This window comes from Jaculus jaculus, chromosome X (assembly GCF_020740685.1).
Source record: "Jaculus jaculus isolate mJacJac1 chromosome X, mJacJac1.mat.Y.cur, whole genome shotgun sequence".
NCBI lineage: Eukaryota > Metazoa > Chordata > Mammalia > Rodentia > Dipodidae > Jaculus > Jaculus jaculus.
The window spans coordinates 133,336,817-133,408,905 of NC_059125.1; the positions used below are offsets into that span (position 1 = coordinate 133,336,817).

Here is a 72,089-nt window from a genome sequence, read left to right on the forward strand (position 1 = left end):
GTTCGAGGCTCGGTTCCCCAGGTCCCACGTTAGCCAGATGCACAAGGGGGCGCACGCGTCTGGAGTTCGTTTGCAGAGGCTGGAAGCCCTGGCGCGCCCATTCTCTCTCTCTCCCTCTATCTGTCTTTCTCTCTGTGTCTGTCGCTCTCAAATAAATAAATAAATTTTAAAAAAAAGTAAAATAACAGATGCTATATGGAGAAATTTCAGTTAAACACAGAACTTCCTTATCACTGGCAAGCTTTGCTAAGACTCAGCTTCCAGCCCTGGAGTTCCACACCAAATAAGACATTTCCAGGGCCAGGAAGCCAACTGAGACTGACAGCAAAGCTTTGACCAAAGGGAAGTCTCTTCCTACCACCTCAAGGACAGCACAGCAGGTAAAAAAAAATAAAATGGGGGGGGGGGGAAGCTGGTGAAATGGCTTAGAGGTTAAGGCATTTGTCTGCAAAGCCTAAAGACCCCGACTAGATTCCACAGGACCCACGTAAGCCAGCGGTTATTCAAGAGATACACACGAATAGTACAATGAATTCTCAGCCTCTGTAAGTTGGTCCAAAGTCCTTCCCTCCTGAGCCATCAAGAAAGTTTGGGGTGCAGAACAATGGTATCCCAACTTTTGGAGACTCGGGGACACCCTCTACCTCTACAGCCATTCAGCACCCTCTCAGCCTTTCACACCCCAGTGCTCCTGAGCAAGCTCCTTGTGTGGGTGGACAAGAGGACTCAGAGAATACCTTTCAGCCTCCTCTGCTGCCCTTCCTCAGAGTTCACTCTCCGCCAAAAGGGTAAATTCTGGCGCAGAAACTTGAGCATGCTGTTAAGACCACAAGGCTCAGCGATAGCGGAGACACACTGGCGACAGGAGCCAGGTGAACGAAGTGAACACGATGCCTCCTCTGTCTAATCGTTGGCTTCTTTTGTTCAGCCTCTCAGAAATGAGACCTGTGGCTCGTCTGTGTTGTCCCTCAGAATATCCAGGGACACAGCAACAGCCCAGGGGTTCACAGATGTGTTTTAAGTTCTATCTTGTTCTGCCGTCCAGCCAGTGAGGATGCAGCAGGTAGCCAAGCCACACCTATAGCCAGAGACAGACACTAGGTGAGGAAACAGCTAGCTCCTCCTCTCCGCCATGACGGATAATGGTCAGTGAAATTACTTGGGAGCTGATGCCCTAGGGGAGCGCTCAAGGGGTCATGTATGGGAGCAAACTATTTCTTTTTTCTTTCTTTCCTTGTTTTTTTTTTTTTTTTTTTTTTTTTTTTTTTTGAGATGTGTCAGAAACCTGTCCCCAGGCTATGAAACAAAACTATCTTGATTCTCAGTAAGGACTGGTGACACCACTCTTCGGTCAATAGCCTTTAACAGGGTTCCTGTATGTCACATTTTAACAATATTACCTGTGTTTTATACTAAGACTTCTTTTGGAAGCTCCAGTAATAATTTATCATAGAATCATTTGATGTCATTGCTACTACTTATTCACTATTTAATTATGATGGTTGCTCTACTATGCAGATTCTAATTATGCTTATGCATTTGCTCAGTATTTGTTGACTACAGATACTGCTGTAGGTATTTCGAATTGGTGAATAAAATAGGGAATTAGCTTGGCCCTATAATGGCAATTTGCTCAAAGCAACAAGGTAAGAGAAAAACTCCTAACCATCCAAAATTCCTTACGTGTTGAAACACAGTGGATACAATGGAGAAATAGAGCAGAGTGAGGAGATGTAGAGGTATGAGGGAGCTTGAGTGTATTTTAAAATAAGGTGGTCTGGTTAGACGCCATGAGAAGGATACGCAAAGTCTGGAAGGCTTTACCCAGGCAGCTATTTGGAAGAGGAGCTCCCCAGACACGGGGAGCAGACTGTGTAGGGATCCTGCAGCAAGAATAGCCCCATGTGTTCAAAGAAAAGCTATGTGGAGGCAGCAGAGGACTTGAGAGCTACAACAGTAGGAAATGTAGAGGCAAAGAGTTTGAGGGAGTCAGGCTGTGTAGGACCTTGAAGACACTCTAAGTCCTTTGGCTTTTGCTGTAAGTACATGATGCAAGAAGTCCCTGGTGTGTTTGGATCCATAAAGAGGGTGCATACTTTCATTTAATGTTTGAAGGGATCCCTCTGGCTGATAGGTTGTGACTAGGATCTGGAGGTCCAGATCTGGAGGGCAGGGCAAGGATACCGGTTATTAGGAGGGTTCTGCTGCTATCCATGGCCACCACTTGTCCTTTCTCTCCTGCAAAGACAACAGGCTGCAGAATCACAGAAGATGGTCTTCTGTGATAGAAAAGGAAGTGCCCATGAACTGGTGGGAGCAGAGTGGGACACCAGGTGGGGTCTATGTGTGTGTGTCGGGGGGAGTCAGTGAGCCAGGTACAACAGGCTGGAAGTGGTCCCTGAATTTAAGAGATCACCAGGGACTAAGGTAGTGGATATGCAGGGCAGGGCATCAGTGGTTCATGAAGCGAGCACAGGGAGTGTGGCTTGCCCTTTCAACATGTGTCAGCATGAAAGACCTTAGAGGAGGATGAAGGCAGAGTTTCTCTGTCTGCTATGAGTAGCAGATAAGAGTTGAGTGATCCTTGATGCTGGGCCTGGGTCTGGGTCTAGTACATGAGATGGGTGACATAATCTCAAAGTGCTGCAACATGGCCTTTATTAGTGCTTTCTTGGTAGAAGAGAACCTTGAGGCAACAGGAAGTTGAATAAGTTGCCTGAGGCAGAAATGTGATTTCAGCTCAGGCAGCCTGTCCCTGTCATTGGTGCCCATAAGTACAGTGTCACACCCAGAAACTTCAGCCTGGTTACCTGCTGAGTGCAGACACTCATCCTTCTGTCCTTCCTCTCTTTATCTAATAAACACTCCACAGTGAAAGGTAAGCCCCCAGGAGAGGGATGGTTGACAGACTAGTATGAGGCCAGACTTGTGGCTGTGACTATTCAGGTTCATGACAGAAGAATGGGCTTCCCACAGAGGGATGTGACAAATGCCCTTAACTGGGGCCTCGTGACTGTAATCCTGGAAGTCTATAGATTGCACCAGACAGGGCATTATGGGTCAGGACATTTCCTGAGAAGAGCACATATACTTCTTCAGATTTCAAGTCCTACCCATTCCATAAGTACCCCCAGAATAAAAGTATGAAACCTCATTGCTCTAAGCTTTGGGCACATTCTTAGGACAGTGTATTGGAGGCAGCAACATAAATTTCTTAATCAACACAATCAGGAAAACAAACAGAAGAGCAATATGTTATTTAAAAAAAAACACCTCAAAGACATCACACACACACACACACACACACACACACACACACAGACACACACACATAGACACACACACACACATGCACGTGCACACGCACCCAATGCAATAAGGAGACAATTCAATAAAAGTTTCAACTTTAAAATATTTTTATTGACAATATCCATATATGTTTTATACATAATGTATTATGTTCATAATCCTCTCACTTCACTTGTCTTCTTCTCCTTACCCTTTCACTGAACCCCTTCTTGTGTCCAAATAACCCATCTTCTATTTTTATGTGATTTTTTTTTCTGTTTGCCCTCTTTCATCATCCATGATGACATGTTATGGGCCCAGTATTCTACAGGTGCTGTGCAAGCAATAACAGCTACTGTGAGGTCATGAACACAATATACGCTTCATGTCCAGAAGACAGTGTTCCAAAGCACTTCTCCCCATTCTTTGGCTCTTACATTCTTTCTGCCACCTCTTCCTCAGTGTTCCCTGAGCCTTGTTGGGCAATAGCTAATCTTGTCAACTTGGTTGTATTGATAAATGCTTAGCAATTTAGCAAAATAAAAATCTCTAGGAATCTCTGTGAAGGTATTTCCCAAAACAACTGGATCATAGGGCCCTGACCTAATGCATGGGTTAACCCCTTGGTGGATGATGTTATTATTGAGAGGTAGTGGAAAGTAGGAAGTGAAGCAGAGTTAGAGGGAGCAGGCTACTTGGGACATGACCTTATGCTATATGTGTCTTGGTCCCTTCCTGTGTTCCCCTTTCTCAGCTTTCTGACTGCCATTAAGTTTCCTGTGTTTCCCTTTCTCAGCTTTCTTTTTTTAAAATTTTTTGTTCATTTTTATTTATTTCTTTGAGAGTGACAGAGAGAGAAAGAGGCAGGGAGAGAGAGAGAGAGAGAATGGGCGCGCCAGGGCTTCCAGCCACTACAAACGAACTCCAGATGCATGTGCCCCCTTGTGCATCTGGCTAACGTGGGTCCTGGAGAATCGAGCCTCAAACCGGGGTCCTTAGGCTTCACAGGCAAGCGCTTAACCACTGAGCCATCTCTCCAGCCCCCTTTCTCAGCTTTCTGACTGTTATGAAGTGATCAGCTTCTTCCTAAACATGTTTCCACTGCCATGATGTTCTGCCCAAGTACATTGGGCCAAGAAAATGTATGGAACCCTCTGCAGCTGTGAACCAAAATAAATCTTTCCTCTGTTCCCTTGCTCTCTCAGATATTTTGGTCACAGAGAAAAAGAAACTAAGTAATGCCCAGTTATTCCTTATAAGTATACCTAAGAGAGAAGAAAAATCTCAAAGGTTGAACATGAATATTCTAAATAGCTTCCTACATTGAAGGAAAATCTGAGGGTTAGAGAATTTTCCCTGCATACATTAAGTTCTCAGTTCAATTCTCAGGTGTGTGTGTGTGTGTGTGTGTGTGTGTGTGTGTGTGTTGATACCTTTCTATAATCCCAGTACATGTTACACTGAGGTAGGAGATTGAAAGTTCAACGCTAGCCATAGGCCACATAATGAGACACTTTCAAACCTTCCCTCTCAAAATAAAGCAGCCTTCCTGGTAATTGTCAAAAGTCAGGAATTACCTGAGACTATATAGTGAATTCCAAGTTATCCTGAGTTACAATGAGACCCTACCTGGGAAAAAAAAAAAAAAAACTCGGGAATCCCATAAATAATTATCTATGAATAGGTCAATTGATTGACAGGTTATCATATATCCATATTATGGAGCTATTCAACAATATGTAGGAAAGATACACTGGTAAATTTTATCAGACCTTCAGGGAAGAACTAATACCATTGCTTCTTAAGCTTTTCCATAAAATAGAAAAAGAAGGAATCCTACCAAACTCCTTCTATGAAGCTAGCATCACCCTGACACCAAAACCAGGCAAAGGTAGAACAAAAAAAAGAAAGTTAAAGACCAATCTCCCTCATGAACATAGATGCAAAAATTCTCAACAAAATATTGTCAAAAAGAATACAAGAATATATCAGAAAGATCATTCACCCTAACCAAGTAGGCTTTATCCCAGAGATGCAGGGATGGTTCAACATATGCAAATCGATAAATGTAATATGTTATATAAATGGACTGAAGGACAAAAAACACATGATCATTTCATTAGATGCAGAGAAAGCATTTGACAAAATCCAACATCCCTTCATGATAAAAGTCCTACAGAGACTGGGAATAGAAGGAACATATCTCAACATAATAAAGGCTATTTATGACAAGCCTACAGCCAACATATTACTAAATGGGAGAAAACTGGAAGCTTTTCAACTAATATCAGGAACAAGACAAGGGTATCTTTATTTAATATACTACTGGAAATCTTATCTATAGCAATAATGCAAGAGACACACATAAAAGAGATACAAATTGGAAAGGAAGATATCAAGTTATCATTATTGCAGATGACATAATTCTATACATAAAGGACCTTACAGACTCTACCAGCAAACTGTTAGAACTGATAAAACATATAGCCACGTAGCAGGATACAAAATAAACACACAGAAATCAGTAGCCTTCCTATATGCTAAAAACAAACACACAGAGGATGAAATCAGATGATCACTCCCATTCACAATTGCATTAAAAAAATAAAATAAAATAAAGTACCTTGGAATAAACCTAACTAAGGAAGTGAAGGATCTCTACAATGCAAACTTTAAAACACTCAAGCGAGAAATTACAGAAGACACTAGGAAATGGAAAAACATCCCTTATTCTTGGATCGGAAGAATCAGTATTGTCAAAATGGCAATCTTACTAAAAGCAATCTACACATTTAATGCAATTCCCATCAAAATTTCAATGGCGTTCTTCACAGAAATAGAAAAAAACAATCCTAAAATTCATTTGGAAGCACAAAAAATCTTGAATATATAAAACAATACTGAGCAACAGAAATAAGGCGGGAGGCATCACCATACCTGATTTTAACCTGTATTACAGAGCCATAGTAACAAAAGCAGCATGGTACTGGCACAAAAGCAGACATGTAGATCAATGGAACAGAATAGAGGACTCAAATGTAAGTCTGGGTAGCTATAACCACCTGATATTTGATAAAAATGCCAAAAATACTCACTGGAGAGAAGACAGCCTCTTCAGCAAATGGAGCTCGGAAAACTGGATATGTATCTGTAGAAGGATGAAAGTAAATCCTTCTTTATCTCCATGCACAAGAATTAAGTCCAAATGGATTAAAGACCTTAACATCAGACCAGAAACTCTAAAACTACTAGAGGAAAAGTAGGGAAAACTCTTCAACATATTGGTCTTGGCAAAGACTTTCTGAATATAACCCCAATTGCTCAGGTAATAAAATGACAGATTAACCACTGGGACCTCATGAAATTACAAAGATTTTGTATGGGAAAGGACACTGTGAATAAAGCAAAAAGGCAACCTACAGAATGGGAAAAAATCCTTGCCAGCTATACATCTGGTAGAGGATTAATATCTAGGATATACAAAGAACTCCAAAAATTAAATAAGAAATCAAACAACCCAATTAAAAAAATGGCTATGGGACTAAATAGAGAGTTCTCAAAAGAAGAAATACAGATGGCATATAAAAAAATGTTCTACATCCCTAGTCATCAGGGAAACTATGTTGAGATTCTATCTCACTCCTGTCAGATTGGCTAATCAAAATCTAAGAGAATATAAATAAATCATATGGAAACCTACTTTTTTGGACAATGGAACACTCGGGAACTGTAAATTGTTACTAGAAAATTTTCAGTGCCAGGGATGAGATACCTTCCAGTGAGTTGTTGGCCAGGGAGGTCCCTGATGTCCCCAAAACATTACAGACCATTGCCAAGGCCCTTGTTTTCCCACCAGAAATAGAAGTTAAGACCCTATTGCTAAAGACTCCACATATTGGGCTGCAAGGCCACTGAAAAATCCTACTGGAACTGAGCTGATAACCTCCTCCATGAAGTACAGCTGACAGAAAGCTGGAAGAAGCCATTCTGCATGCAGTTCAATGGGAGAGAGAGAAATCACCAGTGAAGATACTCAACAGAGGACACTGAAAGACTTATATTTGGAAAGCCAGACCAAATTAACCAATGGGTGCAATAGTGGCATGTCTGTTATGGGGGAAACCAACTACTCTCTGATTGGACTGATGACCTGATCCATGGGAGAGAATACATCCCTGATTCTGAAAACATAAAACAGGGGTAGTCATGAACCCTAGGGGTGTAGCATCTGCTGGTGTCTGGCTAAGTGCATATACTATGCTCATCAAACTGCCCAGTAAGCACTTCTCTTAATGTTCATACCTATATATTAATGCTACTATCACTTTTGGTAGAGAATCTTCTCTTTTCAGAAGGCAATGACCTTGGGATGACTCAGAAGGCATCATGGTGCTAGGAAGAAGTGACAGGAGTGCTCAGCACTGCAATATCTCTATCACACCTCCCAAGGCTCAGGTGGAAGAGGTGGGGGAAAGAATGTAAGAGCTAAAGGAAGGGTAGGACTCCTTACAATGTGCTCCTCCAGACACAAAATGGTCTGGATACCCATGACCTCACAGTGCCTGACACTACCTACACAAGACCATCATAATAGGCAGAAAAGATCATGACATCAAAATAAAAGAGAGACTGGCTGAGAGGAGGAGGGGATATGATGGAGAATGGAGTTTCAAAGGGGAAAGTGGGGGAGGGAGGGAATTACCATGGGATGTTGTTTATAGTCATGGAAGTTGCTAATAAAAATAATTAAATAAAAAATATTTTCAAAATCATAATGGCACAGAATAAACATTCATACTGAAAAAGATAGCATTGGAGGCTGGAGAAATGTCTTTGTGGTTAAGGAGCTTGTCTGGAAAGCCTAACAACCTGACTTTTGTTCCCCATTACCTACATAAAGCCAGATGCACAAAGTGGTGTATGAATCTGGAGTTTGTTTGTGGCAGCTGGTGGCCCTGGTGCCTATTCTCTCTGTCTTTCTCCTCTCTCTCTCTCTTCTTGCAAATAAATCAAATTATATTTTAAAAATATAGCACTGGTCAGAGCAAACAAAGATTGAACGAATACAAGATTTAAAACATATGTGGCAATGGTGGTGCACACCTTTAATTTCAGCACTTAGGAGGCATAGTTAGGAGGATTGCTGAAAGTTCAACACAACTCTGAGATTACATAGTGAATTCCAGGTCAGCCTGGGCTACAGTGAGACCCTCCCTCAAAAAAAAATAATTCTGTAGCTCCAAGTCTGACAACTCTAACCAGTGACAAGTCTCTAAAGTTCCAATTCTGCCCCTCCAGCTGGGTTGCTCATAGCCTGGGGAACACTCCATGCCAAGCCTGCAGCAATCCTTTGTGGTCATCTCACATTCCTGGCACTTCAAAAAGTCCTAGGGTCTCTACTGAAACCCATGGATCATCCTCAGGGCTCCATCAGGTCTCTATACAGAGACCTGTAACAACATTGCTTCAGGTTCCTCATAGCCATTTCCAAAAACAAAACTATGTTGCAAATCCAATGACCCATTCATTCCTGCATTTGCTATACTCCATAGTAACAGGTGGGCTACACAATTTTTAATCAAGGGGGCAGGGATAAAGCCAAGTTTGAAGAGCTGAAAAAGCATTCAGGATCCCTACTTTCAAAATAGTCCACATTCAGGGCTGGGGAGATGGTTTAGGATTAAGGCTCTGGCCTACAAAACCAAAGACCCAGGTTCAATTCCCCAGGACCCACGTAAGCCAGATGCCAAGGTGGCACATGTGTCTGGAGTTCATTTGCAGCAGCTGGAGGCCCTGGCATGCCCATTCTCTCTCTCTCTCTCTGTCAAATAAATATTTTTAAAAAGAGTCTACATTCTTTCTGTTTCCCCAATGCAGACCATCTGCCCAAATCTCAATAATTGTAGGCTCTCAAACAACTGTAGCTGAGCAGAGCTGATGCCTCCAACCTGAAACTTTCAATTCTTTCTGTGCCTTATCTTTCTGCTCACACCAGTACATTTCTAGGTAATGCAACCCTGTACAAGTTCTCAGAACACAGGCAGGCAGAACAAAGCAATCCTCTTACATGAACAGATTCCAGATCAGTCCTGATAAAGTTCTTTCTTCCCCTCATATGCCAAACCTCACAGTCCATAATTCCTTTTTTAAAAAAATGTTTTTCAAAGTAGGGCCTCACTCTAACCCAGGCTGACCACTACGTAGTCTCTGGGTGGCCTTGAGCTCATGACAATCCTCCTACCTCTGCCTCCCAAGTGCTGGGATTAAAGGCATTTACCATCATGCCTATCATAGTCCATAATTCTTATTGCAGTCAGGTATTGTCAACTCTGACCAGGAAAGTCATGAAACTGCCTTCAGCACTGCACATTATCTCTTAGACCAAAGTTTCAAATGCTTCCACATTCCTCCTAGAAAATCAATTCCAGAAGGCCAAAAGCCACACAGTCAGTTTTCTTGCAATAATGACCCAACTTCTCGGTATCATTTTTTTGTTGCAGTTACCTTCTCACTGCTGGCACAAAGCACCCAACTAAAAGCAGCTTGGGAGAGTAAAAGGTTTAATGTTGTTTACAGACTTGAGGGGAAGCTCCATGATGGCAGGGGAAAATCTGACATGAGCAGGGCTGGACATCATCAACTGGCCAACATCGGGTGGACAACAGAAGTAGTTGAGTGTGCCAAACACTGGCAAGAGGAAGCTAGCTATAACACTTATAAGCCTGCCCCCAACAACATGCCTCCTCCAGCCATGCTGCAATTATCAAATCGCCATCACCTGGGGACCAAATATTCAAAACACATGAGTTCATGTGGGAAACCTAACTCAAACCACTACAGGCTGATCTGTGGGTTCCAGGACATTGTTAACTCTTGGTGTTGAGAAAGCTGAACACCACTTCTGGCATTGACTCCAGACATTTTCTACTCTCTCTGGACACATATATGCTGTCTGACCTGCTCAGCAACACTGGAGCAAATACTCTGTGCAACAGGAGTACCCACTAGTGGGGAAGGGAACAAGTAAAGTGTCTAGCATAGTTAGAGCCAACTCAGGTTGAAAAAGGCATTTACTCTGGGACAAATGGTTGTGAAACCAAGAGGTACAAGTATGTGTATTAGGGGAACTCAGTAAATGATCTTAAGTGGAGAAGCCACTCCTTTCCATGGTTAAGTATAGACTGGAAGGCCAGAAAATGAAGGAAGGATGGGCAATATGCCTATTAAAATTAGGCATTTTTAACAAAACCCACCACCTCACATCATATTCTCAAGGAAAAATGGCATTTGGAGTATAACCGTGGGCCTGGTGAGAGGAAATATTCTGAAGCAAGACACTTGTTTACCAGCACTTAGAATGATTAAAACTGCTGCATTGTTTCTACCCATTTAAAATATGTAAAACTAAAAAATGGGGCTGGAGAGATGGTTCATCAGTTAAGGCACTTGCCTTCAGAGTCTAAGGACCCTAGTTTGATACCTAGTACACACGTAAAACCAGATGCACAAAGTGGCACATGTATCTGGAGTTTGTATGCAGCCACTGGAGGCTCTGGTGCACATGTTCTCTCTGTCTGTCTCTTTTCTTGCAAACAAATAAATAAAAATATATTTACAAAAGCACTAAAACTGGTAAAGGAAAATGAACTTATTTATAATTTAACCAAACCAGGGACAGGAAGACTCCTAGTTTCCTTCTGTCTTTTCTATAACAATTTTACAGTTTTATAGAAAAATGAAACAAAAGTTAACATATGAATGCTAATTAAACTGTGAGATAAGGTAACAGAACTGTATGGACTTTTTGGTAGTGGCTAAGTCTCTGGCCAGGATCCAAACTCAGGACTCTCCCTGAAGGACATGGACCACCTCATGAAAATGAAGTCATCAGTAAGGGTAAAGCTGTGCCTCTAAGGAGATTGGGCCTCATTTGTTCCTGACTTCAAACTGTATAAACTTTCCAAAGTGCCCTTCCTCTAGCTATATTAAACAGATTTCTTTCTGTCTTTGCCTCTCTGTAGCTGGTCAGCTATGATGCAGGCATGTTGTTTTAAAATGCAGTCAGGATATGAGTAAGCTTTTATATTACTTGGTATGTAATAGGCAAAAGAATTATGCTATTGAGTGTTAACCAAAACTAATATCTTACATTTAAGAGGGTGATTGTGAAAAGATGATCTTGTGAAATTCTCAGAAAATTTCTCAACAGCATTATGCTAAGCTAACTTAAAATGTAAATTTAAAAAAATGAAAAAAAAAGAGGCTGAACTGATCTGCCAACCAATTTGAGCAACAAAAAATAGTGGACTTGTACACCTTATATAAAACCCTGACTTTCCTTTGATTGGTTTAAGCACATATCAGATTTAGTTACAGATTTGAATAAAATATGACAACAGAATGCCTTTATAAAAAAGGGAGGGCCGGAGAGAAGGCTCAGTGGTTAAAAGCACTTGCTTGCAAAGCCTGATGTCCTAAGTTCAGTTCCCTAGTATCCACGTAAAGCCAGATTCACAAAGTGGTGAATGCATCTAGAGTTTATTTGCAGTGGCAGGAAGCCTTGTGATGCCCATTCTCTCTCTATCTCATACATTTTCATGTATTGTTATGAAAATAAATATTTTGATATTCATTATTATTTTTTTAAATTTTTATTTATTTATTCACACAAGGGGGTGACACACCAGATCCTCTTGCCACTGCAAATAAACACACCAGATACTTGGACCTGTTTTTCCATCTAGTATATATAGGTGACTTGGGAATTGAACCTACGCCAGCAGGTTTTGCAAGCAAGTGCCTTTAACTGCTGCTCCAACTTCCCAGCCCCTTATTTTGGTAATCACATATTATAAAATCTCAAGAAAAAAAAAAAAACAAGTATTACTCAAGGAAAGTTGTTATATTGAGTCTCTTTGTTCATCAAATCATTAGACTCAATATGTTTTTTCAAGGTGTCTCACTCTATCTCAGGCTGACCTATAGCTCACACTCCTAGTCTCAGGCTGGCTCCAAGCTCACAGAGATTCTCCTAATTCTGTCTCCTGAGTTGTGGCATCAAAGGTATGTGCCACCACACCGGGCTTTTCAATAGTTTTTTCTTATGACCTATTCCATGTAGTATTATATCTATCTGTTATGGATATTATCTTATGTAATACTACATAAATAAGTCAGATCAATGTAACATAAAAATGTCATTGGGAAAGGAAGGGAGAGGGTACTTAATAGGTTGATATTGTATATATGTAAGTACAATGATTGAGATGGGGAGGTAATATGATGGAGAATGGAATCTCAAAGGGGAAAGTGTCGGGGGGGGAGGGAATTACCATGGGATTTTTTTTTATAATCATGGAAAATGTTAATAAAAAATTTTTTTTAAGTCACTGGAAAATTTTCTATATTTTTCAAATTGGTGTTTCCCAATGCACATAATTCTTTGCATAACAAAAATTTCCATGTTATCAAATAACATTAGATAAAGTAGATACAAAATCTTCATATTTTCCACACCCCAGATGTGTTATATCTTTAATGAATATACAATGCTATGAAAGAAATATCAAGAAAGTGGGGGGGGAGGGTATTACCATGGGATACTTTTTATAATCATGGAAAAATGTTAATAAAAATTGAGAAAAAAATTAAAATTAAAAAAAAATATTAAGAGGGAGTACCAGAGATGGGAAGGTAGAAGCAGGAAGGATAGGCAGGGAAATGGGGTAGAGGAAGGGGAAGGGAAGGGTTAGCCAAAACTAAATGCATGCTATGATAAAAACACACACACACACACGTAGGCTGGAGAAATTACTCAGCATTCAAGGCTCTTGCCTGCAAAGCCTAAGGATTCAGGTTTGGTTCCCCATTGCCTATGTAAAACCCAATGCAATAGATGGTTCACACATCTGAGAGTTCATTTGCAGTGGCTAGAGGCCACTCTCATAAAATAAATAAATAAAATTTTTAAAAGAATGCACACATGATGATGGGTTAGGGTTTATAGAAAAAGTATATAAATCTTATAAGAAAAGATTTATACATAATTAGGTTGGCTATAACCAAAATATTATTTATAAGTTTTTCAAATGCTTTCTAATGCTTTATATGCAAAGCAATTGAATATTTCTTAAATGTTTAAATACACTGATATACCTCTAGCAAACTTTTTTTTTTTTTATTTGAGAGAGACAGACACAGAGAGAAAGACAGATAGAGGGAGAGAGAGAGAATGGGCGCGCCAGGGCTTCCAGCCACTGCAAACGAACTCCAGACGCGTGCGCCCCACTTGTGCATCTGGGTAACGTGGGACCTGGGGAACTGAGCCTCGAACCGGGGTCCTTAGGCTTCACAGGCAAGCACTTAACTGCTAAGCCATCTCTCCAGCCCTCTAGCAAACTTTTTAAAAGGACTAACTTTAAAGACAAGAGATTGGGCTGAAGAGATGGCTTAACAGTTAAGGCACTTATCTGCAAAGCCAAAGGACCCAGATTTGATTCCCCAGGACCCTCATAAAGCTAGATGCACATGGTGGCACATGTGTCTGGAGTTTGTTTGCAGAAGCTAGAGGCCCTAGCATGCCCTTTCATCTCTCATTCTCTCTCTCTCTCTCTCTCTCTCTCTCCCTCCTTCTCTCTTATCTCTTAAACAAAGAAACAAATAAAGGCCAGGTGTGGTGGTGCACGCCTTTAATCTCAGCACTTGGGAAGTAGAGGTAGGAGGATTGCCACGAGTTGGAGGCCAGCCTGAGACTCCATAGTAAATGCCAGGTCAGCCTAGGCTAGAGTGAGACCCTACCTCAGAAAATCAAAAAAATAAAAATAAAAATAAAATGAAAGACAATAATTTAATGATAGAATTGTTTAAATTTCTGTTTAGGATGAAAACTTTTTTTATTTTTTTTTTTTGGTTTTTCGAGGTAGGGTTTAACTGTAGCCCAGGCTGACCTGGAATTCACTATGAAGTCTCAGGGTGGCCTCGAACTTACACTGATCCTTCTACCTCTGCCTCCCGAGTCCTGGGATTAAAGGCATGCACCACCATGCCCAGCAAGGATGAAAACTTTTTCATGAGCACTTTATAACTTTGGTTAAATAGGGCTACCACTTGCAAGGTATATTTATGCACCAGGTAATCAGTATATTTATGATAGTTAAGTTTATTTTAAAATTTAAAAAGAAGTGGAAAGATGGCTCAGCTATTAAAGACACGTGCTTGCAAAGCTTGGTGTCCTAGATTTGATTCCCTAGTATTTACCTCAAGCCAGGTGCACAAAGTGGCACATGCATCCAGAGTTTGTTTTCAGTGGCAAGAGGCCCTGGAGCACCCATTATCCTTCTCTGCCATTCTCTTTCTCTCATCTCCTTGAAAATAAATAAATAAATATTGTTCTAAAATGTAAACTTACTTACAAGATTTTCTAAAGCCAATGATCAAATGTATTGCTACAAAACTTGAGTCAAATTGCTGGGTGTAAATCAAAGTTTTCTTAAAAATATTGTTTTGGAAGCCGGGCGTGGTGGCGCACGCCTTTAATCCCAGCACTCGGGAGGCAGAGGTAGGAGGATCGCCGTGAGTTCGGGGCCACCCTGAGACTACATAGTGAATTCCAGGTCAGCCTGAGCCAGAGTGAGACCCTGCCTCGAAAAAACCAAAAATATATATATATATATTGTTTTGGTGCCAGGAATGGTGGTGTACACCTTGATTTCCAGCACTCAGGTGGAAGAGGTCAGAGGGCCACCAAGACTTTCAGGCAACCCTAAGACTACATAGTGAAATCCAGGTCAGCCTGAGCTAGAGTGAGACCCTACCTCAAAAAAAACAAAACAAAGCAACAAAAAATATTGTTTTGTTCATGGTAACATTATAAGAAAAATTGGTTTAAAAGATAGAGATTTTATATTTTACAAAAATAATTTCTGGGCTGAAGAGATTGCTTTGTGGTTAAGGCGCTTGCCTACCAAGCCAAAATACCCAGGTTTGATTCCCCAGTACCAACAAAAAGCCAGATGCACAAGTTGGTGCATGTATCTGGAGTTCGTTTTCAGTGGCTAGAGGCCCTGATGTGCCAATTCTCTCTCTCTCTTAAATAAAAATAAAAATATTTTTAAAAATAAAATAATTACTTTCTAAGCTATTTCTGCCATATTTTTGACTACATAGGAAATTGAGGCTTAATAAAGACAAGATTCATTTAAGTATTTGAATATCTTAAAGTCTTTTAATGCCCACCTCATAAGGAACTATTTGGGGATTTTTTGAAATATAATTGATACTTTGTGTGTGTGTGTCTAAAAACATGTAGAGTTGTATACCTAAAATTTATACAAACATTTATAGAACTAAAGGAATGCCAATTTAATATGTATGAAATGAGCTGGGTGTGGTGGTACATGTCTTTAATGCCAGCACTTGGGAAGCAGAGGTAGGAGAATCGCTGTAACTTTGAGACTGAGACTACATAGTGGATTCAGGTCAGGCTGGGCTAGAGCTAACCCTACCTCAAAAAAAAAAAAAAAAAAAGAAAGAAAAGAAAAAGAAAAAATGAACCAAACATGCTTTAGTATATACAGTGTTACACCTAAACTTTCAATGGCCAAAGTTTGTGGACATTTCTATTATTTGTAATCATACCATTCGGATGAATAACATACTATTTGTGAAATCCTACAAAACTGGCAAAAATAAAAATTTTATATGTCTTAAAAACTTAGTGGACTGCCAGGCATGGTGGTGCACACCTTTAATCCCAGCACTCGGGAGGCAGAGGTAGAAGGCTCATTGTGAGTCCGAGGCCACCTGAGACTACATAGTGAATTCCAGGTCAGCCTGAGCTAGAGTGAGACCCTACCTCAAAAACAACAACAACAAAAAAAAATTAGTGGACTGTGCTAGTGACTATAAGAGTGACTAAATTTCTGATGTATAAATTGAGGCATACTTTTGTTTTGTCACTTCTGTAGATCTTACCTAATCCTACAAAAGTAAGGATTATGAATTTGGCTTCAAAAATAGGAAGTGTACATATTAAGGACCTCTGTGTAACTGCGCTGCTGACTCTTTCTGGCTCCTTTGTATATTAAATGTATTTCTGTCCCTCAAATACATACACTTCCAAGAATGCAAACCTGTACAATGATTGAGATGGGGAGGTAATATGATGGAGAATGGAATTTCAAAGGGGAAAGTGGGGGTGGGGAGGAGGGAATTACCATAGGATATTTTTTTATAATCATGGAAAATGTTAATAAAAATTTTAAAAAAAGAAAAAAGAAAAAAAAAAGAATGCAAACCTTAGCAGAACACTTTACAAAACTGATATCTTAATGATTCTTATTGCTTCATTACTATTGTCTGTGAATATCATGCTCATCCACAACAGGTTAATGTTTTCACAAGCTAAGCCCGAGGACATAGAAAACTATGTCCCTTGGGTATGAGCTCCTAGGACACAAGGAACTCAACAGCTTCTCTAAAGATTTCCTGATGTGATAAGCATGTTCCAAAACAAAATGTATGAGTCACAACTTGTGATCTACCTTATTCTGAGAATAATAAACATTTTTCAGTTAAACCTAAACTCCCCGTAAATTTTATTGTCTTAAATTCTCAATAAAAGCTGTGAGTAGTAGCTGGGCGTGGTGTTGCATGCCTTTAATCCCAGCACTCAGGAGGCAGAGGTAGGAGGATTGCTCTCAGTTTGAGGCCACCCTGAAACTACATAGTGAATTCCAGGTCAGTCTGGTTTACAGTGAAACCCTACCTCAAAAACAACAACAACAGTTGTGAATAAAGTCAGGTCAGGGCTACACTACAGTGGAGCCCCCTGACCTTCCTTCAAATTCTATCTACTGTATTGTATGATCATTTTGTGTCCACTTAGGTACCTCAGGATGGTACCCACGTTCATCTTTAAACAAAGATGACTAGACATTTCCAAAATCTATGTATTCCAAGCAATGCCTTTTTAATGGCTGAAAGTACGGTGCACTGGTCACTTATAGAGTACATCTGTAAACAAGTGTATTCTCCTATATTTAGAAAACTTTTTCATTTATGTTTACAAGAGCAAATGGGTATTTATATGTAACTGTAGCCTGTTATTGACAAATTTTGTCAATCTTTACTGAGGTAACGTATTTCTAAGAAAAAAAAAAAAAAACATGGGCTGGAGAGATGGCTTAGCGGTTAAGCGCTTGCCTGTGAAGCCTAAGGACCCCGGTTCGAGGCTCGGTTCCCCAGGTCCCTCGTTAGCCAGATGCACAAGGGGGCGCACACGTCTGGAGTTCGTTTGCAGAGGCTGGAAGCCCTGGCGCGCCCATTCTCTCTCCCCCTCTACCTGTCTTTCTCTCTGTGACTGTCGCTCTCAAATAAATAAATTAAAAAAAAAAATAGGGCAGCTTGAGGTCCCTGATAAGATGACACAATTATGGTCCTAAAATCTGTAAGGAATCTGTTTTGTAAATTTTAAGCCTTCTTTGATTTATTATTTTTTTTACTAAACATTGTTTATTTATATTCTGCCTCCAAAGAGGTGCAAAAATCTCATTTCCTTCAATTAGGAATTACTGTATTTAACAAGCACCATAGGAGGCCAAACTTAAAATTGACCTTTACAGAGAAATATAAGGGAAATCATCCACTCTTCATCAGGTCAAAAGAAAAGTGTAAATAGAGGTTGATGCGGGATTGGAGTTCTGGGAGGGATTAGATGTCCATAAAGATGCAGGAGACCCCAAGTTCGGGTCCTTGTCAAAGTCATCAAAGAACTGAAATAATGTGCGTTTAGAGAAGGGTAAATTGTACGTTGTGAGGTTGAGTTTAGGGAAAGTTAGGATCAAGAGAGAAAGAAAACAGGAAAGCTGAAGCCAAAAGAATTTCTGGGACCTGAAGAAAAATCTCCATCCTGTAGAGAAAGGTCTCGGTGCGTGCGTACATGTTTAAGTGGAGAAATTTCGCATAGGGGTCAGAGAGGACTAAGGGAGAATAAGAGGCTCAGGGCTTAAAGAGAGATCACACATGTAGCAAGGCAGAAAAATACCCAAAACAAATCAGCAAAGTACCCTGGCAAGAAGAAATCCTCCCACTTCCTAGCCTGACCAGGAAGTGGGATATGGCACTGAGAAGATCCCCCTCCCATAGGGAAAGAGAAAACTAAGGGAGCAGTCAGGGGCTAGGCGGGCTCATACACATTGCTCAGGTCCATTTATATGAATCGAACATCCAGTTAGGATCAGTTACGGAGCAGCCTCATCGACCAACTCAGCTGTGTAAGGGAGGAACCTGATAGATTGGTGGGCTCGAGGCTGATTCAGGAAGGGCCAGCCCCCTAGGTGTGCTAAACCTAGGAAAACTTGAAGAAGAAGCAAGAAGTTGTCGCTGAAGTGTGGTTGCTTACAGCCAGTTTGGATGAGACTGGATCCGACATAGGCTCTAGTCTTGTGAGAGCATGCAAGGTAGCTTCCATTTTTCTGTGGGACAGTGAAGTAGTTAGAAAATCTCTGTAACGAGGCGCTGACCACTAAGCCATTGCTCCAGTCCACTTTATGTTTTATTTATTTATTTATTTGTTTGTTTGTTTGTTTGTTTGTTTGTTTATTTATTTATTTATTTATTTATTTGAGAGCGACAGACACAGAGAAAAAGACAGATAGAGGGAGAGAGAGAGAATGGGCGCGCCAGGGCTTCCAGCCTCTGCAAACGAACTCCAGACGCGTGCGCCCCCTTGTGCATCTGGCTAACGTGGGACCTGGGGAACCCAGCCTCGAACCGGGGTCCTTAGGCTTCATAGGCAAGCGCTTAACCGCTAAGCCATCTCTCCAGCCCATGTTTTTTTTTTTTTTTTCAAGGCAGGGTCTTGCTCTAGCTCAGGCTGACCTGGAATTCACTATGTAGTCTCAGGGTGGCCTCAAACTCACAGTGATCCTCCTGCCTTTGCCTCCCAAGTGCTGGGATTAAAGGCGTGTACCACCACACCCAGCTCATTATGTGGTTTTTTTTTTTTTTTTTTGAGACAGGGTCTCATGTAATCCAGGCTGTCCTTCAACTAGCTCTGTGTTGAGGACAATCTTGGGCTCCATATCCTCCTACCTACATCTCCTAAATGCTGGGATTATAAGAATGCACAAGCAGGCTGGAGGGATGGCTTAGCGGTTAAGGCCTATGCCTACAAAACCAAAGGACCCTGGTTCAATTCCCCAGGACCCACGTTAGCCAGATGCACAAGGGGGCACAAGTGTCTGGAGTTCTTTAGCAGTACATGGAGGCCCTGGCACACCCATTCGTGCTCTCTCTCTCTCTCTTCCTTTCTCTATTAAATAAATAAATAACTAAAATATGTTTTTAAAAAGAATGCATGAACAAGACTCACTATACTAGAATTTGAGAAAAAAAAAAAACCATGTGGGAACAATCCCCATGGGGATGACCTGCATCCCCAATGAGGAGTGCCCCTTTGGGCAGGGATGAAGGAAAAGATGGTACCAACATGTATTGTTTACATACTAAGTATGTCCATGACTAAAAAAAAATAAATTTTAAAAAACGTGGGAATTTCAGTATACCTCTGTGGCATCACAGTCTAAGTATTTTTTTTTTTAGATTAATCATGTCGTATTTTATGCCAGATTGTGGAAGAATATTAACATGACTTGTTTCGTTCTTTTTGAAGGATTTTACACTTGAGGCCAGAGAGATGGCTTAGTTGTTAAAGGCACTTGTCTGCTGGCCAGGGTTCTATCTTCCAGCATCCACAGGTGCAGCCATCAAGATACCCAGACCCCACCCTCATGAAGATCCTCAATGAACATTCATGTAAACCATATCCCTCATCCACCTGATAGGTCTTTCTTTTTTCTTCGATTTTTCAAAGTAGGGTCTCACTCTAGCTCAGGCTGACTTGGAATTCACTATGTAATCTCAGGGTGGCCTCAAACTCACAGCAATCTTCCTACCTCTGCTTCCCGAGTGCTGGGATTAAAGGTGTGCACCACCACGTCCTGCTCAGTACTTTAAAAAATTATTTTAATCAATTAGTTTTGTACTCAGCGAATACAGTCAAGTTGCTACCACTGTTAGCCTCCTCCCTGTCCTCCCCCCTCCCCCTGGCCCCTCCTTGTTAGAGTATATGGGTCATGCATTGTGGAGTTAGCCCACAGTTATGGGTAGGAGAAATGTCTCTGCATATCATGACCCAACATGTGGCTCTGACATTCTTCCCCCTCCTTCTGCAAATTTCCCTGAGCCATGTTGGGTTCATTTTGGGTCTGCTTCAGTGATGAGGTGTTGGGGGCCTCTGAGGCTCTGGACATCTGATTTGGTAGGAGTTGATTGTTCTCTGTGTCGATCTCCTTCACACTTGTGCTGGTACCAGATTCATCAAGAAAACAGCACCCTTGCTTGTTTCACCAATTATTCTTAGTTTCACCTGGAGCCCTTTTGAGGTATGATGAGATGCTAACTTTATTCTCCATTGGAGAACCTGCTTCTTTTTTCAGATAGACGCAGATTCTAAGGAGAGCACCCGATACGTCTTTATTCAGATGCGTCTCTATATGACCCTTAGGGAGCAGAGCGCTCTGCTGTGGCTTTCTTCTCTGCTGGGATCTTGGTAGCTGTTGCCTTCTTTCCAGCTGGCTTCTTCGGCTTCTTGGTCTCCGCAGGCAGCTTTCCTTTCTTCTGGCTGCCCTCATCCTCGCCGCCACTCCCTTCTCACCTGACTTGGGCACTGCCGCAGCCATGGCTTCCTCCACCCGGATTTTGTGGTTCCTGGCCTGGCGAAGAATGGTGTTTCAACGCATGGTCTTGGCATATGGGTTCAGGTTCAATATGACACGCAGGTTCTTCAGAGGGTTCTTCTTCAGGACTCTGTGGTGGATCTTCTTGCGTGGGGCTCGGAGAGCTCTTTAGATCTCTGGGCTTTTCAAGGTTCTGCTAAGGTCTGTGCTCAGCATCTTGTGCACTGCCAGGTCATAGTCACTCTTGAGGGAGGCAGCTTTGCACCTAGAGCTTCTGGAAAGTGCCTCCAGTCCAAATGCAGAAGGGCCCCACGTGCCCACCAGGAGCAAGCTTCAAAATGTTCAGTTTGCTTACATTAAGCAGAGTGATTCCAGGGATGTTCCTGAAGGCCTTAATGATCCCATTGTCTTCATTATAGATGATGCAGGGTCCCCTGCCCTGGATGTGATGGCGTTTTCTCATTTTACCCTTGACAGCCCTCATTTGCTGAGAGGCATAGACCTTCTCGATGTCATTCCAGGCTTTAAGTTTCTTAAATAGCAAAACAGCCTCCTTGGTCTTCTTATAGCCTTCAACTTTATCCTCCACCACCAAAGGAAGTTCAGGAACCTCCTCAAGATGGTGACCTTTGGACTTGACCAATGCTGGTAGGCCGAGGCAGCCAGGGCAGAGCAGATGGCATATCACTTTTGGGTTGTGTTTACTCTGCGGTGCCAACAACGCCAAGTCATTGGAGCAAACATGCAGCCTCCTCTACATATAATGCCAGCGGAACCCTGGCCAGAACAATGGGTGCCACCACCTCGTACTCTGGAAATTCGAGCCACAGCTCTGCCAGTACCCCAAGACTCAGCACTGGTCTGGTGACCTGCTAATTCACTGATGGCATAGGGTTGTCTTATTTTTACACAAATTGATGTGAACAAAATTCAAAATATCTGGTTGAATGGGAGCCTTGAACACAGCTGGCAACGTGACATTTTTGCCAGGTGACTCCCCTTCTCAGAATACACGCCATGGCGGGGAGAGGAGAAGGCCACGCTCCTCTCTGTGAGGCTGCTCGCAAGGAAAAGCAGTCTAAGTATTTTTATCATATTTCCTGTGTTAAGTCAACAGTATATGATGAGGAAAAACTATGCTCATCTTCCATTTGTCTACTTAAGGAGCTATAGTGGAGTGTTGCAAAGGTTGTTGCAAGGAATCCTATATTCTTTCTCCGAAAGACTGAAGATGGTGGTGCTTGTTCCCATCAGGGTGTTTTGCCTCAAAGGGTATTGTGTTATATTTGGCAAGACTTTGCTTTTATGTATCATTATCTCAGTGGGGGTGGCTGATTTTTTCCCATGGATCTTCTGGCACTGTTTAAAAAGGCTCTCAAACCAAAGGTTAATGGTAAGACCCTACTGCTGAAGACACCTTGTGCAGTTGACACGTAAAATGGAATGACATGGCTGGAAGCTTGAAGAGAGTCAGTCCCCAAATAGTCAGCGCGTCTAGTGCCAGAAGGTGCTACATGGGCGACTGGGGGAAAATGACAAATATCTGTCCAAACAACTCATAGTCTAATAACCTGTTATGATGCCCACACAAGTGCAATAGTGGCACACAGCCATGATAGGGAACCAACTGCTCTCGATTTGGCTAACTTATCCACCTCAGTAGTATGGCACCCATAGCTGGAGCTGGGAAACAAGTCAGAACCATATCCAAACATAAGCCCACTGTCCATTATCAAGCTACCATCAATCATGGGGTACAAGAGGGCCTACACCTATTAAACTCTCTATCAAAAAAGTAAGGGTTATCTCACTTGTGTGGTACTAACTTACTCTCCATTGGAGAATCTGCTTCTCTTTTTCAGATAGATGTAGATCCTAAGGAGAGAGCCACCCCATCATACCTAAAAAGGGCCCAGGCTGAAACTAAGAACAATTGGCGAAACAAGCAAGGGTGCTGTTTTCTTGGTGAATCAGATACCAGCACAAGGGGGAAGGAGACCAACACAGAGAAAAATCAATGCCTACCAAATCAGAGAGCCAGAGCCTCAGAGGCCCCCAACACCTCATCACTGAAGCAGACCAAAAATGAACCTAACATTGCTCAGGGTAATTTTGCGAAAAAGGGGGCGGAAAGAATGTCAGAGCCACATGTTGGGTCATGATATGCAGAGACATTTCTCCTACCCATAACTGTGGGCTAACACCACAATGCATGACCCATATACTTCAACAAGGAGGGGCCAAGGGTAGGGGGTAGGTCATGGATGAGCCTAATAATGGTACCAAATTCACTGTATTTGTGGAATACAAAACTAATTAATAAAAATAAATAAATAAAAATGCTCTCAATTTTCTGGTAAGGGGTCTCCCTTAAAGATCATCTCTCCCTTGAAAGAGGATAAATGAGCATTCTATGCTTCCAAGAAGTCATGTCCTAATAAATGTATATGCCAATGAGAAAATATTATATCTTAAGTTTTCTCCTAATTGAAATTTTATGGGATTTACCTTAAAAACAGAAGTAGGTTAGAATTTTCACCATTTGAATTTTCTCTTTATTCTGGGGGAGGTTTTAAATATGGTGAGATTTGAAACTCTTGGTGTAGCTCCTGCTTATATGAGGACCCGTAGTTCCACTTGGTTAATACTTATCTCTCCTAAGGTGCTAGCAAGCAGGAAAAGAAAGACTCCATGAATTCCCTTAGGCAACCCCTATTCTAGACTTGATTTTTGCTGTAGATTTCTCTCAGAGGCTTGATGTTCTATTTGAAGTTTTTCTTTTTAAATAGTTGTTTTGGAAATGGCCAGGCTTTTTACAATAGTTACCAATAACTTAGTCTCTCCTTAGAATTGAAGGAATTCATAGAACCCTTTGTTTGAAGGTTTAGCTGTCTTAACTGAAGGGTCATAAATTTGATAGCAACATATTTTACTTTTTTATAATAGTAGTTAAAAGTTGGTCTCTTAAGGTAAGGAGGATATCAATGGGAAATGAGGCACAGGTTATGGGATTTCATTTGACTTAAGTGGCCAGTTAGTCTTCTAGGTCTTTCATAAATGCAGTGTTTAATAAGGCATCATTTCTGTGATCCTAGAAGTCCCAAGGGGGGATTTCTGAGTGTTGTTTAAACTTTTTTTTTTATTTTCAAATCTAATATAAAAGTCAGGTATAGCTTCTCCTGGTCTTACCCTTTTTTTGAGGGGCCACTGTCCAGAGGATTGCATCCGGGGTCTCACACTTGCTAGGCAAACACACTGCCATTAAGCTATATCCTCAGGCCACTTTTTCTGTTTCTTTTCTTTTCTTTTCTTTCTTTTTTTTTTGGTTTATTTTTATTTATTTGAGAGCGACAGACAGAGAAAGAGGCAGAGAGAGAGAGAATGGGAGTACCAGGGCTTCTAGCCACTGCAAACAAACTCCAGACGCGTGTGCACCCTTGTGCATCTGGCTAATGTGGGTCCTGGGGAATTGAGCCTTGAACCGGGGTCCTTAGGCTTCACAGGCAAGTGCTTAACTGCTAAGCCATCTCTCCAGCCCTTTCTTTTTATTTTGAGACAAGGTCATACTGCACTAAACTGCCGAGGATGGTCTTAAACTCATTTTGCAGCTTAGATCTGGAACTTGAACCTATGATCCCTCCTGCCTTAACCTCGTGAGTAGCCGAGATTACAGACTTATGCCACCAAGCTCAAGTTCATGCTCATATTTGGTTTATTTTCACAGTATGGGTTTTTCCATGCATCTGTTCCATGTAGTTCTACATGCAACTTTATGTACCATATGTCTCATTGGCATCTTAAATCCCTACCCAGGGGTGTGCATCTCAGTATTATAATGACCATGGGCAACCTCAGATCCTCTGCAGTGTTTCTGTGCCTGTGCGTGAGTGCAAGTCAGTTTTAGTAGGCTTACCTGCTACCTCCACCACACTTTTCCTGCTGTGATGCAATATACTCTCTTAAGCTGTAAGCCAAAAGAAACCCTTCTCTACTTTAGTTGCTTTTGTCACGTATGTTGTCACAGCAATGAGACAAGCAAATAATGCATCTTGGTTCATGGGTCAATGGAGTGATCTGAAATTCTTTAGCAAATCTAAGAGGGCCCTGACAGGGTTCAGGCAACCTCATTATCAAAATTTTCAGCTTGGATTTTGCCCAGGGAATATAGACAGAATCAGATCTCCTTACCCTCTAGACTTGGCTTGGCTTTATCTTTTTATTCTTATTTATGTTTTTGAATCAGGATCTCATGTAACCCTCATTGGCCACTAAATTGTATGCAGCCAAGGATGAGCCTGAACTTCTGATCTTCTTGTTTCTATTTCCCAAGTGCTGAGATTACAAGCATATACCACTATCTTGTTTTATTTGGTGCTGGGGATTGAACCTAAGGCTTTATTCATTTTATTCATGTTAGGCAAGCACTCCACCAGTTGAGCTTCATCTCTGGCTTTGCACCTTATCTTAAAAGGGGGTGATACAATTTGGGGGGGGGGGATTTCAAGGTAGTGTCTCACTCTAACCCAGGCTGACCTGAAATTCACTCTGTAGTCTCAGGGGGATCCTCCTACCTCTGCCTCCCAAATGTTGGGATGAAAGGTGTGTGCCACCACACCCGGTTTGTTTTTGTTTTTGTTTTTCAAGGTAGAATCTCACTCTATCTCAGGCTGATCTGGAATTCACTATGTAGACTCAGGGTGGCCTCGATCTCACAGGGATCCTCCTGTTTCTGCCTCCTGAGTGCTGGGATTAAAGGCGTGCACCACTATGCCTGGCAAATCATTTTCTTTGATACAGAATTTTGTTCCACTTTGGAGATTATTAAGGAGAGTAGCATTGCTACTGGATACTTGGGTTCATAACCTGGTACCTTAGTTTCCTTGTATTCCAAAAGAAATTAGGAAACAGCTTAGCCAAACTGGGAAGAAAAAAAAAAAACTAATTTCCGTCAGGCCTATGGCATTCTAATAATTTATAATTTAAAAAAAAACATGAGATAAAGGCAAGATATATAGAATTACCTGTGTGATACATTAGCTAGTCCTTTCCTGGCCTTAGGTTATCTCTGTTCATCGCAGGCTATGTCCATTCTCAGCAAGGGGCATTGGTTATATAAGTTAGACTGAGCAGGGTGTGGTGGCGCACGCCTTTAATCCCAGCACTCGGGAGGCAGAGGTAGGCGGATTGCCATGAGTTCGAGGCCACCCTGAGATTACATAGTGAATTCCAGGTCAGCCTGGGCTACACTGAGACCCTACCTCGAAAAGACCAAAAAAAAAAAAAAAGACTGATTTAAAAAATAAGGGTTATGGACTGGAGAGATTGCTAAATTGTTAAGGTGCTTGCCTGCAAAGTCTAACGAACTAAGTTTGATTCCCTAGTACCCAAAAAAGCTAGATGCATGAGGTGTTGTATGTATCTGGAGTTCGTTTGCAGTGGCTAGAGACCCTGGAGAGCCCATTCTCTCTCTTGCACTCTCTTTCTCTCCCCTTCTGCTTGTAATAAATTTTTAAAAATTTAATGAGGGATATGAAACAAGAGGAGGGTAAATTGTTTCTGGTAAAATGAATAGTTATAGAAAGGTAAATAAAAGGGGACTAAAAAGTTCGTTTCCCCAGAATTCAGATTTAGTTCTGACCTCTGAAATTTTCATATTTATTCATTTCGCTTTAACATCCTTTTCTTATTTCTGATAATTTCCAAAATTCTCTTATTAATTTCTTATAAATTAGTAACTTTGTCACCCCTTCTCTTAGATGCATCTAAATTTCAATTAAAGTAGACTGTCCATTCATCATTTTTTTTGTTTGTTTGTTTGTTTGTTTGTTTGTTTTTTAGTTTTTTGAGGTAGTCTCACTCTAGCCCAGGCTGACCTGGAATTCACTATGTAGTCTCAGGATGGCCATGAGTTCACAGTGATCCTCCTGCCTCTGCCTCCCAAGTGCTGGGATTAAAGGTGTGCACCATGATGTCTGGACATTTATCATCTTTTGTTTAATTGCCTCAGAATTCCATTTTAGCATGTGCAAAAAAACTAGTTTAGGAATATCACACATTTCTGATTGAGGAAATCATAAATCCTATGTTTATTTACTTAGATTAGGGTGATTTGCCAAATGCTTGCAAGTTGGATTGCCATAACTGTGGTAGTTTGAATATAAAATGTTCCCTTTAGCCTCATGTGCTTGTGAGTAAGCTTTATATTTAATCCTAAACTCTTGGCAATTTTGGAGGTGGCGCCCTGCTAGAGGAAGTGTGCAAATGGGGGTAGACATTGAAGTTTATTAGTTCAGCTTGCTTACCCTATTCTTGCTACTACTTTCCAGCTGCCATGGAAATATGTAATTCCTAACCTCTACTCTGCCATGCTTTTAGGTGTTTTGTCCCAGCAATGAGAAGGTAATTGTAACAGAGAATTATCAAACATAAAATCAGCTGCAGTACCAAATGACAGTTTTTCTCCAAACAGTTCCCTTTTCCTTGAGCTTCCATTTCCAATTATAGAGGAGGTACTATTCATCCTGAAAATTGCAATTTTATGTGAACTTGTGGAAATAGAGCTGTGGATGAGATTTACACGCTATTTATGGAAGTATTTTCCTCAGGTCTCACATCCCATGGTAAGTTTCTCCCACTGTGTCTTGGGTTTATCCTGTGTGCTTAGGGAAATATATGAGATGGCTCAAGACACTGGGTGATCACTCCTTACGTGTTTCTTCCTAGGTGAGCCAATAGTTTCTTCTGACCTAAGAGTGAAATATTCCATTAGGGGAGGGGCCTTCCCTTTGAGGCTAATACATGTCCTGAGAAGTTCCCCCTGACACCTTCACCCTACTGTGTTTAAAAGAATATGTGTCTTTAATTTTCAATGTCTTTATAATTGGGCACTCATAGAACATTTATACCAAAAAGAGGCAAGGTTGGAAATGAAAAAGAGAAAGATAAATGCAAGCAAGTAAACAAAATTGAAATTAAATATTGGAGGCTGGAGAGATGGCTTAGCAGTTAAGTGCTTACCTGTGAAGCCTAAGGACCCTGGTTCGAGGCTTGATTCCCTAGGACCCATGTAAGCCAGATGCACAAGGTGGTGCATGCATCTGGAGTTCATTTGCAGTGGCTGGAGGCCCTAGTGTGCCCATTCTCTCTCTGTCTGTTTGTCACTCTCAAATAAATAAAAATAAACAAAATTTAAAAAATGGATATTGGAGGAATGGCAGGAGGAAACAACTGAATTCCACTAAATAAGTTTCTTGAAAATGTTCTATTCAGACAAAGGCTCTAAAACAAAAAGAGGATATCTACTTTAACAATCAGCTCAGAATAAAGCAATGGGCCATCAACCAAAACAAGAGGAGTTCTGGGCCCCAGAAAGGCCTCACCAATATCCACCATAGAAAACGTAATGGGTGGTGGGCACAAAGGACACATGCCAAAATCTGGTGCCAATGTGACTGTCTCCTTTGGTGAAAGTCGGTTGTCCATGAAGCTTTTCATTATTAGGTCACCAACACTGCCTATGCAAAACATAGCTCTTGATCCAAAGAGACTAAAAGATTGCTTGTTTTGAGCCAAAGATGAGTGGCATGGCCCAGGAACATGGATTTACTGGAATATATTCCATTGTAGCAGAGGTTATGAACTTTCATAGTCATATAACAAAATATTTATAAATTAATGCATTTTCCAAATACAGTGATAGGGACATCTGAGCAGGAAATTTGTTCTACAAGTTTCTGATGATCTCAGGTAACAGAAGCTCTATTGGTCTCCTAAGATAAACAATGCATTCCAACATTTTTACCTAATAGTCACTAAGATGTTGAGTCAGATACAGAGGTTGGTAATAAATGGCTAATAAGGAGATTAACAATAACCCAAGTTAATTGTCTCTTGATCTGCAACATTCCATCTCTCTTTAATCATGGAGTTATAATTTGTCAATCAGTCTGCAGGATTTTCAACACAGAGGTGCTTTGTTCAGAGAACTTCAGCCCACAGAGGATGTACTTCCTTGTTTCTTCTAGATTCTTTGGTTTGGCAGGAGCCTTCTACCTCTGTTATCACATGGCCTTCTTCCTTCTATGTGTCTGTGACCTTGCCTCCATCCTCTTATAAGGACAACAGTTGTATTGGATTTGGGGCCTACTCCAATCCAGTGTGACTTCATTTTAATTTACTTGATTATACCAATAAGCACCCTATTTCCAAATATGAACATATCAGGTTCCACATGGACATAGATTTGTGGGAAGAGGCACTTCAGCCCAATACAGTGCCTGACACATGGAAGTGGTCAGTAAATGACTGCTGCCTTTATTAGTTATTATCTTTTATCTATGGTTAGTCATATTGTATCTCCAGAACATCTAAAAGGCATCACTGTGTGAGTGCTCAGGAGCATTAGTTTTTATCATTCAATGCAACTGTTAAGATCTATATGGGACTATGGACGTATCATTCCACCTCTCTGAGCTGCCAACTCATGACCTAAGAAGTTTGATTGTGTGATAACGTCCCAAGGGTTGCTGTGCAGATTAAATGCTGGCCCTCATGTAAAAGAGCCTGTCACATAGGAAGCTGCCATGGTAATAGACAAAACAAACACAGCTCCCCATCATGGGATCTTGTTCAGTGAACAATCAACACTCATTCCTCCTTTGTCACGTCCTGTTTGTCTATTTCTTAACTGTTATACTCAGATGCAGACACTGAAATTTTAAGGGGAAGAAAAAAAAACATGAAATAAAGGAAATTCTATCAATCAGCATTTGTTTTTGGTAAAGAGAGCTTCAGTGGTTACACTCAGCTTATGTCAGCAGGGACTCCAATCTACATATACACACCTCAAACCCCGGTCTAACTGCGAGTCTGCAGCTGTGTTGGAAAGTTCTGGACTTTAGCTGCATTGGACATTGTGGCTTCTTAGAGCCTCTGGAGAAATCTGTGGGCTGAGTGTTTTCCTAAATTCTCTGAAAAGAAAACAGTAGAAGAGCTCTGCCACATTCCTGCTGTAGTCTTCCTTCCTGTGACTTTGCCTTTCCCCTGGTAGGGAGAGGGAGGCCTTGTGAAGTCTTCTGTTTCCTGTCCCTCCTTCCTCATAGCTCCGACACCAGGGCCATTTATTCACCGCTTGAATGTTCAGCCCAGCCAGCAAACCTCTGGAGCCAGGCTTGTTTGAGTGAAAAGAATTTTGAATCCTGGTATTTTACAGCCCAAAGATAATATTTATACTTTTTCTCTTTGACTTCTTGTTAGTTGGACATGAAATTTACAAAGTAGTACTTATTAAAACTATACAATGACAGTATACATATGAGACATTTTTATATTTTTCTGATAAATATGTGTGTATGAAAGTTTCCATAAGAATGAAAGTTAAAGTATCCCCTGCCTTACCACACACCCAGAGGGCTGTAACTCCTAAAAAGGAAAGAAAGACAGACAGACAGACTCGAGTTGGGAAGATTGTTCAGTGGATAAAGTGATTGCCACACAATTGTGAGGACCAAGATCGTCAGGTGAGAGGGAGCCTACCTATACTCCCAGCACTTGGGAGGTGGAGATTGGGTATCCTCCAGTCAAGCAGTCTAGCTAGAATCACCAAATCAGGGAGCTCTGAGTTCAAACGAGAGACGGGAAGCCAGTAAATAAATTGTACAGCATTTGAGTTAGACATCTGACATCAATCTCTACCCTCCACACGTGGGCGTGCACACACTTGCACACATATACATGTTCCCACATACAACACACGTGCAAACATGCATACATACATGCATGCACACCACACACATATGCATACCAAAAATACATTATTTTATTTGTCAAGTGTTTTCAGTGGTGTCCAAAAAGGAGGGTCTGAGGCTAAACGTGGGTGTTATGAGTCAAAGTACTTATTAGTCTGCCCCAATGGAGCAGAGCTGTAGCTTTAATAAACGGGAATATGAAATGGGGAATGGAGAGGGAACCTTCTTCTGCCCGCCTGCAAGTGTACATGCCATCCTGGAAGCAGGCAAGAATGTTGATTCTGGAAGGAGGAACCTGTCATCAGAAGAGAAGAGGCTTGGCTTAGGATAGGGAAGGAAGAGCTGAAATGTTCAGGGCTGGCACAGAGCCAGTGCCCGAATTTCCCCTGGCGGCCAGCAAGACACAAAGAATGGCGGGCATGTTCCAGCCGGGCAGGGGGCGGAGCCGGCGACTGCCCTGGCTGCGGACCACTAAGGGAGTGAGAGAGAGACGGGGGTGGGGGGATAAAAGAGGTGGGCACATGAGCAGGGAAAGCAAGTGTGGGTAGAGCTCATCAATGAAGCAGACTTAAAACACACCCACCAAGACTCAAAGAATTTTGTTGAAGAGGGGGCAGAAAGACTGTAAGAGCCACAGGTCGGGACATCATGCCTAGAGGCATTGTCTACCCCCCAATAACTGACTACTGCGCCCACAACGCACAGCCCATAACCCCATGGGGAATATCAATATCAGTAACCCCAAGGAGGAGGGGCCCCAGAGGAATTGGGGCAGGGAAGAGGGAAAGGATGGTACCAACACGTGATGTAGCCATACTAAGTATGTCCGTAGAAAAAATTAAATCAAATCAGAATCTGACCAGTTAGTAAAAATAAGCTAATAAAAATAGAAACTTTGAGCTGGAGAGATGGCTTAGTGGTTGGTTAAGGCATTTGCCTACAAAGCCAAAGGACCCAAGTTTGATTCCCCAGGACCCACGTGAGCCAGATATATAAGGTGGCCCATGTATCTTGACTTCGTTTCCAATGGCTGGAAACCATGGAACACCCATTCTCTCTCTCTCCCCTCTGAAATAAACAAATAAAATATTTTAATATATTTATTTGAGAGAGAGAAAGATGTGGGGGGCTGGGGGAAGAGAACCGGTATGCCAAGGCCTCCAACCACTGCAAACGAACTCCAGATGCATGGGCCCCCTTGTGCTTCCGGCTTACGTAGGTCCTGGAGAGTCAAACCAGGATCCTTTGGCTTTGTATGCAAGCATCTTAACTGCTAAACCATCTCTCCAGCCCAGATAAAATATTTTTAAAAATAGAAATTTCACTCTAACTTGAAAACAAAAGTATTCACACCTGTAGGTGTGGATAGAGCTCATCACTGAAGTAGACTTAAAACACACCCACCAAGTGGGGGTAACAAGAAGCCTGAAAAGAGCAAAGCTGGCAGGAGAAGGTTTTTTATTCCCCTTGGGGCGTGGGGCTGGCTGGCCAATGGGTGGTAGTCAGTGGTAAGTGGCTGCTAGAGGTGCCAGCTCAAGGAGCCAGGCTGTCTGGGTCCCTGTGGAGAACCTATCGCCTACAAGAGGGTGAGGAGGAACTTCCCTGGTGGTATTAGCATTTATCCCTGCAAGAAAGGGATACAGGCATTGATGGGTCAGAGGAGGCCCAGCTAGGTATTTTTAGTTGATGTTGTTTCTGCCATGATTTGCTGAAGATGAATGATTTTTGTTAACTGCTGTGATGGACCTGGACACAGTGGCTCACAGCTGTAATGCCAGCGCTTACGAAACTTAAGCAAGTAGATTGCCATGAGTTCAAAATCAGCCTTCTCTACCTAGTGAGTTCCAGGGCAGTCTGGGCTACAGAGTGAGATCCTGTCTAAAAACAAACAAAACCGTGAGCATTTTAAAGTTCAAGTCCGTGAATATCACCAATTTTAGAAGTTAAAGAAAGGGCTGGAAAGATCTGAATGCTAATAAGATTCTTTATAATGGCCATAAAAATACAGAATCTAAGAATTAAAGATGCATTACTTTGCTAGGTAAGAAAGCACTAAGTTTTATGATTGAGAGATTAAGCAGATTGTTTACAACTAACTACCCAATGCTACTGTTCAGCAGAATAAAAGACAGTGAAGATTTTTAAAAATATATATATTTATGGGCTGGAGAGATGGCTTAGCGGTTAAGCGCTTGCCTGTGAAGCCTAAGGACCCCGGTTCAAGGCTCGGTTCCCCAGGTCCCACGTTAGCCAGATGCACAAGGGGGCGCACACGTCTGGAGTTTGTTTGCAGTGGCTGGAAGCCCTGGCGCGCCCATTCTATTTCTCTCCCTCTGTCTTTCTCCCAGTGTCTGTTGCTCTCAAATAAATAAATTAAAAAATGAACTATATATATATATATATATATGTATATATATATGTATATATATACATATATATATATACATATATATATATATATATTATATTTGCAAGGAGAGAGAGAGAGAAGGGGGAGGGAGAATGGGCACACCAGGACTCCAGCCACTGCAAACAAACTCCAGTTGCATAAGCCACTTTATAGGTCTGGCTTTACAGGGGTACTAGGGATTGAACCCAGGTTGCTATTGAAGACAAGTACCTTAACAGCTGAATCATCTCTGCAGCCCCAACAATGAAGATTTAAGACATTGAAATAAATGCCAGGAGATCATAAATGGGTCTTTAGGTTTGTACACATGAAGTAGAGTGTCACTGGGGTATAAGCTAGTTAGAGTTGTCTGCCGCCAATGGTATCTGTGTTAGGTTTTAGAATAACATGAAGTAAATGCTGAAATATCCACAGCTCTTGGAAAAGCTGAGGAACAGTGGTTTCTTTCAAAAGAAAAATTTCTCCACTCCTATGTAAATAACATGTGGTTAAAAGAATCCCAGAGGGGACTTCATGAAACTGTAAAGCTACTGTACAGACAAGCAAACCATCAACAGAGTCAATAGACAGCCCATATAATTGTAGAGAATCTTCACCAGCTACACCTCCAACAAAGGTCTAACATCTGGCATTACAAAGAACTCACAAAACTAAGCAACAAGGAAAATCAGACGACCCAATCAAAAGAATGGGATAGAAAATTAAACAGGAAATTCTCAAAGGAGGAAATGCAAATGGCCATAACACACTTAAAGAGATGTTCAACACCTTTAGTCATCAGAGAAATGCAAAGCAAAACAACTCTGACATTCCATCTCACTCCAGTCAGGCTGGCAGTCATCAAAAAGTTGAATGCCAACAAATGCTGGCAGGGGCATGGGGAAAGAGAAACCCTTACCTACTGCCGCTGGAAGTGCAAACTGCTGCAACGGCTATGGAAATCAGTATGGAGACTCCTGAGAAAGATGAAACTAGATCAACTATTAGATCCACCTATAAGCGGTCCTGGGCATAGACCCTAAAGACCCTGTTCTTAACTACAGAAAAACTTGCTCTGCCATGCCCGTTGCTTCTCTAGTCACAGGAACCGGGAACTGGAATCAGGCCAGATGCCACATCAATTGATGAATGGATAATGAAGATGTGGCACATATACACAGTGGAATTCTACTCAACAGTAAAGAAAATTAAATAGTGATATTTGCAGGAAAATGGATGGAGTTGGGGAAAAAAAATCATTCTAAGCAAGGTCATGCAGGCACAGAAGGACAAACACTGCATGAACTCTCACCTGTGGTTCCCAGCTAGGATCAGCTGGAGATGAGTGAAAATGGTAGTAAGCTTCAGAAATATGGGCATAAAACTAGAATGAGAACAGAAGAGAGAAGAACTAGGATGAGGGGAGAAGAGAAGGTACTTGACAGGTTATGGGAGGAACAGATTATTGGGGTGGGAGGGGCTTGGAGGCAGGTTTGGGGCAGGAAGGGTGGGGATTATAATAATTCCATGAAAGTTAAGACAAAGAGATGAGGAAAAAGGATGGTACCAATACATGATGTATCCATACTAAGTATGCCTGTAATTAATTTTAAAAATCTGAAAAAAAATGTTAAGATAGCATGACCAGTAATCAGTTCTATAGAAACACTAATTCTGCCTAGCATTCTATAAGATATAACCAGCGATAAAGAGAAAAGGGGGGGGGGAAAGCTTAACCTTAAAACCATGGACTCTGGCTGGTAAATCCCAGTCCCAGAATTTGTGCCCCTCCCCCACAGCAAGCTGTTGATCAGGGAGACCCATAAGGTCTCTGTGGCTGTTTGTCTTAATTTTTTGTGTTTCTCATATTATGTAGAGCTTTTGGATCAAGAGTTAATTCAATGCTTGGGTTTTCTTTTCTTTAAAAAAAAAATGTTTGCAAGGAGAGAGAGAGAGATGAGATGAGAGCCAGATAGAGAAAATGGTGCTCTAGGGCCTTCAGCCACTGCATACAAACTCCAGATGCATGCGACACTTTGTGCATCTGGCTTTACGTGGGTACTGAGGAATCAAACCTGGGTCCTTTGGCTTTGCAGGCAAGAGCCTTAACCACTAAGAAATCTCTCCAGCCCCCCTATGGTAGTTTGAATTTATGTCCCCCAACATACCCAGGATGTTTTATTAAAGCTTGTAACTTGGACTTCCAACCACCTGGCTGGAGGGGGTGTCACTGGGTGGATCCTGGTGTCCAGCTCTAAGGTGTTATTAGGACCAGACCTGATTTCTAGCCTAAGCTATGCAGAGTACTTGACCTCTGTCTGGGTTCCCCTTTGTTTGGCTGTCAGTTTTTTGCTCTTGTTTGTGGAGCTGGTGGTGGTTTTTTATTCACTACCTCGATTTGTGAAAGGGGACCAGCTTCCTGGGCCATTATGGAACTTCCCATGGATCTAGAAGCTGAAATAAAATAAAATAATAAAATAAACTTCTTCCTCTCATAAACTGTGTCTGGTTTAGAAGTTCATCCCAGCAATGTGGAGCTGACTACAACAGTCCCCAAAATAATTTAGGCTATTGCCAAAAAGCTTGATTACCTTCCAGAGCTAAAAATTCAGATGCTCAGGGAAATGCAGATTAAAACTACATTGAGATTCCATCTCACTCCTGTCAGATTGGCCACCATCATGAAAACAAATGATCATAAATGTTGGCGGGGATGTGGAAAAAAAGGAACCCTTCTACACTGCTGGTGGGAATGCAATCTGGTCCAGCCATTGTGGAAAGCAGTGTGGAGGTTCCTAAAACAGCTAGAGATTGATCTACCATATGACCCAGCTATAGCACTCCTAGGCATATATCCAAAGGACTCATCTCATTTCCTTAGAAGTACGTGCTCAACCATGTTTATTGCTGCTCAATTTATAATAGCTGGGAAATGGAACCAGCCTAGATGTCCCTCAACAGATGAGTGGATAATGAAGATGTGGCACATTTATACAATGGAGTTCTACTCAGCAGTAAAGAAAAATGAAGTTATGAAATTTGCAGAAAAATGGATGGACCTGGAAAGTACTAGACTAAGTGAGGTAACCCAGGCCCAGAAAGCCAAGCGCCACATGTTCTCTCTCATATGTGGATCCTAGGTACAGATGATTGGGCTTCTGTGTGAGAATGAAAATACTTAGTAGCAGAGGCCAGTAAGTTAAAAAGGAGACATCAAGGGTAGAGAAAGGAAGGGAGGAGGGTACTTAAAAGGATGATATTGTATATATGTAATTACAATGATTGTAATGGGGAGGTAATATGATGGAGAATGGAATTTCAAATGGGAAAGTGTGGGGGTGGGGAGGGAGGGAATTACCATGGGATATATTTTATAATCATGGAAAATGTTAATAAAAATTTAAAAAAAAATTCAGATGCTGTTGCTGAAGACACCACAGCAGCAGTCACAGAACATGGGAACACCATGCTGGAATCAAAAGGGAAAGGAGCTCCCTCGTGGCTAGCCCATATAGTGCTGGAAAGCCCTATGGGAGCTGCGAAGGATGACAGTCACCAACAGCCTGAATAAGCAAGGGACCCTGCAGACTACAAAATCAACCAGCCAGACAAAAAGTACACACTTGTTTAATCCCAGCACTCAGGAGGTAGAGGTGGGAGGATCGCCATGAGCTTGAGGCCACCCTGAGACTGCATAATGAATTCCAGGTCAGCCTGGGCTAGACTGAGATCCTACCTTGGAAGAAAAAAACAAGTGCACACTTGTGCAATAGTGGCAAGCAGCCTCTGGAGGTAACCAACTATTCTCTGGTTGGACATGAGGCTGGCTCAGTGGGAGAGAACTCATATCTGGTTCCTCAAACCAAGTCAGAAACCCATAGTCAGGAATCTCGGACTTCAGAGAGAAGCCTCCACTTCTCTCTGCAAAGAACAAAAAGAGTGGGCTTGCACACCAAAATAATCTCTCAAATTACTTTGCACACCCCCATTAGCCCACGCAGCTCTCACTTTTGGTTGGAGAATCTGTTTTATGTTATAGATAACAGAAAATGAAGGGGAAACACGATCCATTGATAAGACAAGAAGTTAGCCAACTGCCAGCCATGAGATATGCTGCCTCTACCACATCTTCCATGTCCCAGGAGAAATTGCACAGGAAGTGACAACATAAATATTACTCTTACTGCTAGCCTGCCAATGAGCTCCAGGGTGATCGTGACAGACATGGTGATCAATCCATCAAAACCTATCAAAACAGAAATCCAGAGGCTACAGAGAACTCAACACTACTCAGATTGCCACCAGGCCTGCCGTGGCTCAGGGGACATTGCAGAAGAAGGGGCAGAGAGATCGTAAAAGCCACAGAGTGGGTAGGAATATCTTGAGATACAGTACCCGCACTACCTCGCAGGGACTGAGTGAGGCCTTTATGACCTCATAGTGAATACTATGACCCCACTGAGGAGGGCCCCACAGCAATGGGAGCAAGGGCCAGGAGATAAGAGTATAACCTGTTATATATAGAAAAAAAATAGTGAAAAAAAAGTATCCCAAGGGTGGATGAAGGTATACTCTGAACAAATATTTTCTTCACCACTGGACTATTACTCAATAACCACTAGGAATGATAGGCTTCTTTTAGTTTCTATAGATCCTAAAATAAATTGATAGAAGCTGCCTCTATTATTAAAAAGCCCATTAAAGTCCTAGAGAAAGGATATCGGTGGATCTCAGTTTTAAACTGGGGCCTTGGTAATGGAAGGGGCTTGCCAAGAAGTTCAAGGGTCAGGAGTCTGGAAACAGTTGAGTTGTCTGCTTTGGTCCTAAATCAGGCTGAAATCAAGTTATTAACCATTGATAGCTACAATTTTCATATGAAGCTCAAGACCTCAGCTTACCTGTTATTGATAGAATTCATTTCCTTGCAGTTTTAAGAGTGAAGTCCCTTGTTTTCTTGTCAGTTAGGAGTCACAATCAAATCCTGAAGGCTACCGGTCTTGCATTTACAGCAGTTCTACCTGCTTTCTCTAGGTCAGTAGACACAAGCCACTCTGAGTTTGCTGTTCATTGAAAGAATGACTTTGGCTGGAGAGATTGCTTAGTGGTTGAGGTGCTTGCTGCAAAGCCTAAGGACCGAAGTTCGATTCCCCAGTACCCAAGTTAGCCAGATGCACAAGGTGGCACATATGTCTGGAGTTCATTTGCAATGGTTAGAAGCCCTGACACACCCATTCTCTCTGCCTCTGTCTCAAATAAAATGAAATAAATATTTTTAAAGAAAAATAATGATTTTGATTAGGTCAAGCCCATCCAGCGCTAATCTTTTAATTAACTCAGTAACCTGATCAAGTAAATGATATCTCAAAGGTTCAGGGACTTGTCCCCGCACTGAAAGGGAATACATACACGATATATACACCAGGGGGCAGGCTTCTGAGGCACTATCTTAGAATTCTTTTTATTTATTTATTTATTTATTTATTTATTTATTTATTTATTTATTTGAAAGCGATGGACACAGAAAGAGAGAAAGAGGCAAATAGAGAGAGAATGGGCACGCCAGGGCCTCCAGCCACTGCAAATGAACTCCAGACGCGTGCGCCCCCTTGTGCATCTGGCTAACGTGGGTCCTGAGGAACCACCGGGCCTCGAACCGGGGTCCTTAGGCTTCACAGGCAAGCGCTTAATCGCTAAGCCATCTCTCCAGCCCCAATCTTAGAATTCTAAACTGCTCTAACACACATTTGGAACGTTCTAAGAAGTATTCATTCTACCTCACAGGATATAGAGGTCTGAGTCATGATCTGTCAGTAACATTCTCATTTACGTAACAGCCTCAAAGCTTCTAGTTGGGTCATCTCAAAGAACCTGAGAAACAGCCCTCAAACCTAGAGGTCATATCCTAGGGAAGCTAGGTAGCTAGCTGCTCCTCACCTGAAAGTGGAACACACAGTTTCTCCATTCAAACATTAGCCAGATGGAGTACAACTGGATCCTCCCTTTCGTAAACAGTCAAGTACAAACAGCCATGGCTGGGGCACACTTCTACACTGACCCTGTATCATGCTCAGTGATCTCTCAAAACAAATATACAGAAAGACACTGGTCTTTAATAAGGCAAGGAAAGCCATGGGATCTTCTAAGTCATTGTGGAAAGATATATCACATAAAATTTACCATTTGCACCATTTTATTGCTTAATTTTCAAATTTTATTTATTTTTAATTTTTGTCTGTGTGTGTATGTGCTTCTCCCCCCCCCCCCATACACTTGCCTGCCGTGGACGTTGCTTGCCCGTGGAAGCCAGAGGGAAACCTTGTATCCACTAAGCATTCATTTCACGTTCCAACTCCTATCCCTATTGATCAATCTAATCTAGACATTTCCGAAAAATTGGAATGCTACAATATATAGTATGTTGTGTCTAGCTTTTTCCTATTTGGGATCATGTCTTTATGGATTGTATGTATATATGTTTGTAAACATCAGCACATCATTACTTTTCACAGAATAATAATGTTCCGACAAGGAAAAACCAAAAAAAAATGTATACTTCCACATCAACAATACATGAAGTTTCTATTCCACATTTACTTCAGTGCATATTATTTTCCTTTTATGATGTCAATCCCAGTGAATATGAGATGATTTCCTGAAGTTTTGGTTTGGTTTGGTTTTTTTCCCAGGTAGGATCTCACTCTAGCCCAGGTTGACATGGAATTTACTCTGTAGTTCCAGGTTGGCCTCAAACTCACAGCAATCCTCTGCCTCCCAAGTGCTGGGATTAAAGGTGTGAGCCACCCACTCCAGTTCGTATTCATGAGTAAAATGAAGTTATAGGAATATATTTGTAGAGAAATGGTTGGCTGTAGACAACTTTATTTTTCCAGAGTCTCCCCCCATACACACACACACACACACACACTCACACAGGCTTCTACTTCATATGTCTCTGCAGCTATAGCATTGACTATCACAAAACTGGGCTTGGAGCGCCCCCTAGTGTTACAGTAGCAGAGGTGACTATGGGCTCAGAAAACAGAAGACTTTTCCAGACTGGTTTTAATTGCCTATGTGAACGCTGTCTGATCCCTCAGTGGACAACATTGTCTGACCACAGGAAAGATGGGCTGTTTTGCCTCACTCTGACACATAACAACTGTACAGTGGCTCACGACAAGAACGGTTACTGTGGCTAGGATTGGGAGGACTAGTCTTGTTAGATTTCACCTCTTCTCTGGCTCTTATGCTCTTTCTGCCTCCTCTTCCACAATGTTGTCTCTGCCAAGAGCAGAGCATTGGGTTGTCTGTCATTCCACTGCAGCAGCTGCTTAGGCCTATAATGACAACTCCTACTCCATGTTCAGTGAGAAACCCTGTCTCGAAAACTAAGGTGGACAGCAAGTGAAGACAACATTACACATTGACTTCTGGTCTGGCCTTTAACTCACTCTGTAGCCCAAGTAGGCCAGGTCCGACCCAGCCCAGCTTTCTTCTTTCTTTTTTATTGTGTGTGTGGGGGTTCAAGGTAGGGTTAGGCTGACCTGGAATTCACTACAGAGTCTCAGGGTGGCCTCAAACTCACAGCAGTCCTCCTACCTCTGCCTCCCGAGTGCTAGGATTAAAGGTGTGCACCACACCTGGCTAAGACTATACGGGAGCCTCTTATTTCTTAATATATCAAAATATACTAAAGAACTAGATAAGCCAGACAAGGTAGCTCATGCCTTTAATCCCAGCACTTGGGAGGCTGAGATAGGAGAGTCACCATGATTTCAAGGCCAACAAGGCTACAGAGTGAGCTCCAGGTCAGGCTGGGCTAGAGTGAGACCCTGCCTCCAAACAAAAAACAACCAAACAACAAAAAAACTACAAAAATAGTGCAACAAAAACAGAGCAGAGGGACTGGGGTGATAGTTCATTGGGTAAAGTGTTTTCCTCATAAGCATGAGGACCTAAGTCTGATCCCTAGTACCTCCATAAAAATGCCAGGTATGGAGGCACATGCCTATAATCACAATGCTGAAGAGGCACAAATAGGATGGCCCCTGAAGCTCACTGGCCAGCCAGTCTAGCCTAAATGGGGAGCTCCAGGCCAATGAGAGACCCTGTCTCAAAAAGAAGTAGATAGTGTTCCTGAAAATGAAACCTGGGGCTGTTCTCTGACCTACACACACACACCCCAATTAAATCTAAACTACACTTATGATAGAATGAAATAGACTAAGATCATCTTCCACAAATTGGCTAAGCTATACCATTATAGGGTCTCACTCTAGCTCAGGCTGACCTGGAAGTCATTATGTAGTCTCAGGGTGACCTTAAACACATGTCAATCCTCCTACCTCTGCCTCCCAAGTGCTGGGATTAAAGGTGTGCACCACCACGCCCAGCTAACTGTACTGTTTTTATCTGTTTCAGGCTTTCAGCAGATTTTACTGCCATTTAGATTTTTTTTTTAGGTTCATTTGTATATTACTTTGGATTCATATGACTGTAAGAGCTATATAATCATGTGTTTTGGTGGGATCTGGTCAGTATAACAAAACTTGAAAATGATCTTGAATACCAACCGTGGTGGTTTGATTTAAGTGTCCCCATAAACTTAGGTGTTCTGAATGCTGGGTTACCAGCTGATGGAGATTTGGGAAATAACACCTAGAGGCAGTGTATTGTTGGGGGTGGGCTTATGGGTATTATAGCCAGTTTCCCCTTGCCAGTGTTTGGCACACTCTCCTGTTCCTGTTGTCCACCTGATGTTGCCCAGGAGGTGATGTCAACCCTCTGTTCATGTCATCATTTTCCTCTGGCATTATGGAGCTTCCCCTTGAGTCTGCAAGCTGAAATAAACCTTTTTTCCAACAAGCTGCTCTTGGTTGGGTGATTTCTGCCAGAAATGAGAACCTGACTGCAACACTAACAATATCTCAGTACAAGCAAAAAAAAAAAAAAAAATGCAGAAGTGAGAGAAAATACACCAAAAAGAACCACAAACAGCCAGGCATGGTGGCACAGACTTTTAATCCCAGCACTCAGGAGGCAGAAGTAGCAGGATTGCTGTGAATTTGAGGCCAACCTGAGACTACATACTGAATTCCAGGTCAGCCTGGGATAGAGTGAGAGCCTACCTCAAAAAAACAAAAAAGCCACAAATCTTTAACCTCTGAAATTTAGAATGCAAAGGACATCCATTATCTTGAAGAACTGGGAAAAAGAGTGAGAGAATCCAGTGGCATGGGCTAAAACTTGTCCTTTGGACCAGGATTGGAGGTTGGACACAGAGCACTTATCTTCTCCAACATGCTTCCTTCTTCGCTGCCCTTCTTTGTCAAAGGCTCACATGGAGGACACTGTTCAAATGTAATTTTAATGACAGAATATGCCCTGTTGACCAGAGTTTCCTAAATATGGCCATCTTTACTACCTCCACTAGAATCCTTAACTCCATCTCTACAAGAGGCCAGTTTTGTGGGGTACTGTATAGGATTACCTTTTATTTATTTGTTTTATTACTCCTTCACATTGTTAAGTCCTTCCAATGGATTCAAAGTCTTTGGGTGTAGGTAGGGCCTCTGCATTCAGTACAGTCTCTTACTCCACTGTGCCTTTTCCAGTGGAGACCAGATACTCCATTTCACCCTCTCATGTGTCTAGTTCTCCTGCCAGGTCAGAGGCTACCACGAGGGATGATACTTACATATCCTTGTTCCTCCTTTAGGTGAGCAGTTGCCCAACTACAGTTGCATCTCTCACTGCCTAATGCAAATGTATCAAGCAGTCCCATCACATATATGACTCTTTCAGAAATTGCAGTATCTTCTCTAGATCCCAGCTTCTTAAACCATGAATTATGGCCCTTGAGGTCACATAACTGATTGCAGATGTCATGAAAAATTTGGCAGCAGTAAAAGGTTTCTGAATGTACATCAACCAAAAATCAATTGAAAGTCAAATGGGTAATGAATCTGAGGTGTTTCCTGCAGGTGGCCTTCACTATCTTTGTAAGGCATGCAGGTAGAAACTGCTTGTCCCACCAAATGCAACTCGGTGAGCCTAAGGGGCCGAGGATCATCTGGGAGTATAAGCACTGGACAAAACAAGTCCCTGGAAGTTGAAGCCCCTTAAACCATTTGCTGCTGGTGGTGCCAACCCCACACAGGTCCTGTGATGGCTGCACCTCAGATGAGGGAATAAAGCGGTAATGGTAGGACTCGGACATAGGATCAATGGGCCCTGGATCCCCAGCAAGACCATGACAAAGGAAGAAAGTAAGCAGAGAGAATTTGAGCCAAAGGAGGTTGATTATAGAGGATGTGGAGTTCAGGCAAATACAAATAAGTGAAAAAGAAGGAAATGATAATGAAAAGAAAGATGACGCCAGAGATAACAGGAAAGAAGGTAGAGGTAATATAGCAAAATCTTCAGGTCCCTGGAATAAAACAACTCCAATACAAGCATAGCATGCTCCAGTAACTGTTATAGAACACCTAGGATCTGCATTGCTTACTGGTGGTTATAGGTCTCCCGGGGCTAGACTAACAACCAGGGAAGCCCATAGGGACCACTAGAAATTTGCAATGATTTGCTGTTCCCATCTGTGCAGTCCAGTGCCAAGTATGTAGAAGTTGGGAGGAATAAAGAAATAGAAAATAACTTTGAAATACTGAAACAAAATATAGTTAGGAGCGAGGTTTCAAAAACAAACAAACAAACAAAAAACAGAAAATAGGCCCTTAAACTTCACCTAGACAAATAGTATGCTGGGCTTAAAAAGTCAGAAATACAAGCACTCATAGTACAATTAAGTAATGATTTTTACTAGCTTTTCAAAGGTAACTATACCACAGCTAACCACCATGCACAGTAGTTCATCATCTTATCTCTGTTGGATCTGTAGTGACTGACTGACCTTTTGATTCCCATACTGATCCTATTGTACTGCGGAAGTTCACACTCTCACAACTGTTGTTAATGTGTATTGGATTCATTGTTATATGAATGTGTGAACTATATTTAACAGTGTTCTATATAATTGCTCTGCAAATATTAAAAAAACAACACGGACTGGAGAGATGGCTTAGCAGTTAAGGTGCTTGCCTGCAAAGTCTGAGGACCCATGTTCAACTCTCCAGATCCCACACGTAAGCCAGACACACAGGGTGACGCAAGCATACAAGTTAGCACATGCATGCATGGTAGCAAACATGTCTGGAGTTCGATTGCAGTGGCTAAAGGTCCTGATGTGCCAATTCTGTCTCCCTCCCCCCCCCATAAAAATAAATTATAGAAAATACCCAGGACTAGTGGTCATTTCAGACGTCTTTGTGTTCTGATACTGAGCCCTCACAAAGGTTTACTGCCTTGGAGATGTAGTTCTTACTGTGGGTGTTGGGTGGCTCACCACCTCTGGATAAGAAGGTCCTAGCTGTTCAAGTATCAGTGGAAACTTTGAGACAACCTCTATTGGATTCCTGTCAGACATCCTGCAGAAAGTCAGCCACCTGGGTTCTGATCTGCTGTAAAAGATGAAGATCGAAGTGCCCTATTCTAAGGAACACTCTAGTATTCTGTGACTGTGTTAGACTTCCCTGAACATGTCACTCTCCAATGAACTGTTGTTTTCAGATCATGTAAGGTTGTGACTTATTTAAATATCTAGCTGCAGTCTGAGGTAAACACAAATTTAACCAAAGTTGCATCTATCAAATAGGAAAAGGTGTAGGGGAGGGAATCCATTATGTTTGTTCCAGTAATCTCTTATTTGGATAGTGCTTTTTTGGTTCCTTTTTTGCTTTGACTTGAAATAATTTGACATTATGATGCTTGGCTAAGTAACAACATGCATTAGAATTGTGAAATTCATCATGAATTTGCCAATTCCTACAGTAGAACCAAAGCCTTTATAGTGAGTTTCCGGGCAGCTAGTGCTACACAGCCAGACCTTGTCTCAAAAAAAAAAAAAAAAAAAAGAAGGAAGAAAGAAAGAAGCCAGGTGTTGTGGCACATGCCTTTAACCCCAGAACTCAGGAGGCAGAGGTAGGGGTATCGCTATGAGTCTACATGCTGAATTCCAGGTCAGCCTTGGCTAGAGTGAGACCAAAAAAAAAAAAAAAAAAAAAAAAACATGCAGAAGGAAGAAAGGGAAAATGTGAAGAAAATCAGAACTCATCACCATGGCTGTTAGGAAAACATATCAAAATTTTCAGGGGCCAGGCATGGTGACGCACATCTTTAATCCCTGTACTCAGGATGCAGAGGTAGGAGGATCACCACAAGTTTGAGGTCACCCTGAGATTACATAGTGAATTTGAGGTCAGCCTGAGCTAGAGTGAGACCAAAAAAAACCCCCCACAAACTTCTGGGGAAGCACTTTGGAGGTGAAAAATACACTCAAGGATGATATGATTAGCAGGATAATGCCCACCTCAAAGAATTATGCCTCCTTTAAAAATGTTCGTTTCCTAACTTTGAGAATCTGAATATGTTATATGTAAAGGAGGAATTAAGATTGTAGATGGACTTTGAGGGTGTAACTCAATGGTAGAATGTTTGTTTAGCATATATAATTTTTTTTTCTTTTTGTTTTTTTGAGATAGGGTTTCACTGTAGCTCTGGCTGACCTGGAATTTACTATGTAGCCTCAGGGTGGCCTCAAACTCACAGTAATCCTTCTACCTCTGTCTGTGCTGGTATTAAAGGCATGTGCCTCCACACCTGACTGTACTAGTTCTTGATTCCATTTCCAGCAATGGACAAAAAGATGGTTGATGAAATTATGCTAATCAGCTGCCCTTGAAATAGGGAGAATGTTCTAGATAACCTGAGAAATCCCAGTGAAATCACAAGTTCTTTAAAAGTGTAAGAAGAGGGCTGGAGAGATGGCTTAGCAGTTAAGCACTTGCCTGTGAAGCCTAAGACCCCGGTTCGAGGCTCAGTTCCCCAGGTCCCACGTTAGCCAGATGCACAAAGGGGCGCACGCGTCTGGAGTTCGTTTGCAGAGGCTGGAAGCCCTGGTGCACCCATTCTCTCTTTCTCCCTCTATTTGTCTTCCTCTCTGTGTCTGTCACTCTCAAATAAATAAAAATTTTTAAAAAAAGAAAAGAAAAGAAGCTTTAAAAAAAAGTGTAAGAAGAGGGCTGGAGAGATGGCTTAGCCGTTAAGGCGCATGCCTGTGAAGCCTAAGGACCCTGGTTTGATTCCCCAGGACCCATGTTAGCCAGATGCACAAGGGGGCACACGCGTCTGGAGTTCGTTTGCAGTGGCTTGAGGCCCTGGTGAGCCCATTCTCTCTCTCTCTCTCTCTCTCTCTCTCTCTCTCTCTCTGTCTCTCTCTCCCTCCCTTCCTTCCTCTCTCTGTCTTTAACAAATATATATATATAAGAAATAAAATCTTTAAAAGTGTAAGAAGAAAGCAGAAGAGCCAATGTCAGAGTCCTGGGATGTGATAAAGGTTTAACTGGCTATGGGACCAGAGCATTAAGCCAAGGAATGTTGGCAGCCTCTACAAGCTGGAAAAGGCAAGGAAATTAATTCTTCTCTAAGGAGCCTCCAGAAAGCATACAACCCAGCCAACACATTGACTTTAGCCTAGTGAGATCTCAGTAGGACTTCTTAGCTACAGAATTGAAAATTAGTATAAAGTTATTTTGAGCCACTAAGATGGTGGTAATTTGTTACATAAGCAATAGAAAATCAATGCAGCCGGGCGTGGTGGCGCACACCTTTAATCCCAGCACTTGGGAGGCAGAGGTAGGAGGAGTGCCATGAGTTCAAGGCCACCCTGAGACTCCATAGTTAGAGTTGTAGGTCATCCTGGGCTAGAATGACACCCTACCATGAAAAACAAAAACAAACAAACAAAATCAGTACAAATGGCAATTTCTTTGACTTGGGTTGGTGAGTTGCTTTATTTTTCCTGATTCTTATTTGGTTGTTCCAAATAGTATTAAAGGATTATATGGAGTCTTTTGTTTTTGAGAAATTTAAATTTAGGTCAATATATACATTCCTAAACAGTCAAAAGATGTCAATTAGCTTTGCATAATTCTCTTAAGGTAAACTGCATCATCTTTGGAGAAGCATAAGGAGAGAAAGTGTCAGAAGCAGGTCTGTAATTTTGGACATAGAAATGCTGAATTTGGGGGGGCAAAGAGGTCTTTTCTTGAGCTGTAATGGACATCCACAGCTGATTGTCTAGTCAAATTAAAATTTTTCTCCTGGTCTTGGATTCCTAGGAACAATTTGGTGGGAGTTAAAGAAATATTTGTGATTTATTTTTCTGATGTGATATCTTGACTAGGGTACAGTTTCATTTATTCACACAGTAATCCGTATGTTACTGCAAAGGGAATTTGTTAATGTACCTAAAGCATATCATCAGTTAACTAGGTAAGAGAGATTTCCTTGGTTAACCTGGTTTGATCTAATCTAATACTATCAAAGGCCATAATAACAGGTGTGATGGACTAAATGTAAAAAGGCTTCCTAAGCCAATCAAAACATGGGCTATGGAGCTAAATAGAGAGTTCTCAAAGGAAGAAATACGAATGGCATATAAGCATCTAAAAAAATGTTCCACGTCACTAGCCATCAGGGAAATGCAGATTAAAACTACATTGAGATTCCATCTCACTCCTGTCAGATTGGCCACCATCATGAAAACAAATGATCATAAATGTTGGCGGGGATTTGGAAAAAAAGAAACCCTTCTACACTGCTGGTGGGAATGCAATCTGATCCAGACATTGTGGAAATCAGTGTGGAGGTTCCTAAAACAGCTAAAGATTGATCTACCATATGACCCAGCTATAGCACTCCTAGGCATATATCCAAAGGACTCATCTCATTTCTTTAAAAATATGTGCTCAACCATGTTTATTGCTGCTCAATTTATAATAGCTGGGAAATGGAACCAGCCTAGGTGTCCCTCAACTGATGAGTGGATAATGAAGATGTGGCACATTTATACAATGGAGTTTTACTCAGTGGTAAAGAAAAATGAAGTTATGAAATTTGCAGAAAAATGGATGGACCTGGAAAGGATTATACTAAGTGAGGTAACCCAGGCCCAGAAAGCCAAGCGCCACATGTTCTCTCTCATATGTGGATCCTAGCTACAGATGATTGGGCTTCTGCGTGAGAAGGAAAATACTTAGTAGCAGAGGCCAGTAAGTTAAAAAGGAGACATAAAGGAAAGAGAAAGGAAGGGAGGAGGGTACTTAATAGGTTGGTATTGTACATATGTAAGTACAATGATTGTGATGGGGAGGTAATATGATGGAGAATGGAATTTCAAAGGGGAAAGTGTGGGGGGTGGGGAGGGAGGGAATTACCATGGGATATTTTTTTACAATCATGGAAAATGCTAATAAAAATTTTAAAAAGTAAAATAAATAAATAAAGAATAAATAACTTCTAGCAAAAATAAAAAGTAATCTAATGGTTAAAAAAATAAAAAGGCTTCCTATAGCACCTCATATCTGGGTTTAAGCCTCACAGCTGGTGGATCCTTTTGGAGGTGGAGCCTTGCTGAAGGAAGTGTGTCATTAGGGGTGGGCCTTTGGATTTTACAGGACAATCTTGCTTTCTCTTGTTGTCTCTCTCCCTAAATAAATAAATATATAAGCCAGTAAATAAATAAATATTTTTTAAAATTTTATTGACAATCCCCATACATACTGACAATATACCATAGAGATAAAAAGTAAAAATAAATAAATAAGCAAATTTTTATAGCAGGCCTGAGACTTCCCTGAGCAAGAGAAGTAATTCTACCTGTGGACTTCAGAGCATGCCTATGAATGCTAAGTTGCCCAGGATCTTCCCCTTCCTGCCAGCCTGCCTACTAAGGACATCTGTGGTGCAGGTCTTCACTGGCAATAACCACTGAGAACTTGTTCGTTGATAATGGAAAAATACTTAAATCCGTAGGCAAGGGCTTAGCTACCAACCAAAAAGAAAGCACAGTCTTGTGCTAAGCCTTAGAGCCCTTCACCTCCTGTCAAAAGCACATTGGGTGCTGAGCACTGTTGTGGAACTCTGTCATCTCAGCATGACATGGCCACTACTGTCTTGAAAGAAAAACACCTGTGATGACCCACATGAGACCCTGGCAAGATTGGACCCATTAACGTTACCAAAAAAGAAGAAAGTGGTCTCAGGAGGCAGCACATTGAACTCATGAAGGATATATATGTAGTTAATAGTTAGTTGCTTGTGGAGAGATTGTCAATTTGTAAATTGCTGTTGCATGAAAGTTTTTGTCCTAGGGAGATGCAAACACACATCTAGTCAGCCCAGACAGAGCTGGAAGACAAGCAAAGCATTATTCCACCAAAGTCCAATTTGGTGAACCAATGAGCTTATTGGGGTTAGTTACAGAGCATGGGTGAGGGCTTTCTTATAGGAATGGGGGTGATTCAAAAGCAGTTGCATCACCCTGAAGCCCACTCCATCCTTGATGGAAGCAGCATCATGGAACCTCTTTCCAGTTGACCTTTCATTAGCTATATTCTCTCTTTTCCCAACATTACTTGCAGCTTGGGGTAGAGGAAAATACCTGAAATCCCAGGTGAGGGTCTTGTGACCCTGCCTTCCTCCTACTAGGGAGCATCAATAGCTCCATTACCATTACCTTAGGCCTGGCTATCACTACATTATTCTTCTCTAAAGTTGCCATAGCCATAGGACCAAAGCATCCTTTACTTCAAGATGGAATCTGGGTGGAAAATGCTATACTCAATAGTTGCCCATGCTCCTGTAACTATCCCCAATTAAACTCATTGGTTTACCAAGATAAACTGGGCTGGAACTGTTTCTTTGGTCTATAGATGATAACCTATCTGGGCTGAATAATAGAACCTTTTCACATCTCTCCATGAAAAGGTAATGCAAAAAAAAAAAAAAAAGCACCATTCTCATTAGCCCCGGATCAAATCTTGGGCCACTGTCTTTTATGATTCTAACCCCTCTTCTTTCTTGCCAATGGAATATGTGGAAATTACCTGTTTCATCCCCCTTATACTTTGAAAATCAGGTGGCGGATAGAGAATTGCTTGCTTCAAGTTTCATGGGATCCCATAGACATGAAGTCTGCAGTTGTTGTCAATGCCATTGCAACCTCATGTGCTGATTGATACAAGAATGTGGTGCAACATTCATGTTATAACCTTGGATGCCATCACCAGGGATGGCTTACTGCAGAAGTCATTTTTGTCCAGCACTGTGGACTGGACCAAGGGCCTTTGGCTTAAGCACTCACTGACAGAGCTAAATCCCCAACCCCTGCAGAGGTCTTTGCTTTGGATGTACTTAGTGCAACTTCTATGGGGCAGCTAGCCTAAACTCTGAATCCAGAAACTAGGTCATTACTTGGTGTATCTCCTTAGAAAGTGATTATTCCTAAACCCAGCTTTCCCACCCTTCATGGTGAAGATTTGTTGAGGGCCGGTGATATGGCACTTCCCTAATGTGAGTGAGGGCCTGTGTTCAATTCCAGAATTGCAAAAAAGACTTGGGTTTGGAGACTTAGCTCAGTGGTAGAGCATTTGCTTAGCAAGCACAAGCCCTGGATTCAATCACCAACACACACACAGATACACAGATTTTTTCACCCATAAATTACAGAGACATTCAGACAATGCAAATATTGGCAACATGCCCACCAGTATATCCTCTGGCAAAGTTCATTCCTCGATATTCAAAAGTAAATGGCCTGGTATCTCAACGCCTATGATAGGTAGCTTTGTTCAGCTAATGAGTGAGTTTATTTATGTACTGGTATCTCCTAAATGTTGGCAAGCTGTTGGGAATAAAACCATGAGGGCTATCCATCCTGGAGTCTGTGAAGTCCCATGTGTTTACAGACTCTGACTAGCTATCAAACTGAGCATGTTTAAAAGTGTTGACAAGAGGATCCTGAGGAAAACTTAGGCTCATTCTCAATGGACTTCGTGACATGTTGAACCTGAAGAACCTCCTCTCGCTAAGTCATAGTCACCTTGAATTTCCAGTGGGCTCAGAAGCCGTTTGCTAAACCATGAAAAGCAAGAAGAACAAGGAAAGGGATGTTATGGGTGAGTGTGGCCCTAGGAATCGGACTTTTGTCACTCACTGGGTGAACTGGGTCAAGATTCTAATAACTAGCATTTTTGGTAGACACATCAGATCTGTGTTTCCCCAGAAAGGTTCAAAAAATTCGGCCACTTTGCAGTCATTTCTCACATCCCATCTGACAAGATGCATTACAGCCCAGGATGCTTGGGAAGCTTGGTGGCAAGAGAAGGTGCTCCAAAACCCAACAGGAGGTTGACACTAACTAGACAGTGACTATGGCAAAGCTCCCTCCTGCCCTCATGATACACCTGAAACAATTCATTCATGAGAAGACTGGTGGATGTCCAAAGCTTGTCTAACATATTGACTATGCCATAGACTTGGAAATGATCAAAGAGCCATTTTCTCCAGTAGTTAAAAATAAGAATTGTAGGCCGGGCTGGGATGCAGACCTGGGGCACCAGGCTTCCTCTTTTTCTTTCTTTCTACCCAAGAAAACTTTGCCTCACATTCTGTGAGTCAATGGTCTTCCTTGTGTGACACAGGGCCCCATAACATCTTGGGGGCTCTCTGGGACCCATATTTCAAGACCTCCTCCCCAACTCTGGAGCAACTGAACCAGGGAAGGGCCCCAATCTTAGCCCAAGAACCATATTTCATCCGTCTGCATGTTCCTGGTTTTGGAGTTGGTAGAAAGCCATTGATGGGGAGCTATGGCCCACGACTGCCGGTCCCTTCCTTTATTGGCTATAGGCAGTATTAAGCAGGTTTGCTGGTTTGCCTGCATGGATATGCAGTGGAGCCATGAGGATGAACTGTGGGGTGCAGTGGAGATGCCAGGACCAGGAGATGGCTACTACAGTGAGCTGCCGGCCTCAGATGAAGTTTTCCAGGACTAGAACTTTCTCTTTTCAGATGACAGTGACCATAGGATGACCCAGAATGCATCATGGTGCTGAGAAGTCACAGAGGAGTGATCAGCACTGCAATATCTCTATCACATCTCCCAAGGCTCAGGGTCTATTGTGGAAGAGGTGGCAGAAAGAATGTAAGAGCCAAAGGAAGGGTAGGACTCCTTACAATGTGCTCCTCCAGGCACAAAATGGCCTGGATATCCATGACCTCACAAAGCCTGACACTACCTATATAAGACCATCATAATAGGAGGAAAAGACTATGACATCAAAATAAGAGACTGATTGAGATGGAGAGAGGGTATGATGGAGAGTGGAGTTTCAAAGGGGAAAATGGAGGGAGGGAGAAAATTACCATGGGATATTGTTTATAATCATGGAAGTTGTTAATTATACAAAATTTAAAACTTTTAAAAATCTTCAAAAAAAAAAAAAAAAAAAAGAATTGTAGGCCGGGCTTGGTGGCATACACCTTTAACTCCAGCATTCAGGAGGCAGAGGTAGGATCACCATGAGTTCGAGGGTACCCTGAGACTACATAATAAATTCCAGGTCAGCCTGAGGTAGAATGAGACTGGAGAGTTGGCTTAGAGGTTAAGAAGCCAGTACCTATTGCGTGGCCAGATGCACAAGATAGCATGGGTGTCTGGAATCCGTTTGCAGTGGCTGGAGGCCCTGGAGAGCCCATTCTATCTCTCTATATATCTGCCTCTTCCTCTCTTGCTGTATCCCCCTCTCATAAATAAATAAACAAAATTTTGAAAAGAACTGTAAATGCCATCGAACCTAAAAGCTATTTGACAGCAGTCCACATCATGGCAGCAGCATTGTGGTGGTCATTACATTATGAATATCTTTTTTTTTGTTTATTTTTATTTATTTGAGAGAAACAGACAGAGAGAGAAAGAGGCAGAAGCGGGGGAAGAATGGGCGCACCAGGGCCTCCAGCCACTGCAAACGAACTCCAGACGTGTGCACCCCCTTGTGCATCTGGCTAACGTGGGTCCTGGGAAATCGAGCCTCAAACTGGGGTCCTTAGATTTCAGAGGCAAGCACTTAACCACTAAGCCATCTCTCCAGTCCTGAGTATCTTTTTGGATAGGGGTGATGAGCTGACTGTACCTTTACAGGCAGAGGGTCAGGGTGATGAACCAGTACCAGGTGGTGAGTAAAGCCAAGTGCCAAACACAGAGCCTCTCTCTTTAGAGAGTCTTTGGCATAAACTTTATTCCTCTGCAAAAATCAGCTTGAATGAAAAGGCGATGCCTTCAGCTTTGTGCACAGCATGGCTCATGTTGACTTCTGACTTCAAAGTCGTTAGGGTGGGAGGGCTGGGGAAATTGTTCAGTAGCTAAGCTGGTTGCTTGTTATGCCTGCCAGCTCAAGTTCAATTACTCAGTATGCATGTACACCCAGGTGCACAAAGTGACACATGCATCTGCAGTTCATTTGCAGCAGTAAGAGGCCCTGGCACACCCATTCATTCTCTCCCCCTCTCTCTCTCCTTGAAAATAAATAAAAATATGTTTTTAGAAAATAATTTAGGGGCAGGAGAGATGGCTTAGTGGTTAAGACACTTGCTTGTGAAACCTAAGGACCCAGGTTTGATTCCCCAGGACCCACATAAACCAGATGCACAAAGTGGCATATGTGTCTGGAGTTTTCTGTTATGGCTAGAGGCCCTGGTGCACCCATGCTCAATCTCTCTCCCCCCCCCCCCCACTGCCTCTTTCACTCTCAAACAAATATATTAGTTAAAGTAAATAAAAAAAAATTGGGGGGTTGGAGGATGGATCAGCAGTTAAGACACTTGCTTGCAAGCCTGATGACCTTGGTTCAATTCCCCAGTGCCCACATGGGGTCATATGCATAAAATGACACATGCATCTGAAGTTGATTTGCAGCGGCTAGATGTGCTAGTGTACCCATTCTCTCTTTCTCTCTCACTCTCTCTTTCTTTCTCACTCTGTGTGTCTGTCTGTCTGTCCCTCTCTGCCTGCAAATAAATAAATAAAGCTATTGGGATGGCTTAACTGTTAAGGTGCTTGCCTACAAAGCCAAAGGACCTAAGTTCAATTCCCCAGTACCCATACAAAGTGAGATGCACAAAGTAGCACATGCATCTCGAGTTCATTTGCAGTGGCTAGAGGTCCTGGCGTGCCCGTTTTCTCTCTCTCCCTCTCTCAAATAAATAAATGAATTAAATGTTAAAATAATGTGGGAAAAGGACAGCACTATGTGAGACATCTCTAGCACAACCTCCAATGCTCAAAGACCATTGTGAAAGGCGGCCTTGATATTCATGACACCGTAGCAGCTGATGCTATGTACAGAAGGTCTGAATGATAGAAGGAGAAAAAAAATCTGTTGACATCACAATAGAAGAGTGACTACTTGGAAAGAAGAAGAGGGCTGGGAAGGTAGCTCAGTTGGTAAAGTGCTTGCTAAGCAAGTATAAGGTTCTGAGTTCAAATCCCAGAATTCATGTAAAAAAAGAAGGAGAAGTAGGAGGAGGGGATTTGGGAGAAACGGTTGTGGGAGGAGATTATGTTCATGGGTTCATGCTTATAGAAATTGTCAATAAGAAAAGTTTAAAAATCATTAGGTTGACAGGAGCTTGGGAGATAGCTCAAAGAGTTGGAGCTTGCTTGCAAAGCCTTCCAGCCTGGGTTCAGTTCCACATCACCCACATAAAACCAGATACACAAAGTGGTTCATGTGTCTGGAGTTCATTTGCAGTAGCAAGAGGCTCTGGTGCACCCAACTCCCCCGCTCCTGTTCTCTCTCTCTCTCTCTCTCTCTCTCTCTCTCTCTCTCTCTCTCTCTTTCTCAAATAAATAAAATATTTTTTACAAAATCATTTGGTTGAAATAGACTGCCACTTGACTTTTGGAAATACACAAAAACCTGTAAATCTGAACACTGTTGACGCCTAAGACAAAGGAACTTGCACTTTATGCTCAGCCTGATTGCCTAGTAAAATAAATCTTGGACCAGTAACACTTGTTAATTTCTGAATATAAATTTTATCTTTCCTTTAAAAATTATTATTCTTGGGGTTGGGGAAATAGTCCCGTAGATGAAGTATTTGACTTATAAGCATGAAGACCTCCATTAAATTCCCAGTACCCTCTAAAATACTAGGCATAGAGTTATGTGTCTATAGTCCCAAAACTGAGAAGGGAAAGATAAGACAATTCCTGGGGCTCATTAGCCAGCTAGTATAGCCTAATTGGTGAGGTCCAAGTCAGCGAGAGACCCTATTTCAAAGGAAGTGGACAACATTTCTGAGAATGACATCCAATGGTGTCCTATGTCCTTCATGCATATGTGCACACACAGAGAAAACCACACACATATGAAAGCACATATTCATACATACATGTGCATAAAGAACAAATTCTCCTCTGCTACCCTTTGACTTTTTTTTTTTGCAGGCTTTATTGGATGCTTTATTTATTTGTAAGCAAGAGAGAGAGAGAAGAGAGAATGGGTGCACCAGGGCCTCCAGCCACTGAAAAAGAACTCCAGATGAATGTGCCACTTTTTTCAGCTGTCTTTACAAGGGTATTGGTGAATCAAACCCTGGTCATCAAGCTTTGCAGGCAAGTACCTTAACCACGAAGTCCTTGGTTTTTTGGTTTTTGAAACAGGGTCTTACTATGTGGCCCAGGCTGGCCTTGGACTTGTAGCACTCTCGCTTTGGCCTCCTGAGTGCCTACCCTTTGATTTTTAATAAATGATAAAATGAGATAGTTATCAGAGATGAAATAGTTCTTACTTCAAAAGAAAACTAAATATAAGATATCATGTTGCTGATTCCTTACAGGGAAAATACATTCTATCAATTGTGTGATTAAAACCTGATTGCAGGCTGGGCGTGGTGGCACACACCTTTAATCCCAGCACTCGGGAGGCAAAGGTAGGAGGATCACCATGAGCTCAAGGCCACTCTGAGACTACACAATAAATTCCAGGTCAGCCTGAGCCAGAGTAAGACCCTACCTGGAAAATCCAAAAAGAAAATAAAGAAAAAACTGACTGCATACACATGGCAGAACAAACATGTGGAGTAAAGATGCTAGAATGTATAAAAAGGTGACTGTGGTAGTTTGCCTAGATGGCCCCCAATATATTCAGTGCTTCATTAGTTTGTAGTTTGCATCTGCAGTCACCTGGCTGGAGAGGGTGTCACTGGGCTGGTCTTAAGGTGTAGTGGTGGGTTTGAGATTTCAATCAAAAGATATGCAAAATGTGCCTAGTTGCAGTTCCTGAAGTGTGCTGTGCTGTGCGGCTTTTGGCTTTTTTGTCTTGTGCTTCTCTCTATGTGCATTGTCCTATGAAAGCAGGTCAGCTTCTTCTGCCATTATGGAACTTCCCCTGGATCTGTAAGCTTCAATAAATCCCTTCTTCCCTAACTGTGCCTGGTCTGAAAGTTTATCTCAGCGAACATGAAGCTGTCTGCTACAGTGATTGTAACTTTATTGCCATTAAGATACTTCAAATTGCATTCATCCTTTTGCATGCCAATAAAGAAAATTGGGCAAAATGAGGAAGACTGATATTTCCTGATGTTTTCTATTTAATACTATCTGCTCCTCTTAATGTCCACACCTAATTGTACACAGTTTAATGATAACCAGGATTATAATTTATAAATTATAAAATGGGCCTATCAATAAAAATCACAAAATTGGTTAAAAAAATGCCATGACTTGGTAAGGAAGCTTGGCACCAAGGACAGGCTCAATTTAGCATAAGGAAGCGTTTGATTGCCAGCAACATAGAGGCCATGATGGAATAAAGGCTGTAGTCTGTGGTGTTTCACAATAGTTAATATAATTGTCCAACACCTTCGGTGACTAGCCCTTGACCATCTCCCCACAGCCACTTTTAGCTGGGGGAGTATCTCCTTCAGTGTGTTTTCTCTTTAGCAGCATGGTGATAACAATACCCATTTCCCGGCTGGAGAGATGGCTTAGCGGTTAAGCGCTTGCCTGTGAAGCCTAAGGACCCCGGTTCGAGGCTCGGTTCCCCAGGTCCCACGTTAGCCAGATGCACAAGGGGGCACAGACATCTGGAGTTTGTTTGCAGTGGCTGGAAGCCCTGGAGCGTCCATTCTCTCTTCCTCTCTGCCTGTTTCTCTCTGTGTCTGTCGCTCTCAAATAAATGAGAATAAACAAAAAAATATTTAACAATACCCATTTCCTAGAAAATTCATGATAGTGCCATGAGAGGATACATGAAAAACTGTTTCATCCAAATGTTTACATTTCACAGAGCACATATGATGTCTCTGACTTCCATGTCTTTACTGGCTATTCATTCTGCATAGAAGAATGAACTTCCCACATCTGGCTTTTACTTTTTCATACCCCAAAAGAAAATTCTTTGACATGTTACAAGACTGAAATATCCTCCCTCCAGGAGCCTTTCCCCAATGGCTGTGTTAGGCAGAGGTGACCAGCCTCATTTTGTAAACAGTTGAAAGAACTTCTATCAACATGTTGGGGGACATATCTTCTGAGGAATATAAAAAGCTCATGCCAAGCCAGGTGTGGTGGTGCACGCCTTTAATCCCAGCACTTGGGAGGCAGAGGTAGGTGGATAGCTGTGAGTTCAAGGCCACCCTGAGACTACATAGTGAATTCCAGGTCACCCTGGGCTAGAATGAGGCTCTATCTTGGAAAACCAAAAAAAAAAAAAAAAAAAAAAAAAAGAGCTCACACCAATCCAGACTTTGGAGTACTGGCCCATCATTTCTGGTGCTGGGATTCCCACCTGTTGCTGTTCTTCAAAACAGAGTTAAGATGGTTATTTAAAGCCATGGTCATTTAGACAACAGATTGCATATATCTTTTTACCAATAGATCATAAAATCCCAGTGTGGTTCTCAGAAGCACCAGTTCATAGGTTTGCTCCTGTTTTGCCTGTCTTGAAACCTTTTCAGGGCTGTCGTAGCCAGTGCCTGAGCAACATTTGCTGAAAATATTTACAGGCAAATATATGAGTCACACATGTCAGGTGAGAAGAACAGGAGAGGACAAGCATCAGATGGACCAAAAAGCCTGAGAAATCAGAAGCTGCTGGAGGAGACACATTTGGGAATAGAGATTTGTAAAACTCATGAGTAAACTGTATCTAGAAAGCCATGGACATTCCCAGGATGCACATGGGTGCTCAGAGAAGACCTCAAGCTTTTACCTGTGGCCAACCTTTAAGCTCTGAGCGAGTAGATAGTGAAGAGGTTAATGGCTATAAACTTCTCAGAGAGGAAATCTACCATAGACCAGGAAAGGACTTTTATCTTCAAAAACGTAAGGAAATCTGTTCAATGTTTAGTGAACCATGCATCTAAAGGAACAAAGAGTTTAATGACTATATTAAAAAGAATATAGTCTACAAAACAGCTTCCAAAAGTCAACAAATAAAAGTCTTACAGTGCCAGGTGTGGTGGCACACACCTTTAATCCCAGCACTCCGGAGGCAGAGGTAGGAGAATCATCATGAGTTCGAGGCCACCCTGGGACTACAGAGTGAATTCCAGGTCATCCTGAGCTAGAGTGAAACCCTAACTCGGAAAAAATATGTCTCACAGCTAAACTGGCTGTGGGGGTGCATGCCTGTAATCCCAGAATTTGGAAAGTGGAAGCAGGAGGATCAGGCATTAAAGGCAACTCTCTGCTCTATAGCACGTTTGAAGACAGCCTGAGATACATGAGACCCTGTGGTGGTTTGATTCAGGTGTCCCCCATAAACTTAGGTGTTCTGAATGCTAAGTTCCCAGCTGATGGATATTTGGGAATTAATGCCTCCTGGTGGGAGTGTATTGTTGGGGGCGGGCTTATGGGCTTTATAGCCAGTTTCCCCATGCCAGTGTTTGGCACACCCTCCTGTTGCTGTAGTCCACCTTATGTTGGCCAGGGGATGATGTCCACCCTCTGCTCATGCCATCGTTTTCCCCTGCCATCGTGGAGCTTCCCCTCGAGCCTGTAAGCCAAAATAAATCTCTTTTTCCCAGAAGCTGCTCTTGGTTGGGTGATTTCTACCAGCAATGCGAACCGGACTGCAACAGTAAAGTGGTACCAGGAGTGGTTCTAGAGAAACAGAATTGTAAGGATGGATTTCTCTAATGGGCTTAGTGCTATCTGGGGTTGGTTCTCCAATTTCAGTGCTACCAAAGGCCCTACTGGTGATAAGGAGAGCGCCTGTACTGGAAATAAAGAGGGCACTAACAATCCATGGTGTGCACTATTTACAGAACTCCAGGAGATAGATGTATTTGGTGACCCTGACTCATGTCTTGTGAGGAGCAAGGAATTTAGTGACTCTGTATTTAAAACATTTGAATATTTGTGGAAAAGTAAGACCAATGATGAGGCTGGTTGGTTGCTTTTAGCATCTCTAGACAAACTACTGAGGGAACAGCAGAAGCTCAAAAAGGAAAATTCCAAGCTTAAGACCCACATACATGATCTCAAGGTTTCTAAAGGTGCCCTGGAGGAGAGTCTCCTCTCTAGCCAGAACAGGGCTCAAATTGCAGAAAACCAAACCCAAGCTCTCATTGTGAGATTAGCTAACTTGCAACGTAAACTTAAATCCCAGCCTCACCAACTATCAGAAGTTAAAGTGAGGGCACTGATTGGAAAAGAGTGGGATCCTGTGACTTGGCATGGTGATGTGTGGGAAGACCCTGAAGAACCTGGGGACATTGAAGTGTTAGATTCTGAAGATGTTTTGGATAAAAATATGACCTGCCCTCCCTTAGCACCAGTTGTATCCCCACCCCCACATCCTGAAGGATTATCCTCCCCACCCTTGCCTGGGGGAATTCATCCCTCTTTGTCTGAGGAATCAGCAGAAAATGCTGGTGATTCTCAGTTCCCACCCATCTTTGCCTCTAGGCCTATAACCAGACGAAAGGCTAGGCAGGCTCCTAAAGGTGAGATAGAAAGTGTGACACAGGAGGAGGTGAGGTACACTCCTAAAGAACTTCAGGAGTTTTCTAACTTGTACAGGCAGAAGCATGGGGAATATGTGTGGGAATGGATTTTAAGGGTATGGGATGATGGAGGAAGGAACATAAGATTAGATCAGGCTGAATTTACTGAAATGGGCCCATTGAGCAGAGATTTTAGATTTAAGAATGTCAGCTCTTTGGAAGGGGTCTGGGTACTCAAGGAGTGTCCTGTTTTTCAAAGTCTGCTTTATTCCCCCCTGGATTAACAAATTGGCACCTACCTGGTATCGTGGATATAAGAAATGCTGGAAAGAGGGTCATTGAGTTTGCAACTCGGTCTTGTGTTTTGGAAATGGCCATGGGCAGTGTGAAGCGGGTTTGCTGGTTGCCTGCATAGAGACCCCATGGGGCCATGAGGATGAACCGTGGCTTGCAGTGGAGACCCAATGGAGATGCTGGGACCATGAGATGGCTGCCAAGGAGCTGCCGGCCCCGATGAAGTTTCCCAGGACTGTGAGTAGCCTAGCTGGAGGGGCGGAATTGGAATGCCAGAGACTTGTTGCTGGTTAGAATTATCAGACTTGAAGATTTGTCACTGGCTAGAGTTGCTGTACCTGAAGCTACAGAGTTTGATGTTTGCCCTGGTTGTGTTAAATCTTGTATTGGTTGAATGTTTCTTTGCTATGCCCAATGCCATCTTTTGCAGTGTGAATATTTGTTCTGTGCCATTATGGGTTTTTTGAGGTTATATTTTGGTATTATGGCTCAGTTAAAAGATCTTGAACTATGGGGACTTTTAAAGTCAGACTGAATGCATTGTATTTTACATCATGTATGGATATCAGTTTATGGGGGCCAGGGGCGGAATGTGGTGGTTTGATTCAGGTGTCCCCCATAAACTTAGGTGTTCTGAATGCTAAGTTCCCAGCTGATGGATATTTGGGAATTAATGCCTCCTGGTGGGAGTGTATTGTTGGGGGCGGGCTTATGGGCTTTATAGCCAGTTTCCCCATGCCAGTGTTTGGCACACCCTCCTGTTGCTGTAGTCCACCTTATGTTGGCCAGGGGATGATGTCCACCCTCTGCTCATGCCATCGTTTTCCCCTGCCATCGTGGAGCTTCCCCTTGAGCCTGTAAGCCAAAATAAATCTCTTTTTCCCAGAAGCTGCTCTTGGTTGGGTGATTTCTACCAGCAATGCGAACCGGACTGCAACACCCCCATAAACTTAGGTGTTCTGAATGCTAGGTTCCCAGCTGATGGATATTTGGGAATTAATGCCTCCTGGAGGGAGTGTATTGTTGGGGGCGGGCTTATGGGCTTTATAGCCAGTTTCCCCATGCCAGTGTTTGGCACACCCTCCTGTTGCTGTGGACCACCTTATGTTGGCCAGGGGGTGATGTCCACCCTCTGCTCATGCCATCGTTTTCCCCTGCCATCGTGGAGCTTCCCCTCGAGCCTGTAAGCCAAAATAAATCTCTTTTTCCCAGAAGCTACTCTTGTTGGGTGATTTCTACCAGCAATGCGACCCGGACTGCAACAGACCCTATCTCAAAAAAGAAACAATCAAAAACCTGCAGCCTACAATAAACAGCAGCCATAAACCTGCAGCCTGAGGAGTAGAAGAATCTGATTTCCAAAGCTATCACATTATAAGTGTGGTTTCAACACATTAAAAAAAATTGAACATCTGCAAAGAAACAATAAAGTATGACCTATATACAGGGAAAAAATACAGAAACTGTCCCCAATGAAGTATAAACATTTTACATTCTAGACACAGACATTGAATCACTCTGCCTCACCTAGTGCTTCTGAGGACTTCATGTCCCTACGACCTAGTTCGAATTTACATGCTTTGGAATGTCCTTCTGTTAAGAATGCTGTCTGCTACAGGCAGTTTTACATGAAACCATAATGGCAAACAGACATGTGGTTCACCATGGGCTGACTTCCTTTCGCTGTCACTAGGCAACAAATCAAGATAGATCCACCTGAAGTCAAGTACATGCTCTCTAGAAAAATGATACTTTCTGCCAGGTGTCGTGGCACACGCCTTTACCCAGCACTAGGGAGGCAGAGATAGAAGGCTCACCATGAGTTCAAGGCCACCCTGAGACTACCGAATGAATTCCCAGTCAGACTGGGCTAGAGTGAAACCCTACCTCGAAAACCAAAAATGATACTTTCTTTATGAGGAGCTCTCAAAAGTCTTGTACAATACCATACCCATGGCAGAAAGGCTTTATTTAGCTAAAAAACATTTTCATCTATTGGGAACTCTTTAAAACAAATGCTAAAATGTCATGCCACACCTTCGTTTATAAATGTAGTAAGACACTTATTGTATAAGATGTGTCTGGTTTTGTTTCACAAAGATAAACTCTTCCAAGTATCCCATTTCATTGACTTACTTTTAGCATAATCAGAAAATGTCAACTAAAGATTGCCTGTGTCAGCCAAAATCAATCAGCATACCAAAACTCATTCCATCAGGCCTCATTCCCTACTCCCACTTCCTCTCATTTCCCAAATCTACTAGCACCTATTCTGTTCATGCCTGTTCTATCCCTATCCCAAGACCCCAGCAAGCTCTTTCATTCACAGATTGTCATGTTATGGTTAGATGCTATGTACTTTTCATTTGAAGATGTATTTTAGGCTTACTGTGCCAGGATCTTGGTGACGTGTTAGAACACAAAGCTGAACAAGACAGTCCCTAGCCATTGGTGACAGACAGAGATGACAGACAGCTAACTGACAATTGGTGTGTAGCATGGTAAGAGGTATGAAAATGAGATCCAGGGAGCTGTGGGAACCAAGAGTTGAGGCACTCAAGCTAGACTTGGGGGAGCAGGGAAGAATTCAAGAAGAAATGATATCATAATCCTAGTACAAGAAGGATGAGGAAGAGCTAGCCAGACCAGTACCAGAGAGAAGGAAGCGGCATTTCCCAGCACAAAGACCTGCATTGACAAAGGCCTGGAAAGAGATCAGTACTTTGACCTGTCTGAAATGTTGAAAGGGGAAAGGAGAAGTGGCATTGCTATGACAGCACAGAAAAGGAAGCATTGCTTAAATTATTTACCTCATCTTCGTTTAATATTGGTAGGTCAAATGTATCTAGAAATTCAACCATTTCTTTTAGATTTTCCAGTTTATGTGAAGTATAGCTTTTTCATTAGTATCTGGCATCATGCTTTCCTTTTCATCACTATTTTTATTAATGTTGATCTTTTCTTTCTCTTGCTTAATTTGGCTCAGGGCTTATGGGTCTTATTTTTCCTTTCAAAGAACCAACTCTTTGTTTCATTGATTCTTTGTATTTTTTAAATTTCATTAATGTCTGCCCTGATCTAACTTATTTGTCCCACCTACGGACTTTGGATTTGGTTGGTTCTTTTTTTTTTCCCCAAAGTCCTAAAGCGTATCATTAAGTTTATTGATTTGAGAACTTCCTGAATTCTTTTTTCTTTTTTCTTGGTTTTTCAAGGTAGGGTCTCACTCCAGGCTGACCTGGAATTCACTATGGAGTCTCTGGGTGGCCTCAAACTCACTGCGATCTACCTCTGCCTCCCGAGTGCTTGGATTAAATGCATGCGTCACCACGCCAGGCCTTCCTGAGTTCTTAAGGGGACATCACAGGATAGGGGGAAGAAAGAATACCCAGAGAGGGGAAGAGACGTATGTAACAGTCTTCTAGGAATGGCATGACCATTGAACTCCTGAATATATAACTGTTGTGGTTACCTAAAAAAGACTGAGCCTATAAAATTCCATCAAGGATAGAGGAAGGACTCATAAGGCCCTATTTTTTCCCTGGGTAGCTATTGGTAGGTAATGGTGTGCTGGGGTAGAGAAGACATTTTCTTCAGTGGTCTACCTCTGGTACGTTGCCCATACTCTAGCAAATAACCCCCTACCCATGCCTATGCAACCAATCTGAATCAAACTCAGTTTACATGAAGAAATGTAACTCATGTAAACTCAGTTTACACCATGAAGAAGATATGAAAGTGGGGTCAGGAGAGGCTGAGCAGCCAAGGCGCTTGTCTGCAAAACCAAAGGACCCGGGTTTGATTCCCCAGGACCCATGTAAGCCAGATGTAGTAGTATATAGCACATGTATCTGGAGTTTGTTTGCAGTAGCTAGAGGCCCTGGTGTGACCATTCTCTCTCTCTCTCTCTTTCTTTCTCTCAAATATATATATATATATATATATATATATAGGTTTTTCAAGGTAGGGTCTTACTCTATCTAGCCCTGGCTGACCTAGAATTCACTATATAGTCTTAACGTGGCCTTGAACTCAGGGCAATCCTCCTACCTCTGCCTCACGAGTGCTGGGATTAAAAGCATGTGCCACCATGCCTGGCTAAAATATTAAAAAAAAAAAAAAAAAACAGAAAAAAAGCTATGAAAGTAAAAAGTAAACTAGTTGGGAAGAAGGGGTTCAGGCCGTAGGAGGAGGGGTACAAGAGAAAGTAATAAGGGATGCATATGACCAAAACACATTATATACATGCATGGAATTTTCAAAACCAAAATTTTAAAATATTTTATTCAGATATTTATTTCAGAGAGCAAAAGATGCAGAGTGACTGTGTGTGTATGTGTGTGAGTTTGCCAGGGCCTCCAGCCACAGCAAACAAACTCCTGATGCATGTGCCACTTTGTGTATCTGGCTTTACATGGGTACTGGAGGACTGAACTGAGGCCACCAGGCTTGCAAGCAATCACCTTTAACCACTGAGACATCTCTCCAGCCCCATCAAAAACAAATTTAAGCCTGGCATGGTGGCACACACCTTTAATCCCAGCACTGGGTAGGCAGAGGTAAGAGGATCACTGCAAGTTCAAGACCACCTTGAGATGACATAGCGAATTCCAGGTCAGCCTGAGCTAGAGTGAGACCCTACCTGAAAAAATAATTAAATTAAAAAAAGAAAAGGAAGCATTTGGTTCTGCCCGTTGAAAGAGGAAACCAAAGAAGACAAACAGAGACAGTGAGAGTTCAGTTAGTTTCATACATCTTTGCATTGCATATGTGTAGAGTTATCTCCTGGACAAATGACAAGCACTGGGGAATTAATTATTAGTTTTCCATTCTGCTTTTTCACCAGCTAGGTCAGTCAGGTTCGTCTTAGCCAAATAATACTGCTTTAGGGAGCTGAGGAGATGAGTCTGTGGGTAAAGTACTTGACCTGAGTTTGGATCCTCAGAACCCACATAAAATGCTAGGCATGGTGGCACATACTGGCACTAGAATGGTGGCCAGCTCAGCTTGTCTAGCTGAATTGGTAAGCTCCAGGTTCAGTGAGAGGCCCTGTCTCAAGAAAAAAAAAAAAAAAAAAAAAACACCTCTCCTAGGCTCAAGATACTGCATGGAAGAGAGGGCAGAAAGAATGTTAAGAGTAAGAGATTGGAGACCTGCAAAATACTGTCTCCTGGATATGACATGGGCATTATGAATTCACAGCAACTATAGTTTGCTGCACAAGATTGAGCCTGTCAACATTTCCCCAAGCGCTGGGATTAAAGGTGCATGCCACCATGCCTGGCCATTTTCATGACTCAGGTTAGTTTGAGACCTGTCATATCCACTGCCCATTTCTATCTGTATTTCCTATATAAATGCTCTAAAAAGTTGTATACTGATTTCAATTTGTAATTGAAAGAATTTGCTTTAACCATGGTTTTTACCAAACAGTATGGATACTCTTGATGTCTCTAAGGCTGACATTCCTGATAATATATAATCATTGGATGTATCTAAATTATAGTCATTTAAAATTGGCAAACAGGGCTGGAGAGATAGTTTGGTGGTTAAGGTGCTAGTCTACAAAGCCAAAGGACCCAGGTTCGATTCCCCAGTACCCACGTAAAGTCACATGCACAAGGTGGCAATGCTTCTGGAATTCATTTTCCGTAGCTAGAGGTCATGGCATGCCCATTCTCTCTCTCTGTCTGTCTCCCCACCACCACAAATAAAGAAATAAAATAAAACATTAAAAAACTGAAAAAATTGACCAACAGTGATGAAGGTAGGTCACCAGAGAGCCAGAAGCACCAGGAGGTCAGCACAGGCCCCTGCTTAGGACTCTCCACCCTACACACATACAGTTGCGCTGGTGATCAGTGTTCTCCTTCCCCCAACCCAGACATGGACAGGTTGCCAGGGAGCCAGGAGCATCAGATGGCCCAGCAGAGTACCTATCCACCCATGAGTGAGCTCCCCATTGGTACCCCTTTCCCCTCAACCCAGATGCAGATAGGTCAATAGGAAGCCATGAGTACCAGGTGACCAGGCTTAGGCCTCAGGCTGGCTGCCCCTTCCACCCCTGCCATACTTGAATATATGAAAAGTTCTCCTAACTCAATAAATAAAAAAAATTCCTAAGAGGCAAAAATTTCATCAGATATTTTTATCAAATACAGTATATAGGCAACAAGTAAGCACATGGAGAGACTCTCAATACCATTAATCATTAAGAACCTGAGACTGATGAATATGAGAGCACATTCTCTAGAAAAAATAACAAAATGGTGATTTTAGAATTGGCAAGGATGTGAAACACCTGGGCCTGTCACATACTGCTAGTGAGAATTCAAAATGGTATAAACAATTTTGTTAAATAATTTTGCAGAGGGTTTTAACTTAAATTTATTCCAACCATAAGATTTTATTATTCTACCCTTGGGTATTCAGCCGGTAAACATGAAAGCATAAAACTGAAAAAACTTGCAGACAATGTCTCTCTTTGTAACTTTATTTCATAATATCCTCAAACTGGAAACCACCAAAGTGTAAATCAAGTAACTGAATAAGCAAATCAGTATATATATTTATAATTGAATATTATTTAACAATAAAAAGGAATTAACCCTTAATACATTTCAACATTAGAGATGGATCTCAAAATAATTATTATGAGTGGAAGAAGATAAACAAGCAAGAGTTCAAATATTGAGATTTTATATCTAGAAATTTAAAAAAAAATGGAAATGAATCTATAATGACAAGAAGCACTTCTGGTGGTTGAAGTGGGTTGGGGAACTGAAAGGGGCAAGAGGGAGTGGTTACAAGCAAACATGAAAAGCCTTCAGTGAACGATGGGCATATTCATTACCTTGATTGCAGCAATGATTTTGTGAATATACAGTAAACTCTCTGTATCTGTGGGATTTGTACTGGCAGATTTACCATCCAAAGATTGAAAACGTTTTAGCTGCATCTGTACTAACTGTGTGCACAATTATTTCCAGTGTTGGAGATCAGAACCAGGGCTTTATGTATATAAGGCAAGCAAGCTTCTACTGAGCTGTATCTTAAGCCTCAGTTTTTTATTTTTATTTTTATTTTTATTTTTATTTTTATTTTTATTTTTTGGTTTTTCAAGGTAGGGTCTCACTCTGGCTCAGGCTGACCTGGAATTCACTATGTAGTCTCAGGGTGGCCTCGAACTCTCGGCGATCCTCCTTCCTCTGCCTCCCGAGTGCTGGGATTAAAGGCGTGCGCCACCACGCCCGGCTATTTTTTCGTTTTTGTTTTTGAAACAGGGACTCATGTGTCCCAGGCTAGCCTCAAACCCACTAAATAGCTAAAGCTGTCCTCAACTACTTGATCCTCATATGTCTACCTCCCAAATTCTAGGATTACAAGTGAGGCTCCATACTCAACACAGACTGCCTCCTTATATTTACTCTCTCATCCAAGTGATAACTAGACCCAACCATACCTAGTTTCTGAGATCAGACTGATAAAAAATAGCATAAACACAGGGCACAGTGGCATATGCCTTCAATCCCAGCACTCGGGAGGCAGAGGTAGGAGGATTGCCGTGAGTTCAAGGCCACCCTGAGACTACATAGTGAATTCCAGGTCAGCCTGGGCTAGAGTGAGACCCTACCTCGAGAAACCGAAACAATAAATAAATAACAAAATAGCATAAACACCTTTTAAAGACAGGGTTTCATGTGGCCTAGGCTGGCTTTGAATTCACTATTTAGCTGAGTATGACTTTTAACTTTTGATTCCCTTTTAGGTACTACAACCAAAGTAACATCTAGCAACAGATGAGAATCCAACTGTTTTTTTTTTTTTAAGTTTTATTCATTTATTTATTTGAGAGAGTCAGAGAGAGAGCGAGACAGATAGACAGACAGACAGACAGAGAGAATGGGTGCTCCAGGGCCTCCAGCCAGTGCAAGCAAACTCCAGACACATGTGTCACCTTATGCATCTGGCTTATGTGGGTCCTGGGGAATTGAACCTGAGTTCTTTGGCTTTGCAGGCAAATGCCTTAACCACTAAGTCATCCCTCCAGCCCGTTTTAGAATATACCAGATATTGAAGAAACTTCAAATTGCTACTTTTCTGATTTTTATTTTGAAAATTGTAAGGATTTTTAAAAAATTTCCCTGTTTTTAAAATAAAAAACTCAATATAAAATCAATATTATAACTTAAATGCAGTCATTCACTTCTGTCTTGATGTCTAGCACCCATATGAGTCATCATTCTGAAAAGAAATATACTCTAAATAAGAAATCCAGTTAACTTTTAAAAGTTTTATTTATTTATTTAAGAGAGCAAGTCAGAGAGAGAGAGTGACAGAGTCAGAGAGAATGGGCACACCAGGGCCTCCAGCCACTGCAAATGAACTCCAGATGCGTGCGCCACCTTCTGCATCTGGCTTACATGGGTCCTGGCGAATCAAACCTAGGTCCTTTGGCTTTGTAGCAAGTACCTAAACTGTTAAGCCATTCCCTACCCCAGCAAGAAATCTAGTTAATTTGATCCTGTTTCCTAGCAGTAGACACAGCTACAGTCGGAGGATAAGGAGTTCTGGAAAATTTATAACTGGAATTGTTTTGGATTAAAAATAGAAGAGAAGGGGCTGGAGAGATGGCTTAGCGGTTAAGCGCTTGCCTGTGAAGCCTAAGGACCCCGGTTCGAGGCTCAGTTCCCCAGGTCCCACGTTAGCCAGATGCACAAGGGGGCGCACGCGTCTGGAGTTCGTTTGCAGAGGCTGGAAGCCCTGGCGCGCCCATTCTCTCTCTCTCCCTCTATCTGTCTTTCTCCCTGTGTCTGTCACTCTCAAATAAATAAAAAAATGAACAAAAAAAATATTAAAAAAAAATAGAAGAGAATACAATGAAAATGTTTAAAAACCACAGATTAATCACTGGGACCTCATGAAATTACAAAGATTTTGCACCCAAAGGGCATAGTGAAAAAAGCAAAGAGGCAACCTACAGAATGGGAAAAAATCTTTGCCAGCTATATATCTGATAGAGGATTAATATCTAGGATATACAAAGAACTCAAAAAGTTAAATAATAAGGAATCAAACAAGCCAATCAAAAAATGGGCTATGGAGCTAAATAGAGCATTCTCAAAGGAAGAAATATGAATGGCATATAAGCATCTAAAAAATGTTCTACTTCACTAGTCATCAGGGAAATGCAGATTAAAACTACATTGAGATTCCATCTCACTCCTGTCAGATTGGCCACCATCATGAAAACAAATGATCATAAATGTTGGCGGGGATGTGGAAAAAAAGGAACCCTTCTACATTGCTGGTGGGAATGCAATCTGGTCCAGCCATTGTGGAAATCAGTGTGGCGGTTCCTAAAACAGCTAAAGATTGATCTACCATATGACCCAGCTATAGCACTCCTAGGCATATATCCGAAGGAATCATCTCATTTCCTTAGAAGTATGTGCTCAACCATGTTTATTGCTGCTCAATTTATAATAGCTGGGAAATGGAACCAGCCTAAATGTTCCTCAACTGATGAGTGGATAATGAAGATGTGGCACATTTATACAATGGAGTTCTACTCAGCGGTAAAGAAAAATGAAGTTATGAAATTTGCAGAAAAATGGATGGACCTGGAAAGTATTATACTAAGTGAGGTAACCCAGGCCCAGAAAGCCAAGCGCCACATGTTCTCTCTCATATGTGGATCCTAGCTACAGATGACTGGGCTTCTGCGTGAGAATGAAAATACTTAGTAGCAGAGGCCAGTAAGGTAAAAAGGAGACATAAAGGGAAGAGAAAGGAAGGGAGGAGGGTACTTAATAGGTTGGTATTGTACATATGTAAGTACAATGATTGTGATGGGGAGGTAATATGATGGAGAATGGAATTTCAAAGGAGAAAGTGGGGGGGGGATTAATGTGGGATTTTTTTTATAATTATGGAAAATGCTTATAAAAAATTAAAAAATAAAATAAAATAAAAACTATGCTACCAAAAAAAAATGTTTAAAAAGTATTCATGGAAGGGGATGATGCACAGAAAGGTAAATACATAATAATGAATGGAAATTTTGAAAAGGAAATGGGATAAAAATGTGAAAAGTGAAAGGAAGCTATAACTGACTATACTAATGAAATGAGTCACACCGAAAGGAAGCCAATGGAAAACCATCCAAATACCCATTAGCAGAAAGCCAGACGAACACATTGTGGCACACACATACAATAGAGTCACTAACAGAAAGGAATGAACTCCTGATAACATACAATACTGGATGAGTCCCAGCAACATGATAAGCGGAAAGGGCCAAACACAGGAGATGTAGAAGAGGATTTGGCTATCACTCGCAAGGCCTTGGGTTTAATACCTACCAATGTAAATTTAAAAATATGTATGTGAAAAAAAATATGTATGTGTGTGCATTTATTGTGGCTCCCTTTATATGAAGTTGAATAACAGGAAAAATATCTGAATGCTATAATTCATAACAGGAATGGGAGTTATGGTGGTGTAGAATAGAGCACAACAGGACCTTCTGGGCTATTTGGCTGATGATAATGGGAATGTGTATACTTCTCGATGAATATAAAGTGATATTGTTAAGATCTGTGACTTGAGCCTTAGATGTACTTTAGTGGCAGAGTGCTTACCTATCTTGTGTGAAACCCAGAGTTCCATCCCTGTCAGGGCAAAAGGAGAGAGAGAATGAGGAAGACAGACAGAAAAAGAAGGAGAATGAATAAGAATGTGAGTGAGAATCTATGTCATTGCTTTCTTTCTCTCCAACTGAAAAGTTTGAAATGAGTCTGTCGCCATTTGTGAAAGACTCATTTCTAAGGGGAAAACCCTGAACTCAGCCCCTCGTTCCCACGTCCATTACTCCAACTGGGTCGTCCCATGTAGAATTCCGGCCTCCAGTCCTGACTGCCACAATTCTTTCTCTGCAAATCAGCTATGTCATTCAGGTCACAGCATTCCCTTGCTTAAGCCTCCCAGTGCTTTTCTAGCACATTTAGAAAGAAATGCAAGTTCTTTCTTTTGTCCTGCAAAGCCCTCCATGAACAGATCCTGCCCTCCTCACTATCCACTCTGCCCCTTTTTCCTGCGCTCCAGCTACTCTGGCCTTTTTTCATTTCAAAAGCATCAAGCTCTTCCTGACTCCAGAAAACTCTTCCCTGCCCCCTCTTGAGCTGACTAACTCTCACACCTTCTGCAAGTATGCTAGAATGCTCTTTTCACAGAGAAGCCTTCCCAGTTCTCCAGTCCATTATGTTCTCTTGTTATTCATTCTTATATCACACCCATAGCATGTTATATTCATAAATAGAATGAAGCATGGTTTATAGTTATATATTTTTTTAATTTGCATGTGTATGTGTGTTGGGGGGGGAGGCACAGCAGAGGCTCTTGCCTCTGCAAACAAAGGCCAGGTGCATGTGCCACTTTTCATGTATGGCTGCTTTAAATGGGCGCTGCGAAATTGAACCCAGGCTAACAGGCTTTGCAAACAAGCATCTGTAACTGCTGAACCATCTCCCTAGGCCCTAGTTATATGTTTACTAGTGTGCCTTCTTATTTGTTCTTTGGTGTTCCCTACTAATATGGTCTTGCTCCAGGGCCCAACACTTACGCACTGATACATATTAGGTGAATAAATGTGCCTGGATCTCCAAGGGAGCATTTTGAATGTAGAATTCTGGATTCTCTACCCAGAAATTTTGATGCTCTGAG

The 72,089-nt window shown here is 41.9% G+C and overlaps 1 protein-coding gene and 2 pseudogenes across 1 annotated transcript in view; 1 reads left to right on the forward strand and 2 right to left on the reverse strand.

Moving 5' to 3' along the window:
- Positions 1-816, reverse strand: part of LOC101608197 (cancer/testis antigen 55-like) — an 18,957-nt gene extending 18,141 nt beyond the window's left edge. Inside the window, exon 1 of the mRNA XM_045139954.1 lies at positions 738-816. Coding sequence (XP_044995889.1) covers positions 738-816 — 79 coding nt within the window. The remainder of the gene's footprint in view (positions 1-737) is intronic.
- Positions 817-20,850: 20,034 nt separating this feature from the next.
- On the reverse strand, positions 20,851-29,939 carry LOC123453230 (annotated as a pseudogene).
- Positions 29,940-34,058: 4,119 nt separating this feature from the next.
- LOC123456580 lies at positions 34,059-43,890 on the forward strand (annotated as a pseudogene).
- The last annotated feature ends 28,199 nt before the right edge of the window (positions 43,891-72,089 follow it).